The 60,948-nt window shown below is 54.8% G+C and overlaps 2 protein-coding genes across 2 annotated transcripts; both read right to left on the reverse strand.

Annotated features, from left to right (window-relative positions):
• Positions 1 to 18,101: 18,101 nt before the first annotated feature.
• Positions 18,102 to 20,639, reverse strand: LOC135999615 (acrosin-like). Its single transcript, XM_065653179.1, has 5 exons — positions 20,440 to 20,639; positions 19,948 to 20,151; positions 19,343 to 19,608; positions 18,919 to 19,064; positions 18,102 to 18,461 (listed from the first exon to the last, which is right to left on the reverse strand). The coding sequence occupies exons 1-5, from the start codon at positions 20,508 to 20,510 to the stop codon at positions 18,102 to 18,104; spliced, it is 1,047 nt and encodes a 348-aa protein (XP_065509251.1). The 5' UTR covers positions 20,511 to 20,639.
• A 21,480-nt stretch (positions 20,640 to 42,119) lies between these two features.
• LOC135999563 (scavenger receptor cysteine-rich type 1 protein M130-like) lies at positions 42,120 to 51,797 on the reverse strand. The gene is made up of 14 exons (XM_065653128.1): positions 51,731 to 51,797; positions 50,436 to 50,750; positions 48,672 to 48,980; positions 48,136 to 48,450; positions 47,290 to 47,616; positions 46,892 to 47,206; positions 46,233 to 46,547; positions 45,789 to 45,839; positions 45,390 to 45,704; positions 44,939 to 44,974; positions 44,292 to 44,429; positions 43,391 to 43,486; positions 42,603 to 42,755; positions 42,120 to 42,373 (listed from the first exon to the last, which is right to left on the reverse strand). Exons 1-14 carry the CDS (start codon positions 51,795 to 51,797, stop codon positions 42,120 to 42,122), a joined length of 3,006 nt encoding a protein of 1,001 aa, XP_065509200.1.
• Positions 51,798 to 60,948: the final 9,151 nt, after the last annotated feature.

Genomic DNA, 60,948 nt, shown 5'->3' on the forward strand with positions numbered 1-60,948 from the left:
GAACATGACCATCTGCTGTCATTTCATTTGGCCAAGGGAATTCCCCACCAGGCTCAAAAATACACCTCCTAGAAACTGCCCTGTTTCAGCTTTGCTCCACTGGACCTTGAATCTACCTGCACCTGCCTTGTACCACATCCGACTCCTCAGATGTCACTGGGTGTTCGAGTCCGAACAACTCACTCCTGGCTTCTATCTCCAGTAATTACTATGGGAGCTGAGACAAGCAGCTCCCAGGCAGCAAATGCCCATTTTGTGCCCAACTGAACTGAGGCAAGAGGAATTCCACCTCCTGTGGGTTTGTGGCAGCCACAGGTGAGAGCTGAATCCCCTTCCAACCCAGGGACTACAAACCCAGGATGACATGCCTCGACTGACCCACATGAATCCCTTCCCTCAACAGGGGTAAAAGGAGATCCATCCCTGTCACTGTCTGGGTGTCCTAACGCTGAGACGAGGAAAGGTGATTCTTATGCCCAAGACTTGTTTTCTTAGGAGAAATGACTGTTAGAAAAAAGTATTTCTCTACAGCTGAGGGAGGAAACATCAGTGATGACTTCACCCTGTTTCACAGCAGGTTCCCCTGCAATAGATCTTTCGTATGAATACCTTTATCAACTGCCATGAACATAGTGAGTAGGACAAGGTTGTTCGGCCTTTATTGGGACATAAGCTTTCATTCAGATGGCCAAAGGAGTTTCCCTGCAGGCTCGTGTATGATCCCTGAGATGTTGCCCTGTCTCTATGGATTTCTCCATCAAAGCTTACGGTTACCTGCACATATCTTGCACCACCTCTGGCAACTCAAATGTCACCAGGTATTTGCACCTGAACACTTCTGTCTCACTTAATTAGCATGGGAGTTGCGAAAAGAAGCTGACATCTAGGTGACTATTTTGTGCACACCAGAACAGAGGCTAGAGGAATCCCACCTCCTGTGGGTTTGTGGTGGGCATGGGAAGGAGCTGAGCCTCTTTCAAATGCTGGGGATAGAAATGCAGGATGAAATGCCTCCAGTGACTCAGCTGAATCCCTTCCCTCAGCAGGGACAAGGAAGATCCCTCCCTGTTACCATCTGGGTGTCCTGTCTAATAATAAGACTGAAATAGGTAATATTTAGATGTAGCTTTTCTCTGTTATTATATGTGGAAATGTGTCTCTGGCCAGCTGATGGAGGAAACATCAGTGATGACTTCAGCCTGTTTCATAGCAGGTTCCCCTGGAGCCCCAGGGACACCTGGAGGGAGCCCAGAGGGGACAGAAGGAAGGGACATCATGGGCTGCTCCTGTGCTGCTGAGCTGGGCTGGGCTCCTGGGACAGAGGGAGCTCATGGCAAGCGGCAGCGCTGCAGAGAGACAGCTCTGCCCAGGAGCAGCTCCTCTGCAAAGCGCAGCAGGGCTGAGGGCTCTGCCTGCAGCACCGAGGGGATGGAGCCAGGCAGAGAGAGGGGAAAGGTAATGTGGGGTGGGAGGATGCTGAGAGACCACTGGAAACAAAATCTGCACAGCCTTTGACATGGCAAGTCTCTGGCTATAAGACAATGCAGCTGTGGTTCCTGGAGGGATCTCCTGAAGCTGGCACACCCTGCAGCAGATGGGATCTGGCAAGATGGTACTCTCAGTTTCTTCGTTGTGGAGAAGGATAGGCTTACATTCTTACATTCTCTTTGTTCCAAATCAAAAACACTGGAAAGTTACTTGAAGAAAAACGTTAACTCTTTCTCAGAGTGTTATCTTTTTGTTCTCAAACTGAATCCAAACAACAACCATGCTACCTGCAAAAAAAAAAAAAAAAGAAAAGTTTCTAACTCCATGAAGAAAATTAACTCCCTTGCAGTCAAACCACCGCTGTGTCAGTGCCCAGTGGGGATGTGGGGCCCAGCCCACACCTCTATGTCTGGTGTTTACCCAACATACACCCGTGCTGTGTCAGACCCAGCATCATCAGGGTGCCCAGTTGCCCTCCCCAGAAAGCAGGTTCCTTTCCACAGTGACCGTGGAAAAGGAGGGATGGAAAAGGTCCCTAGGGACAGTCCCTCAGATGTCCCTGCTTCCAGCACCAAGCTGGGCTGATTTCAGAGCCATGGTCCCCTGTAAAACCTCTCTCCCCGTCCCAGTGAAGGACCGTTGCGAACAACTAAGAAGTCCACCCTTTTGCAGCTTCTCCTTTGTGTTTTTATTTGCCTCTTTCCCCAGCTCCCTGTGTCCCAAAGACAGACGGACTTTTGCAAAAGAAGAGAGACTCTTCTAAAACAATCCTGCAGGTTTTGGGAGCTCTCTGCCCACACGCAGAGCCCTGTGGTGGCTTCAGGCCAGGACATGGAGGGGAGGGCAGCTGGTTCTCTCCCTCCATTGACTCCTTCTCTGCCACCTCTCCAGCAGCAGCACTTTGCTCCCAGGCTGTGCCAGAGTCACCCAAAAAGCCTTTCAAAGAGCCTTTATCTTCCCACTGGGGATCTAAAGGAGCAAAGAGCTGAGAAGAAACAGTCCCTTCCCCAGACGAGGGCAGCCTCATGGTTAGTTAGGCCTTCCAAACATGGCCAAATAACATGGCCTTGTGTGTTTCCTGAGGCTAGAGAAGAGGGGACACCATTGGAAAATGAATACTCTGCCCCTGATGGTGTCTGAGGCCAAGATGGGAACATTAATCAGCACTAAAGGCTCCTTGAAGAGTCCCCACTGACCTTCTAACTCTGCATTTCCACAAGGAAACAGCATGATGCAAGAACAACACAGATTCAAATCACATACCTGTTTTACTGTGTCCTGGTTTTGTTAAAAAACGAGATACTCTTTTAGTGAATTTCCCTGTCAGCTAAAGTCTTCTTACTAACTGCAGTTTTCCTGAAAGTTAGATACATGTTTTGGTAGACATAGCAATGGAATGCAAGGTCATTGATAATGATGCATCTCGTGAGATGTGCAAACAGGAGGTGAACTGAAAATTGACCATCTAAAGTATTCCATCCCATTCACGTGATACTTCATATAAAAGTGGGGGATCATAAGGATCTCGTCCCTTTTCCTTATGGCTGACATTGGGAGAGGACCTTGCGAGTTGTCCCTGCGAACTGAGGCCTAGCGACAGGCTGAATCCAGTTCCGGTTGGCTGCAGAGTCCAGTCCAGGACTTCGGGTGCCCACCCTACATCTGCCGGAGCCGTTGCCAGGACTTTCAAGATTGGTTTTATATATTTTGTATTATTTTCTCTATTTTTATTAGTAGCATTAGTAAAACATTTTAAATTTTTCCAACTCTCTTCTCTCTGTCCTTCTTTCCCTCCCAATCGCCTGTCCTTAGTGAGAAGGCGGGAGAGGGAGGGACTGAAGGGGGAAGGTGGGGAGAGGAGGTTAACAAAACATCTGCCACGGTTTTATTGTCACCCCGCAATCAAACCATGACACCACGTCAGGTGGTGCTCCCTCTGCTCCAGGCACCCCAAGCCCTGATCACTTTGCTCTGGGCCCTGATCACTTTGCTCTGGGCCCTGATCTTCTGCTCTGGCAGTAGCATCGCATTGACCCCTCGTCCACCGGTGGCATGAGAGAGGAGGTGTCACAGAGGGGCACTTCGATTGGGCTGGCCTCAGAGCTTGATGGTGAAAGGATGGTTATTGGTGGTGGTGGTGGCAGCAGGGTCTGGATTCCGCAACTGTGGAAGGCCTTTCCTTTGACTGTTTTCAGCACTCCAGCTTTGTGGGTCTCTTTCTGCTCTCGTTGTTCCTTTCCACTGCACCTCCGAGGTTTTGCTGCCCGTGCTTGGCCTTTGGGCACGGGTTGGACCTTGGGTTGGCTGGTCATAGGCTGCTTTTTGGCAAAAGAGGCCCCTGGGATCACTGGTAGATGCCTGGAAGGACACAACAGGAGGAGTCTGCCTGTGGACATGATGGGTTTGGGGCCTCATCCTGCCCACATGAGCCACGTGCCTGTTTATGCAGCCACCAGCAGCTCAGCCGATGGCTGTTCTGAGCTCAGGAGAGGAAGCCCCTGAGCCAGGCCCCTCAGTGACACACAGGTGTCCCCAAACACAGCTCAGGAAGCCACACTGGGACTCTCCCGAAGGGCTGGAGAGGAACCAGCCCTGTGAAGTGGGGGCTTCTGGCAGCCCCATCCCAGCCCTCTGGGCACTGCCTTCACCATTGTTGGACAACAATGAATGGCCAGTGTTTGGGGCTGGGGAATGGACTCTTGCTGCCTCAGAAAATGACCCCATGCAGACGCCAGCCCTGAAGCCTGAGACTCACCTGACCCGAGAGCTGTTCCTTATCTCCATCACCTTCTTATCCCAGAGCTGCTCGCGTTCACTATTACTCAAGCTCAAAGGAGCAGACAAGGGCTGTTGAGGAGATCTCACTAGACCTGGGAAGGAGACACCTCGTCAGAAGATCATCGCTGTGACACTGCCAGCCCAAGGGGCATGCAGGGGTGCTCAGGCCTCTTCCCAAAACGTCCAAGAGAGACCTCCAGAGGCCTCACACCCTCCCCAACACTAACTCTTTCCCAGCTCCTCATTACCACGGTGCAATGTTGTTTTGCCAACCACGCTATCAGCGCCAGATTTGAGAAAGAGAAGCTGGTGCTATTGAGGTGACAGTCTCTTTTGGAGATATAATTCCTCCGGGGGAGAACAGGGCCTTGTATCACATCCTCCCACCACACCCTTGGCGTATCCCACCCCAGGACACTATTTTCATGAAGACCAGTCATTAGAAGAAAAGGCTGTGCCAAGATGGCGTGAAGCTTTGACACAAGTCAGAGCCTTTTGACAATCATCACCAGGGATTTTCCCTTCGAATCACAGAAGCTGGTTGTGTGTGCTATGGAAATGAGCTGGGAGCTGCTTTACCTTCCGTGCCTTGCCCAAGAGGTGGCAAAACCTCTTTTTTCTTCCATTTGTTTTCACCAGGGACTTTTCTCAAGGCCTTCAGAGGGTCCCTGGGTGGTGGTTTGGGCACCAACTCCAGTTCAAACCTAGAGACAAAGAGATGACACCAGCATGACCCAGGGCAGCACCAGCCCTGCCTGTTTGCCATGATCAGCTGCTCACAGGTGGAGTTTGGCACTCTCGTGAAGTCAACTATCCCCCATGGCTGGGGACAGCCCTGAGAAATGGGATCACCTAGCAAATAAGTCCAAGTCACTAAATTCCTCTATCTGTCCCATCAGATCTGCCTTACAGGCCAGGGATATGAAAGATAATCACTGCCCATGTCCCCCTGGGAAGACACCTATGTTCACAAGGAGCAAATTCTACCAAACCACAGCTGAGCAGCCACATCAGCTTCAAACATACTCACTCAGGAAAGACGATAACACGACCAGAGAAAGTCAAGGAAGCGATGGGTACTTTCCGGGACACCACCATTTTGAGCAGCCGGTGGACCTGAAATGGAGGATTGTTGAGGTGGCAGCTCAACCTCAACATGGCCACGGCATTCAATAGTGGAGGAGTCTGAGGCATCAAGAAATGTTGAGACCATAGCTCTCACTGGTCACGAGTGGCTGGCCATGTCCTGGCCGGCCACATACAAGCAGTGCAGGGGCACCACAGTGGGACCGCCTAACTGCTGGAGAAAATGAAATTCACCTTGAATGCAGCCTCTTCCTGCATCCTCTTTCCAGTGATCCTCTTCAGGAAGTTCAAGTAGAACCTCATGTGCACCTTCCTGCCCTCGATGAGGAGCACCCCCACGTCCCGCAGAACCAGGGCGACGTTCTCCCCCTTCCCCAGGCAGTGGGAGAGGAGGGACGTGATGCCGAGGATGCAGCCCTCCACTTTTCGCCGGGACACAGAGGCCACCACAGCCACCTGGGCATATTTCAGAGGCTCAAGCTCCTTATTACCTGGAAAACCAGACGAGAGGGATAGAGGCCTCACCCTGTGGCCCTTCTGCAAGCCTTTCCCAAGGGCTGCTTGACACAGTCATTGTCCAGAAAGGCCCCATTTTTGGACCCGCTCTGCAGGGAAGGCAGTTTGGTTTTAGAAAAGGGATATGATACCTGCCTTCACCCTGACTGTGCAGCCAGCTAGCATTTAATCCACCATCTTACCAGGAACGTCATCCTTGTTGTCCATGAGATTGTGGACTCCTCCAAGGTTCCTGGCCAGGCGAAACACAGGCCTCTTGATAGTCACAGTCTTGTCCCCAACCTGGGTCCATGTGGGGACCACATCGAAGGAGCCGAGGGTTGGAATTCGGACCCCCTGCAAGTGGCGAAGAAGGGAAGGGCAGAAGGATGAGGACTGGTCGCAGGGAAGATCTGGATGTGGCCCTGTCCCAGGGATGGTGCTTTGGGCCTGACCCTGCCAGATCCCATTGTTCAGAGGCACGAGCCAGGGCAGCGGGGAGAGCTTTGGGAAGAAGAAGTTGAGGCCTCTGCTTCTGTTGTCCCCTCTGCAAGAGCAGTGCTGGAGTCAGGGCAGAAGCAGCCCAAGGGCATCCAGGGATTTCCAGCAACCAGGATCAGACCTGCGGTACCAGACCACAGACCAGAGGTGACACCACCCTTCCACAAGCCCTGTTTGTCCCCGAGTTGGGACTTGTGGGGTGGGTTTCCTGCTTTCTGAGGAGGAGAAGAGTAACTGCAGGACATGCTCCAGGGCCGTGTAAACCCCCACACACTTCTCTCGGTTGACCAGAACGGTGCAGGTGTCACCCCACCTTGTGCAGTAAGAGCTGTTGTTGGATGCAGCCAGCCACCGCGTCCCAGACAGCTGTTTGCTCTGGAAAGCAAATGAAAACCAGATTGCGCTCTGCATCAGTTAGTTCTCAACCCTCAAACAACCCCTGAGCTGTGGTGCATCAGTAGATCTAAAGTGTCATTGCCGTCCCCAGCCCCAGATGGAGACAACCCTGAGATGGCTGCAGTGCTGAGCATCACTGTTGTGGTTTGACCCGAGCTGGCAATACGACCACACAGCCGCTCGCCCACTCCTTCCCCGCTCCCAACACGGGAGAGAATCCAAAGGGAAGGGAGAAACTTGGACTGAGATAAACACAGTTCAATAAAATAACAAAATACTAACACACTACTAGTAAATACGTATATAAAATAGAAATAAAAGATACTCAAGGCAATTCCTCACAAACTCCGTCCACAACTGAGCAGCCATTTTCTAACTGCACGAAGAAAATTAGCCCCATTTTCAGTCAAACCAGCACAGTTGCCTATGCAGCGCTGCGACTGTCGGTCGTGACAATGTGGTGGCTGTAGACACCTGTACCTTCGGGGGTGATGCTGGGCATCATGAAGGTGTGCTCCATCCCATCCCAGAAGTCCATCTTGGTACGCCTCACGCTGGTGGGTTGCTCCTTAGTGGCAACAGCCATTTGGGAGCTCATCCCTGTGTTCGTCGTCCAGACGCTCGTCCAGGGTGCAGGACCCACTGCCCTGCAGCCCCTTTTGTACCCCTGTGCGACCGTGTCACCCACTGTGACCCGGCAGTGACATGGCCTCTGTTGACTGTGCTGCCCACTATGACACGGCCACCAGCGACCTGGTCCCTGCTTTGACATGGCCACCACTGACTGGCTGGTCATGGTGACATGGCACCCTCTGACCTGCTGCCGTCTGCGATGGGGCTGCCACCACCCATGTCAGTGCCCAGTGGGGTTGTGGGGCCCAGCCCACAGCTACTTCCTCCCTGTCTGGTGCCCAGTTAACATACACCCATGCTGGGTCAGCCTCATCATCCTCTGTGTTCTCCTGAAACCAGCTGTGCTAGTTTGACTGAAAATGTGTTAATTTTCTTCGTGTAGTTAGAAATCTTTCTTTCTGTAGCTGGGACACTCATTATTTGGACTTAGTTTGAGAACAAGAGGTAACACCCCAGCACAGAGTTAATGTTTTTAATTGCTCGGGTCTGAGAGCCAAGGACACTCTGAGCTCTGCCCACAGATGTGAGCCACCGAGGAAGGAGGATGGATGGACAGAGCTGGACTGACACCCAGACTGATCAATGAGAGTATTCCAGCCCATTAGCGTCATGCTCCAGATTTAAAAATTGGGATCTTCTGGTTGACTCTTCCTCTGGCTTCTCCAGCGCTTTCTCTTGCTTGCCCTTGCTATTGAGCTGGGGAAGGTTTGGTCAGGACATTTACCTTGGCCTTTTACCATTTTGCAGAGGTGGGCTTTTCTGCCTTTTTCCTCTCTTTTTGTCTCTCTGGGATCAGCTTTAGGACCAGGTGTAGCTCGCTGGGACTGGCTGCTCAGTTGTGGATGGAGTTTGTGAGGAGTTGCCTTGAGCATCTCTTATTTCTGTTTTATATACGTATTTACTAGTAGTGTATTAGTATTTTGTTATTTTATTGAACTGTGTTTATCTCAATCCGAGTTTCTCCCTTCCCTTTGGATTCTCTCCCCTGTTGGGGGTCGGGGAGGAGTTGAGCGAGCGGCTGTGTGGTTGTATCGCCAGCTCAGGTTAAACCACGACACCAGCATACAGCACAGAGGGACAACACGCGGTCTTATAGGCCAGTCTGGTGGGATGCGCTCGGCCATCCCACCTTGTGCAAAATACTTCTCCTAATCCCAGTTGCCACCAACTGACTGGGTCCACAGACCCTCCATGAGCCGTCAGTGGCTGAAATTGGGTGCTCAAAGCAAGGTGCCCCAGGGCCTTTTCAACACCCAGTGGGGATAAGCTGGGAAAGGGTAAATTCTAACTGCATCAAAGGAAAAGCAGACATGTACTATGGGGATCAGGAAATGCCCAGAGAAGACGTGGTCTCCATGATGGACAACCCTGAGCTGCTGCCAGACCCAGCCTGTGCCAGTGGCTGCAAGGAGAGCAGAGTTGGACTGGAGAGCAGAGTTGGACTGGAGACCTCCATAGCTCAGGGGTTTTGCTCGTTCCTTTGTATTGGATGATGTAAATGTGAGGTAAAGTGTGAGTTTTTTGGAGAAAGAGGCACACATCAGTATTGCTGTCCCAGACTTCCATCATCACATGAGCCTTCCTCACCCACCCCACAAACAGACATTCAACCAGGTTGTAAGGGACCTCAAAAGATCACCTGGTCCAACCTTTCATGGGAAAGGAGCATAGATGAGGTTATGTAGCATCCTGTCCAAAGGCATCTCAAAAACCTCCAGCGATGGGGACTCTGCCACGTTTGTGGGGGTCATTGCAGTGACTGATTGTTCGCACTGTAAATTTTTTTCCTTCTATCAAGATAAAATGTGTCCTGGTACAACTTGGCCATGTTCCCCTTTCTTTTCTCCATGTCACTCATTGCAAAGAGAGAGCCTCCATCCTCTTTGTAGCTGCCTCTGAAGTACCAGCATACTGTGATGAGACCCCACCTAAGAATTATCTTCTCCAGGGAGAAAAGAACAAACTCTTTCAGTATTTTCTCATAGGGTCAGTTCTCCAGCCACCTTCTCCAGATCATCCTCGTGACTGTCCCCCAGATCCTCTCCAGTCTGTCCACATCTTTCTTAAGTTGTGGGGCCAGGACTGGACACACTCCTCTAGGTGAGGCCTGACAAGCTCTGAGTGGGATGATCCTGTCCCTATCTCTGCTAGTAAAGCCCCTGTGGAGACACCCTCCAAATATGTACCCTCCTAAATCCTAAACTCCCCAGCAGAGCACAGAACTCCTTTTTACTCCTGGGGAACAGGCAACTGTTGGATTTCTTGTAGCACCTCAGTGGGACTTTTTCTCCCACTATCCACTTGACCTCTCAAAAGGTTACTGCCTGACTAGGTTTTTGTTTCTTTTTCTCTTGTATCTCCACCCCAACTGTTCTGTTCCACAGCTTCTGAAGAGTGGTCTTCTAGTAAGACATCACCTATATGTTGCACTTGTGGTAATTTTAATGTTTCTGACTCTTTAGCCAATGTAGCATGAGGAAGGGTCATGGCTGACTCTTCAATACATCCACATTAAAGATATTGTAGTCAGCTGGGACACAGACAGGACTGTCCATCCGTTAGACAGAAATAATTTAGCCAATACCTAAAACAGAAAGTCATTGCTTGCCAAGTGCAGGCTGTCCTGTGTATGTGTCCTCACCCACCACCCACATTTGGGCTCCTGTGGAGTGCAGGATGCAGTAAAGCAGCGATCCCGACTGCGGCCGCCGGGACCAGGACCCTCAGCAGCAGGAGCAGTAGCCGCAAGGATTGATGGTGGCAATGCCGCAGTGATGCTGGTATCAGTGGGATGTGAATCAGTAACAAGGAGCTTTCTTTGGAGCTGGAAATATACCAGCCCTCTTTTCTCTATTTTGATTTGGTTTTTGGTTTTTTGGGGGGTTTTGTTTGTTGGTTTGTTTGGCTGGTTTGGGGTTTTTTTGGGGTGGAGGGTCATTTCTATTTTGCCACTTCCCCATGAACTTTTGAGCCCCAAATTAAGTCCTTGGGGAGCAGCAAAAGTTTTGCTGTAAAAAGAGGTTTATGTGTCCCCCCTGTCAGCTCTGTCCTCGTGTTGGGGCTGAGCGCTGCTCCTTGCGTGGGGCTGTGCCAGTGAGCCCTGCCAGGCCCTGCCCATCCTTGCTCCCCCCACGTGTCTTTTTTAAAATATTTTTATCTGGACATACAGGAATCGAGGTTTCATCCTGCCACAGTCCGATGAGTATCTTCAGGTCCTAAAGAGGAAGCCATGGCCACTGAGGTTCAGGGTCAGGAAAGGGGCACAGGACCCCAAACCCTGTGGGTCAGAGTCAGGATGGGGGCAGGACACCCCCAAACCCCACAGGTCGTGGACCAGACAGGGACAGGGCACCTCAAACCCTGGTACAGGGGGATATGCTGCACATCACCGTAGAGTCCAACTACCTCTTCATCAGGCAGTGGTTTGAGCCCTACATATGATATCCCCAGCTGGACATAATAGAACGCACCCATCTTCATCAGAAGACTCTTTTGTACATCATAGTGCAGTCCGCATATGGCAAACTCTGGAATGTAGTCATACTTCCCAAGCCCTTCTGGATGCTTGAATTGTTCTATGAGGATGTCTCTGGCAGTGTTGAAAATCATAGAGTGTAGTAAATTAGAATACTGTGCTAACGTGTAATTGCAGTCAAAGCCCTATATCTCAACATGGCCCAGACTGATGTCATTGTCAGCGCAGACAGCGGCCGGGTGAGGAGGTTGCAGACTCTCTGCTCTGGCTGTGGCTCGGCTGAGGTGGGGGCTGGGGGGCTCCAAACCACCCTGTGCGGTGGGTTCCTGTCACAGTCCATTTGGTGATGGACTCATGATGGTTCATTTACCTTGATCTCGAAGCGCAAAATTAGGGCAACCAAAATGCCAAGGGGCTATAATTCAGTGTTACTTTATTATTTGCCCATAAAGCAGCACACGACAGAGAAAGTGGAGAAAAAGTAAAGGAAAAGGAAAGGGTGAAAAAAGGGTTGGTTACCACCATGAGTCCCAAAAGCGTCCCTATGGTCTCAGGTCCCGAAGCAGCATCCTGCCGCTCCTCTGTCGCAATCCATGATCCTTTGGTGGGGAGATCTCAATGATGTCCCATTGGGAATTGTCTTTTATGCTTCTTCACCCCGCCTCGCTCCCATGGATCGAGGCCAATCTCCACCTTTGTTTCGCAATCCAGGCTTAACTGTGCAGGCCCAAAGAGTCCTCGCTTCTCTTGCCAGAACCCGTCTGCGCCTGTGTCGCCTCGGTTCAGGGGTCTCTTGCTGGGCCGTTGGGTGACCTCAAGACCTTTGACAAGCCTCTGCGCATGCTCTTCTTTGTTGGCCTTAGTAACAGCGAGGAGGTGGGGGCAAGTTTGGCTGCGGCAGCAGGTGAAAATCCATCTTCTGGACAGCGGCTATTGTCCCCGGGTCAGAGAGACCTGTACAACACAATTCTTTTCCTCAGGCCTCTCTCCAAGTTCTTTGTCCAATTCTTTCTACCAGGACATCTGTTCTCCAAGTCCCTGATGGCGATGTTCAGGCAAATACGGTTCTTCAGACCGACTCTTAGAGTTCCCCATCAGGTGGAGCTGGGCCTGGCCAGGGCAGCCCTGGGGTGACCCGAGAGCTGGGGAGAGGAAGGAGACGGACACAGATCCCCCTGGCACTGGGCACCCGAACTGCCAGAGACCCCCTGAGCCGGCCCAGCATTCACAGTTACCACAATAATAGGAGTGGTGTTGAAGAGAAGCTGCCAAATTAATGTATACCGTGACTAAATCAAAAAAGACGTACCCATCATGAACCAATTGACATGAAATAAATGCTTTCTGACCACCTGCAAAACAGGGGAATATTTTTTCAAGTTTTAGATCCTTCTGCATGACAAGAGGGAGACAGAAGATTAAGTGATACATTGTTTAGAAGCAGAGTGCTTAGCTTCTATTTTACTAGTAATTCATAGTAAGTAAGTAACTCATTGTAAGTAAGAAACTAAAACAATTATAGCTCACATCATCAATTATTTCTTAGTATAAGTGTATCGTATGTCAAAATTTTCAAAAATTGTAATGCATATGTAATAATTATGTGAATATAAGCAAAGCAAGAGCATCCAGTCTTTGGAGCACTGATGGAGGACGGTCCCCAGAGCTCCCAGGGCTGTCAATAACGCCGCTTAACAGTATAATTCACTCTGCTGTCAAGTTTATTTCTTCCTTTCAATATGTCTTTCTGTTAAGTGTCACAGGGCTCCCATCCGGGAGCTGCTGCTCTGGCTGTGCCGCTGCTTTGCCTCTGCCTGCACTTCTGTGCATGAAACGTGGGTGTTTCTGTGCCTCAGCTGGGACTGATGACAGCTGGTGGGTGCGAACATGTGCAATGACAGAAGAAACTTGCTATAGCTGCCCCACCACATGCTTCAAGATAAAACAGCTCTTCCGATCATTTGCTGCCATCAAGAGCTGCCAAGTGCATGGGAAGGCGTTGGTTCTGATACCAAAAAGTCAGCAAAAAGACTCTTTCACACAGTTTTGAAAGTGTTAAAAAGCAGCACTTTTATTACAGCGAGCCTTACGCCCGGAGGATTGTTCCTTTAATTGAGTGTGTGCGTGATCCGCACTTCTCGGTATTTATTACATACACCTATTGCATATTCATTTGTTTCTACCGCTTAGTTAATGCAGTAAACACAAATTATTTATGTAACCCTGCCCTTTGCTGGCAGTGCATCTTTGGTATCACAGAGTCTTCATCGGGGGTCTCTGTTGTTCCCAGTGTCCTCACAGCTGGTGCCCCCCGGCTTGGGCTTCTTGACCTGGTTTCTTGAGCATGAATTCTGTCATTTTGTGCTGTTACTCAGCAAAAGCCACGTAGCTTTTTCTTCATTTAGTGGAACGTTCCGCTTTCCCAGCTTGCAAGCCAAGGACATCTCTCTTTGCCTCGTCCGGTCTCCGTAGAGCTGTTGTTTCTCTGTCAGGTTTCTGTTACATTAGGCCTAGTCTTGCTACATTGTGCCTAGGGGTTTCTAAAAGATTTTTGTTCCTGTTATCAGTTCCTCCTGCCTGTGGTTGGCACTGGGACGTACTGGGTGGCCTCCCACAGCAGACAGTGCTGTGCACCCTGCCAGCTGTCAAGCAAACATCTTCAGCTGGAATGTGCGGCACATTCCTCTGATTCATCCACTCTCCACCTTGCATAGCAACACATTTAGAATACTGAAACGCGCTCTTTTTCTTGCTGTTAATATTCAAAAATCTTGTGCTGTTCTTGTCAGCAAGGTATTTGGGAAACATCACTGTTGCTTTTTGAGAGTAAAATGGGTTCTCATCCTTCCCTCTACCCCCAAACTCTGTAGGATCCAGAGCTTTGCCCCCTACACTTCATTCGTTTTGCTGCTTCATACCAAGACTATAGCAAATAACTGAGACATGTGCTGTGTGCTGCAGGCCAAAGAAGGTTTTAAATGGTCCCAGTCTATTTTATGCAGATATACAGCCATGGCACATTTTGGAAGAAACACTGGGGTGATGTGTCAGAAGTTACTGCAAATGAGACAATACAGGTAGTGGTTTATTTTCAGTGCCTGTTTTGGGAAAGAATATACTTAAATGTTCTAAGATACTGAACTATTAGAGAAAAATGAGTGCAAGGAAAGGAGCATCATGTGGTATTGTATGTTTTAATTTCATTCAAACTAGAAAGTAAACAAAGATTGTACCTGTGCAAGAATTCAAACAGCTGTCTCTGTTCCCCAGAGTGAGCAGATGAACACAGGGGAGCAGTTTGCAGGATCAGAACTTCAGCCTGTTCTGGGTGATAAACCCTCAGGAGAGGAAAGAGGAACTCCACCTTTTTAAATGCAGCTTTACTTATCTTAATATTTCTTCTTGTTTGATTGTGTTGGCAATCAGACCCTAAGCACGTGGTTAAACTGTTAAAAAATCAAGACATTTAAGGATGATTTACTGTATTAAATTCTGTTACAAGCAGCACACTCTATTGCCCCATGGATGCTATAATGGCATGACTGGTAATTTTCCTTTTCCTTTCTAGTACAAGGTTGCATTTGCAAAGGCCAACCCAGGGTACAAGTGGTGCCCCACAGCAAACTGAACTGTGAAAACCCAGACATCCACTGTTACAAAGAGGAAAAAGCTATGGGCCTTTCCTTCAGGCTCTGCAAAAGATTTACCAAAGCCGAGGAAACTGACAAAAAGTGAAGAAATCCCACAGTACAACTTTGCGATGGCAGGTGAGATTTCCATCCATGTTCCTCAAATATAGCAGCCTTACTTTGTTTGAGGATGCGATGATGGAATCAAACTGCAAGACCAGTCTTCTCTACTGTACGTGGCACTGTAGTGCAAATACCCTTCATATCCCAAATTAAGTTGCCAATACTCTGCTTAAACCTCTGCATAAAACTTGAAATTTTCTTTAGTGTGTGATTTCTTTTTAGACCTGAGTCCAGATATGCGGCGTATCATAACCCACACCCCATTCGGAGTCCAAATTACTTCAGGCTTATCTGCTGCTGGAGATTTTCATTTTCTAGTGAAAAACAAAAATGGTGATTGTGTGCATTATTTTTCTCTTTCATAGTGTTGTACTATGTTTAGTAATTTGCTGTTAACAAAAATAACTTATGGGTGTCTGTGAAGCTGGGGGTGTTAATGTTCTTGTGGATGAATGTACCAGTAGAGCCAACCTGTTGTATTTACATCAAGAGAGGCATAATGTAAATTCATTTAAAATGTGCTTTTTTGCCCATTATACCTTGGAGGGGCAGATTCTAACTTTTTAACATTAAAAAAAAAAAAGGTGAAGAAATGTAGATGGAGTGCCTGAACGGGTGAAAGGCAGATAATCTCTCATTAATATCCAGAAATAGCAGACCCGTTGCAATCATGACCTTGAAATACCAAGACATTGATGTTAAGCACCGTCTGCTTAAGAATCTAACAGTCAAGGTAGAAAACAATTTTTCCCCCCCACCCTTTTTTCTTTTTCTTTTTTTTTCCTCTTTTTTTTGCATTTTTAAGTTTCTAGTTTTATAAATACTGAACCATTTGAAACTTTGTTATATCCTGTCTAATTCATTATAAGTGTGTGGCAGACAGGACTTTTCTGCTTGGAGAGATCGTGAGCTGGAGAGCGGAAAGTGGTTTTATGCTCCTTAAGGTTTATGGATTTAACAGAAAGAACAGAGGTCTTGGCCTGTGTGGCTCCTGCTGGGATCCCCAAGTGTGGACCTTCTGAGTAGAGAGAGATCTTGAATAAACACGTGTCAAAGCAAAGGACAGAGAACTTAGGAATTCATTAGAAACTAAATGAATCTATTTTTTCATCTATAGAGCCATTCATTTCTGAAGTAGGCTCTCTTTTGTGACACATGATTTATTTAATTATTATCATATTTATTAATTTCCTACAGACTTGGGTCAGTGAGCACAGTAATCCACAGAGATCCTGCTCCAGTCCTCATGCCAGTGAGGGCAGCTGTTTCATGAGCGTGACAACAGCCCATAAAATCACAACAGCTTCTGGCAGAAGCAGCATCTGAATCACAGCCAGGATGCCATGCCAAATGGATTACCATTTTGTCAACTATGTACCAGTTTGTGATAAACATGTGGTGCTGTGTTGTGTTGTACTGGGAAAGATGGTGTTTTTCACTGCTATACTGGGAGGATATATACTGCAGAGCTAAGTGAGCGACAGCTTTCCTACACAGATGTGCAAGAGTCCCAAAACTTTCACATTTCTGCATCAGGAGAAAACCATCTGGGCCAAAAAGCTTTTTAGTAAAGTAAATGGTGGAAAACAAAACAAACCAAACCAAACAAACAAACAACAAAAAAAAACTTGCTAGGACAGCCAATATCTTGATAGAGATGCAATTTTTCTTTTTAGAAAGAAGCTTCATGCTGCACTCAGATGAAAGTCAGATGAAACTGGTACCTGCTGGCCTTCTCTCTGCTAATTCTTCCTCAGTTCTTTCTTGCCTCTGATTGAAAAAGTGCAATGATGAAAAAGCTGCGTGCTGAGGTTCTGACCAGACCAATACTAACAATGCATGTCATTCCCAAATAGTGAGATGATTGTAAGCTTCATCAATAGTAAAAGCTGTTCAAAAAGTCATGAATCATCTCCCATTCTGCAAGTCAAATTCTTTGACTGTTTTCTCGCTGCTCTTGATTTAACTGTAAGTTGCTTTAAAATAGCACTGAAAATTAGTAATTTTTCATGCCAGTAAGTTTTTGGTGCCATAAGAGAAAATTCTGTCAGCTTTTCACTCTGTTTGCTGTGATCAGCAATTTCTCTTGTCACGCTCAGGACTTTCCCACGGTCTGTTCAGATAGCTAAGAATTACACCAGGCCCTAATCATCAGCGTGTGCTCCTTAACACAGCCCCAAAGTTGTCTGCATGTCATGTCATTTCTTCCTATCTCCTTTCTAGCCTCAATGGGCCAGTCTTCTCCATCCCATGGTGGCTCTGAGCATTTACTATATGTAGTAGTATATTAGCGTTATTTTATTATTTTATTAAACTGTGTTTATCTCAACCCACAGATTTCTCCCTTGCCTTTCAATTCTCTCCCCTGTTTGGGGGTTGGAAGTGGGAGACTGAACGAGTGGCTATCGTGGTTATATTGCTAGCTCGGGTTAAACCATGAAAACCTCTCCGTCCACCCCTGTGATCTCTGTTGCAGAGCTTCCTTGGGTTTCGTTCCCCATTCTTTTACGGAGCAGACAGATCCAGTAGACTTATGAACACAAGGGATTTCTCCTTTCAGGTCTGATGGAGCTAAGTCAGGTGGAGTCTCACACCCAGGAGGCTTGTCCTGCCCCAGCCTGGTGAATGCAGCTGCTGCTGTTTCTGTGTGTGTGTTCAAGAGACTTGCGCTGCATTCCAAAGAGCCAGATACACACAGACACACACAATTAATGTGAATGCAAAACAGATCGACACAGACAGAGCAATGCCTTTACCAACCACTCACCTGAAGATGAACACAGTTAAGTCCTTTTCTGTCTTTCCAGATGATCAGGATTGGATGTTTACTAGTGAAACATAAACACACCTTCATTCCCTAGATTCATAAGCACAGCATGTTCATAGATTCCTCAAATAACAGTAAGGAAATAAAGTTCATGTAATATCTGTGGCCGAATGTCAAGCTCCTTACTCAGTCATTGCTGCAAACCACAAGTCTTTCTAGATCTGTGTCTCCTAGGTCATGAAACAGTCCAGTTTGAGCTTCACTGGTGTATTGTACACACACACATAGGGATCCCATCAGTGGCAGGCCTGAGACACTTCATGTTTCCAACCACTGGCCCCAAGACCTCTGGTCCCTTATGATCTGTGTTCCCTTCTCCCACTGCACTCTCAACCTCCTCCCCGAGCAGGCAAAGTTTCAGCCCTTTTGAGCGACTCTTTCCCTTTTTGCTCTCCTTGTCTGCCTGCAACCCCGTTTTGCAGGTGCCGGGCATCAAAGTCGTTGCCTTGCACAGGAGACTGAGTTGGACGGAAACATGGTTAGCTATGAAAATTGGCAAATTTATTTCAAGAACTAAGTCGGCTTCAGCATTTGTGCGCACTCAGAGGGATGTGGGCAGGACAGAGCAGGCCGTGGGCACTGAGGCTGCCTTTGAGTGAGCAGCCGTTGCCCCAGAAGGAAACAGTCGTGGGACACCGCAGCCTGCACTGGATCCTGCTCATGCTGCTGCTCAAGCCTTTTTTCCTCTTAGGACCTGCAGGAGGTCCTGCAGCTGAGTAAAGATGTTCAGCAGCTTCTGGAGTGGAAATGGGCAGGAGCCAACGCTGCCTGATTGTGGTGTTACTGGCCTTGGCTTCTGAAAGGGCATTGAGGTGGTGAAAAAATTACTCCATCCCTGTGATGTTGGAGTAACCCTTGCTCGTGAGTATAGTCCCATCTGTGCCAAGATCCAGTTGTAAAAGTGCTGAGTAGAGGTGTAAATTCCCGGCCTTCTTGCTCTTGCACAGCCTCTACCCCAGCTGGTCACTCCGACAAGCCAGTAGTAGTCAGCATGGTTATCTTTGCACACGAGAGGACCACCGCTGTCACCCTGCAGCGAGGAGGGAGGATGAAGGGGGTGTTAGGTGGCCACTGCCAGCACTATGGCTGCTCCTTCTCTCTCACAGCACCTGCCAGAGCTGTATTCACCACACAAAAAGGCTCTGCTTAGGTGCTGGAGCCTATGGCACCGTGTCTGGGAGGGGCTGGTGGGCCATAAGGTGGGGCTCACTCTCATCCCTGCACACTGATCCTGGCTGTGTGGAAGACGGATGTTCTGGCATTGGAGTCTGGACCTGTGGACTGCCGAGAGCTTTGGATGGGCTTTCTGGGCAGAGTCCCAGGGCTCTGAGAAAAGGCGGACACTGGGCAGGGAGCTGCAGCTGGGGAAGGGGAGGTGGGGACCCGGGGGTGGGAGGTGACTTGCCAGGCAGAGCAGGCACCAGGTGCACTCTGGCAGGTGTGACGGGGCTGCCCGCGCTGCTGGGACACTCACAGCGCGCTCCTACCTGGCAGGTGTCGATGCCACCCTCCGGATAGCCAGCACACAGGTTGTGGGGGTGGACGGCCCCTCGGTACCACATGGTGCTGTTACAACGTTGGACATCAATGAGCTGGACCTGGGCCTCCTGCAGGACATCGGTTGATCCTGAAGCTGTGGGCACAGAAAGGAGTTAACACCCAGCAGCTGGTTCCCCCTATCTCCTCCCCATCTGGGTGAACCCCTTCCCCAGGGCTGGGCTTTGCATCCTGAAAGCACCGTGTGGTGTTTCCCCTTTGCCTTGCCTTGGGTAATGGGTCAGGCCCATCTGTCTATGGGCACACGTCCCCACAGCCTGACACTGGCTTTTGCCTGTGCTGTGAGGAAGCCCAGCCCTTCTCCCTGCCATGCCAAGCTTGCCCTCAGGACACGAGTGCTTTTTGGGAACTCACATCTTGCAGTCGTGGCACCCCAACCACTGACATAGCAGGTCGTCAGCTCTGACACTCTCAGCGAGGGGTCGGCCACACAAGCAAGCTGTATGTAGTAGTTGCACTGGACAGGCTGGTCCAATTCCAGCAATGCAATGTCGTTCTTCTGCGTGATATTATGGTAGTGTTCATGAACCAGTAGCCGCTTAACATTACGCACTTGGGTCTCATAGCCCAGATGAGACAAATGGTTGGCCCCAATCACCACACGCCATGTTGGGATGTCACTGCAAGGCAGATGGAGAGACGGGGTCAGAGGGAGTGAAGCCATGTGCTGAAGCAGCCCAGCAGTTCCCTGCCTTTTGCTTCACAAGGGAGACAATAAAGCAGCACTACGGAGGGTGCGAGTGCCCTCGCGTGCCTGACGCTAGAGGAACGTTGAGATGGAGGCTGCTAGGAGCCAGTGGCATGAGTCCAGACTTCTCCTGAGCAGTTTCTCAGCTGGACTCAGGAATGCCCAGGCACTGGGCATACTGCAAGGAAACGGGATGGGAGCAGCACACAGTGCTGTGGACAGACACCCACTTAGTGGTGTGGGGACATCCCCATTCCCTGGTTCTCCTTACCTGTCCTCAATCCCGACGAAGCAGTGGGCTGCTGTGAGGACCCACTGTGAGCTGATGAGGGACCCTCCACATACATGCCCTCTGACTGTATTCCAGGGGTTCTGGATGCTGACGATCCACGGCCAGGCCCCTGGCTGGGCATCTGTGCCACCCACAACGCGTGACCAGCCGTAGTAAGAAGCCATGGGCCGGACCCCACAGGTTCTGTAACCAGAAACTTGTTACTGTCCTGCTTGATGGTTTGCTGAAGGTCATCTGCCTTCCCTCCCCACATGGACAGTAGGACCAGGGAACCCCATGGGGAGTGTGTCAGTCCGCTCGTTTCTGCTTAAGCCCCATGAGTTGTGCCCGCAGCCCGGGTACTGTGGAGGAACTGAGGATCCCTCATGTGGTTTGGGAAGCTGTGGCACAGCCACAAGGGACAAGCGGGCACCCTCCAGTGAACCTCATAAGCATTGCCCATGCTCCCTCCCAGAGCCTGAGGCCACTTACCCACAGTTGTCCCATGTGCCATTTGCAGGCCAGCACATGGCCAGCAGGACAAGAAGGAGGAGCAAATTCATTGCAGCCAGCAGCACGTGACAGCAGCAAGAACCGAGAGCTTGTTGCCACCAGCGCAGCAGCCGGCGTAGTGCCCCTGGTACCCTTGGTTCCAGGGCTGATGTCACAGAATTGCTGGTTCCAGGTGCTGGGCAAGGTGGGTTCTGGTGGGGGTGGAGCCAACATGGGGCGTTCCAAGCAGGAGGGGAGGCAGAAGCTGGGGCTGGGCACCCCTGATAGAACCTGCTGGATGCTCTGCTTGTGGACTGTGGCAGGCAGCGGCGTCTGGCTCTGAGCACTGCCTGCTAACAGCTAGCAGGAAAAAAAACAAGTGTGGCATCATGGCCTCTTTGGGAAGTTCACTGCCACGCTGCTCTCTGCAACTGTTTGCCACCAGGTCTTTCCCAAAGAACACACACCAGAACACGTAACTCCTACAGGCTGTGTGAGCATTTGGCTGCTGAAGAGCCAATCTAGTTACAGCTGAGGCACACGGACAGTGATGTGCAAGCCAAATAAGCCCAGCATACCCAGTGCCAACCTTTGTGGCCAAACACAGAGAAATGCGGATGCAGCACAGTCCATGTGACTCTGTCAGCCACAGCAACACCCTCCGGCAGGCTTCATGTCCTTGCTGTCCCTTTTATATTGCTGTTCTGGGCAAACACCAACACGGGCAGTTGTGGCATGTGGAGAGGGGAAGAGAAGGGAGGGGAGGGGAGGGGAGCGAAGGGCAGGGCAGGGCAGGGCAGGGCAGGGCAGGGCGGGGCAGGGCAGGGCAGGGAGGGAAGGGAAGGGAAGGGAAGGGAAGGGAAGGGAAGGGAAAGGAAGGGTGATGTGCAGGGAAGGGAAGGGTGATGTGCAGGGGCTGGGGCCAAGACAAGGAAGGTCGTGCCCGGACAGGCCCCCCATACAAGGGGAGAAGCCCAGCTGCCCATCACCAGAGCTCTCGGGGCATGAGAAAAACCACTTTCCTCTGTGAAGGCCAGCTCTAACAAACCCCAGAAATCTAGAGCAAAGGCAAAGAACAGACTCAGCAGCCAGGGCTTATGCAGATGGGTGCTTCCCTTCAGGCCAGCTCTCCTCTTTAGCTGACAAGTTCTCACCCTTCTTCTGCAGGTCAAAGCTCTGGAAAGGGGCAGGACAAGGAAATGCTGAGAAGCATGAGAGCAACAGCAACAGCTACACTCTGCTGTGGTTCTTTCAAATTCGGTTGAGGGCAACGTGGGCTCTTCAGAGAGTCACCAGCTCACCCCTTCCAATGTCGCACACATGTCACCAGCATCAGGCAAATCTTTCCATGCCTGCAAAGTTTCACCCTTTGCCACAGGCTCTGCTTTCCCTGAGGGGAAAAAAAGAGCAGAGCTGCTCGTCACTTAGGAGGAGCACAGGAAGTAGCGCCCTTCTTACCTCCAGTTCTCGCATGACCTTGTCCATGAAATCTCCTGAATTCTGTTTGTAAGCAACTGCCACTTTGACAGCATCACTGAAGAGCTGATGAGAAGGAGAACACTTGTCAAAATAAGGGGTACTGGCTTTCTGTAACATATGGAAACTGTTCCCATGCCCCAAGGAAAAAAAAACCACAAAAAACCCTCACAAACCACAACAGCCTCTGCAACTGCCTGTAGCTCCCAGGACCTCACAAGTAGCCAAACAAATGTCCTTGCCCATTTTCTGCTCTCTGTGCCTACAGTAGTCTCTATGTCCTTAGATTGAGTCAAAGTCGCATGGATGCTGAGCCACATAGCTGTGTTTTTCCTTCACTACATTGGTGCCACCTGCATCAGACAGAAAGTAAAAGGGCAAACAGAAAGTAAAAGGGTAAACAGAATTTCTGGGCAAAGCAGAAGCTTCTCTGGGTCACCGTCATACTGGCTGGGGGCTAAAAAAGGCAAAGTGGTCAGTAAGACATCACTGTAGGCAGAATGCCAATGTGTGCAGGAGTGATGGGACAGATGGAGACCAGAGACCAGTTTAGCTGTCAAGGCCTCCTCACTGTAGTACAAGGCGAGGAGAGTCCTCCTCCAAAACTGTGGGGGTTTAAAAGCAACAGCATGAGCAAACAATTGACAAGAAGATGCAAAAAGCAAAGAGTTCTTGTTGATTTTTCCATGGTGCTTGACTACATTGTAGATGGATTCTGATAAGCTGTCAATTAGAACACATCAGTTCGCTTGCTGTGCAGCAACTCTGAGTGTTTTCCAGACACATCCCAATGATTTTTGCAGCGAGTCCACATACCCTGGACACCAATGCCAGTACTAGTCACGCTGCTCCCTTCAGTTTGGCCTGTTTAACCAGAACTCCCTTTTGCCATGTTACCTCTATTCCTGTGAGTCAAGGGCGCACTCACAGTGTACAAAGGACTCAACTGTTACATATTTTTACTTAACAGGTAGTTAGGCCCAGTTGCCCAAACGTCAGAGGGCCAGAGGCTTTATTTCAGTTTTGGAAGAAACACACTGCATATTTACAGGACGCGCTGACACAGCGGTATCAGCACAAAGGTTTGACAGGTCAGCAGCCTGTGTGCCAGCACGGGAGGATGACTCCGGAAGATCCGCCTTTTCTCCTGGAAGCAACAACTGTAGCAGTTCATACTCCTGCCTTGTTGTGGTTTGACCCCAGCTGGCAATACAACCACACAGCCACTCACTCACCCCTTCCCCACCCCGAACAGGGGAGAGAATCCAAAGGGAAGGGAGAAACTTGGACTGAGATAAACACAGTTCAATAAAATAACAAAATACTAACACACTACTAGTAAATAGATATATATAATAGAAATAAAAGACACTCAAGGCAATTCCTCACCAACTCCATCCACAACTGAGCAGCCAGTCCCAGCGAGCTACACCTGGTCCCGCAGCCAATCCCAGAGACAGAAAAGAGAGGAAAAAGGCAGAAAAGCCCAGAGGCCTCTGCAAAACGGCAAAAGGCCGAGGTAAACGTCCCAACTGAAACTTCCCCGGCTGCACCCAGACACAGAGAGAGAGAGATAGCAGAAGAGGAGAGCGAGAAACCGCAAGGCCCCACTCTTAAATCTGGAGCATGACGCTAATGGGACGGAATATTCTCGTTGATCATTCTGGATGTCAGTCAAGCTCTGCCCCATCTCTGCCCCCCCTTCCTTGACACCTGTGGGCAGAGCTCAGAGTGTCCTTGGCTCTCAGATCAGAGCAATTAAAAATATTAACATTGTGCTGGGCTGTTATCCGCTTGTTCTCAAACTAAGTCCAAATAACGAGTGTGTGAGCCATGGAAAAGAAAGGTTTCTAACTGCCCCAAGAAAATTGACCCATTTTCAGTCAAATCAGCACAACCTCTTTGCAGGAAGCTGGATCAACTCCTCTGCAGACTGAGTATGTGTTAAACGCTGTGGGCTGAGCATCTCTTAGCGTGGGTGGAACACAGCAAACGAAGGCAAGGCCGAGGGCTCTCTTGGGGCAGTGTCCACTCACACATAGAACACTAAGAGCAGAACTCTCATTCTGTCTACGCTGTGACTGTCAACACCCAGTCCGTTTGCCTTGCAGTTTCTGTACCATCCATGCAATCAGTGGATTCCAGGCTGGCTTGACACATCCTGCAGGAAATGCTTTTATTAAGTGTGATCGATCATGCCCTAAACCCCTCCGCTGAACCAATGAACTTCCATAGATCACAGTGAGAGCCCAGACGCCTTATTCAGGTGTGCGAAACTATTTGTAGCTGCGATGATTTCTACCACGAATGTCAGCAAGGAAGCCCATGTCTGACACTGTACTTGGTAGAGAATAGCAGGAGACTGTCATCCTAAGGGTATGTGTTCTCTCGTTAGAGTGATACCATAAATCGGCTAATTGAAGAAACTTCTAAAACCAAATCAATTCACGATTTTAGAAGCAAGCACCCTTTATTGATGCATCGGCTCCATGTTTTTGCCTAGTGGGGGCCCCCAACAATTCCCAGACACAGGTTATATCCACACAGATCATCCATATTCATTAGACTTCTTGGAAATTCTTTGCATATGCATTCCATTTCTTGGAAATCCTTAGCAAATGTAAATATGCTTTGCACACGTGCAGTTCAATGTATTGGTCTTTCAAGGGTCCTGGGATGAAGTAAGAAGTCTTTCTCAAACTGCCCACTGCTCGAATCCGGGTTCTGGGCAGGCGCAGTCCCTTTGTTATTTGGCTCGAAACCGCAGAGGTTGTAGTAACCGGTCTCAAGCTGGTCTCAAGCTGGTCTTACCACCTTATCTTCTAGGAGCAAGCGCATTGTCTCCTAACCTTCGCCTGCTTATCTTAACAAATATCATTCTTGTTACTTAATGCTTAACAAGTGCCTAAACACTTAACATCTGTGAACCATATTCTTATTAACTTAGTAAACACCTAAAATCTATGACCCTTATTAGTATAGACTTATTTTATAAGTAATTGCTGATTTTTTAGGCATCAGGGTTAGGATTAGAGTTAGAGCTAGGGGCACGTTGGATTAGGGTTAGAATTAGGGTTAGAGACACTAGCGTTAGGGTTATGGGTAAGGGCTGATAGGGTCAGGATTAGGTTTAGGGCTGGATTTGACTTAGTCACTTAGGGTTTGGGGATGAGGTTTTGTATTAGGGGTAGGGTTAGGTTTGGGGATTAGGGGTTTGAATTAGGGTATAGGTTTAGGAAGTAGGGTTAAGGTTTAGGGATTAGGAGTTAGCGTTAGGGATAGGGTTGAGGTTAGGGTTGGGGTTGGAGTTGGGGTTGGGTTTGGGGTTAGGTTTAGGGTTAGGTTTAGGGGCTGGGGTTATGATTAGGATTAGGATTAGGGTTAGAGTTGGGGTTAGGGTTGACTTTAGGGTTAGGGTTAGGGTTAGGATTAGGTCAAGGGATCAGGAGCACAAGTAGTGGTCTCCTCTGTCCCCACATTTTCAGGGTATGATGAGGAAAGATGCAGGAAAACCCACCAACACCTGGCTGAGGGACTGGTGTCACTGGCAGAACTTTGGGTTTTTACATCATGGGTCGGCTTACCTGACACCCGGCCTGCTAGCGACAACTATGATGCTCCTGTCTCAAAACGGGAAAAGGATCCTGGGGCAGGAGTTAGCAGGACTCGTTGAGAAGGCTTTAAAACATATTTGAAGGGGGATGGGGAGGAAACCAGGTGTGGCAGAGGCAAACCCAAGGGTGGCGTGGCAGCATTTGAGGGAAGTGCTGGTGAGGCCCCTGGTTCTGCTGTCCCAGTGGAGGTAGGGGATGGAGAGACATGTGGTAGGAGAAACACAAGGGTTATCGATGTGTTAGAAACCATGGAAGTAGTTAAGGAAGGCCACAAAGGAACTAGGGCTTCTCACCATAGAATCGTAGAACCATAGAATGTCCTAAGCTGGAAGGGACCCACAGGATCGAGTCCAACTCCTGTTCCTGCACAGACAACCCCACAGGCCACACCATGTGTCTGAGGACGTTCTCCACTCTCTTCTTGAACACTGTCAGGCTTGGGGCCGTGACACCTCCCTGGGGAGCCTGTTCCAGTGTCCAGCACCCTCTGGGTGAAGAACCTTTTCCTCATGTCCAACCTACACCTCCCCTGAAGCTGTTATTGTGTGACCAACAAAGCCCTTCCCTGGAGAGGCCCGATCCCTCCTCTGGCCTCTCTGGGTACAGTTTGTCACTTGGTTACATGGTCAGTTTATCCTCAAGCCACTGAAAGCATCTGGAAGCAGTGAGACAGCAGACACCTTACACAAAGTCCATCCTCTCTGCTGCCCGCCCTGGAAATCCCTAGAAATCTCTACAGACCCACAAAAGGAGCAGCTTTGCTGCTGCTCAGATCAGCCAGCCAGGTGAACACGGGGCTCGGGGACACACCACAGGGCAACAGGGAGGTCCCGAGGGGACATGAGGGCAAAGGGGGGCCTGGGGGCACGCCGAGAGCACCCAGGTGCCCAGAGCTGAGCTGGCCTGTGCCTCCCCAGACGCAGGGTCACAGCGGGGCCCTTTGTGACCTCACGTGGTGACACCCACCACCCTGCATGTGCTCAGCGCAGCCGTGGGCCCCAGCCCGCACTGTCCGGCAGGACGGCGACTGGACAGGGCGCGAGCACGGAGCTGGCGAGAGCCCCCGAGCACAGCCCACGTCTGTCAGAGAATCCGAGGATCACTGTGTCTGGAAGAGACGCCTAATTCATCGAGTCCAACCATACACGAACTCTAGCTGCCCTCAGCAGACTCCCCTCTGCCCCAGGCAGACTCTGGCTGAGGAGTCCCTGAGCGCAGCCCGCATCTTTCCCCGCTGCCCCGGGCAGACCCGCGGCACCGAGGGATTTTGCCGAAGCTTCCCCATTCCCCACACCTACCACTTCCCTTCATCCAGCAGGATGGCAGAGAGACCCCCCAGGCGCCGCAGGGTGACCTGGCAGGACAGTCCCCCCGACATCCCCAGGGAGGCCTTGGAGGAGAGACCCCCCAGCCCGCCCAGGGTGGCTTTGGAGGAGAGACCCCCCAGGCGCCGCAGGGTGACCTGGCAGGACAGTCCCGCCGACATCCCCAGGGAGGCCTTGGAGGAGAGACCCCCCAGCCCGCCCAGGGTGGCTTTGGAGGAGAGACCCCCCAGGCGCCGCAGGGTGACCTGGCAGGACAGTCCCCCCGACATCCCCAGGGAGGCCTTGGAGGAGAGACCCCCCAGCCCCCCCATGGAGGCCTGGGAAGAGACACCCCCCAGCCCCACCAGGGTGGCCTTGGAGGAGAGACCCCCCAGCCGCCCCAGGGTGGCCTGGGAAGAGGTTGGGGCTCCCCAGGAGGTCAGCCCTCCACCAGAGCCCTCTGAGATGTCCCTGATCCGGCACCTGGAGATCGGTGAGTGAGGGGCCCTGACTGTCTGGGCAGGGTGGGGGCCAGCGAGCGCTCCCTGCTCCACACCAGGATCGCGTTTCCCCGCACGCTGGCAGGGGTCCCACGGGTGGTGGGCACGATGCTGCCTGAAGTCCAGGGCTGCTCCGAGCTGGGAGCCGGCCCCAGCACAGCCTCTGCGGGCAGAGGGGACCCAGCTCCTGCTCCAGGGCACGGGCAGCGAGAGGCAGCTGGGCAGGCAGGAGGCAGCCGTGCTGTGGGACCGGGACCTTTCCTGCCCGTCTGAAGCGAGTTCCTCACCTGCTGCACCGGGGGCTTTCCCCGTCCTGCCTGGGGTCTGCCGGGCACCCTCCAGCCCTGACACGCACGGGGAGACTGTGCCAGGGCAGTGGGCACGGGGCTGGATGGGGGGCAGAGCTCCTTCCTCTGCTCTGTCCTGCCTGCAAACCCTCTCTGCAACCCTCCCTGCTCTCCTCCTTTATTAGATGCCACGTGGTTACCGGTGTATGAGTTTGAAAAGGGACACGTGGACTTCATCGTGGCCTTTGTCAGAAACCCAGAAAAGGTAACCGCGGCAATTTCACAGGCAGCTGTGCCAGCGTCTGCTGACAGGGGCTGTGCTGCGGGGCTGCTGGAGAGTGCTGGCTGGGCAGAGCTGCTGCTCCCAGGTCTCTACATGGCACTGCACCCCTAGTGCTGTGGTGCCTATTGGTCCTGTGTCCCCATCTCACACTCCCTGTTTGCCTCTCTGCTCCCTGGCTCTAGGAGGAGAACAAGAAGATGCAGTTTCTTCAGAGCATCTGCGACCTGTGTGCCACCAGCAGGGGCCCTGGCTTGTCCCTGGGCCTAGATCTCTTCTGCCAGATATACCAGCTGGCAGACAATATCAAGGTGAGGGGATACCTGCCGGCTCTGGGGAAGGGATCGAGGCCCCCGGCATTGGCACCCAGTGAGGACACTGTTGGGCAGGGCCGGGGGCTGGTGGCACTGGGTGCTGGCAGCTGCCAGGTCCCATCCCGGCTGTGCTCTGCAGGTGCTGCTGGAAGAGGAGCCCAGGGACCAACTGCACACGGCGCTGCGGCAGATCGGCATGCATGCCATTGCCGAATTGAGGTACCTGCCCATCCCTCCTGGGGACCCCTGCCCCCGAGCCCCGTGTCCACCTTCACGAGGCCTCCAGGCGCCGCTCCCAGCACCAGTGTCTGACTGGCCCATCTCTCTTTGCAGCTCAGTGGAGATGGTGCTGGAGGGCAAGGAGACAAGCCTCCTCGAAGCCTGCTTCTCCAGCGTCTTCTTGCTTCCTCCAGAAGAGGAAATGCAGGGCCTGGGCTGTGACCTCTACCATGTGGTAAGTGCTGGGGGAGCTACAGGAGCCCCCAGTCCCCCTGGGCTGCTCTCCAGCCAGCCTGCTCTGTGATACGACCAGACATCCGAGGCAGGGCAGGGTCTCAGCTCTGCTGTCCCACCCGCAGCCCTTCATCCCCTGCCTGTGGGCCTGCTCATGTCCAGTGCCGCAGGTTGCTCTGCCTGCAGCAGATTATTTGCCCCTGGGTCTCTCCCAGGCATGGTGAATCAGCGCGGGATTCATCTCTCAGTGCTGGGAGTTCAGATCAGTCCCCTGGGGGCGAGAAAGATGGCAGGAAACAATGCCACATCTCCTTGTCTTCCTTGCAGACCATGCAAACCATGGACAACATGCTAAATAGGCTGGTGCTCCGGTGTTGTGTCTCCAGAGTCAGCGAGCTGCTGCACAATATCTTCCAGGTCTGGGATGTGCAAAGAGTGGGTTTCACAAGGGCTGTTCCTCACCCTGGGGGACGGGGTGTCCACTCTGGAGTGGACAGTCCCACCCGTGCCGTGCAGAGAGAGCGCACTGCCGGGAGGGCGCCCACCTCCCCGGGGAACCAGGGGCTGCCCACCAGGCTCTTCCGCAGCACAGTGGCCGCAGAGGGTGGCATCTGCCTTCCTGCCTGGCCACAGGGCTGTCCCGGGACATTTGTCCCAAGCCTGCCAGGGGCCCAAGGGCAGGAACCCCACTACAGGCTTTGCTCAAGAGCAGGGGAAGCCTTAATGGACTGGGCCAGTCCAGCCCAGGACCTGAGCTTCTGCTGGAGTGGTGGCTGCTCCCAGGGCTCACCAGCAGCTTCTCTCTCCCCAGATGCTCATGACCTTCACCAACTCCAGCAGAGCATGTGTGCAGGAGAGGGCTCTGGGCAGGATGGCGATGCTGGGCCATTTACTGTCCAACTTACTGAAGGTAAGGACCAGGCACACCCCTCTCTGCCAGGACCCAGCTCTGCCCCAATCCTGTGTCGGCCGGGACTGCCCAAGGAGCCCGGGGGGAGCCCAGGTCTGGCAGCTCTGCCCGCGTGGGGCTGTTCTGGGAGATGGGGCCCGCAGGGCCCTGCAGAGCTCTGACCTGCCTGCATCCAGCCCTGAGCACACTCTTGGGTTCAGGGCTTTATCTCCAGGTGCCCTCAGCCCTTCTGTTCTTCCTCCTCCCTTGCCCAGGCTGATCCCAATGAGGACAGACACGCCTCCTACGCATTGATCCAGATCCCAATCCTCGGACAGCTGCTGGGACAGCTCGTCCTGCTCGTGTCATCCAAAGAAGAAGAGATCAGATATTTGGCTTTGGATGCTCTTTGTTCCCTCTTCAAAGTCAAATATCAGCAACACTGTAAGAGAAGCTGTGGTGGGATGGATCCCCCTGCACACCAACATCACCCAATACCTCTTCTAATCTTCCTGGGCACTGGGATGAGTGGTTCTCCTGCTTGCTGGAGACACCATCATGTCACCAGCCCTGCCCCTGCTCCTGACCCCCGCGCTCTGTCCCAGGCTGTTGATGGTCCCGTGTAGCTGAGCTGCTCCTCAGGAGCATCTTCCCATCTCTCCCGAGGGGCCCGTATCCCTGCCACACAGCACTCCAGCCGTGCGAGCCGTCCCCCACGTCACCATTATTCCAGCCATGGGGGACTGAACTGTGGGACTGCATGCAGAGCTCTAGGGCCTTGGAGTTTCCAGGGCCAGGAGCATTCGCACACGTACACTGGAGGAGGGTCAGCCTTTCCGTGGCACCGCTCTCCACCACCTCCTCCCCTGACTGTGGGTCATAACGTCCCTCCTCAGCCATTCCAAGTTCAAAGCTCTGTCCGATATTGGGGAAGCTGCTGTGTCTTACCCACTCTTCTGTGTTTGCCCCAATCTTTAGGTGCGACACTGCCAGAGGAGAAGGCACAGCTCCATGGGGATTGGGAAGCCAAGGCCACCTCCTTGCGCTCTTCGCCCAGCACCACTCATGTTACCAAGGTAACGAGCTCCCCCCTTGCTGGCACTCTTGGCTGTGGCATCAGCAGGGGACGTGTGTGAGCAAAGGCCTCCACAATCAGCGGGGCTGGCGTGGCCTCCCTGTCCCTGCTGAGAGGGTTCCTGCTGTCCCCGAGCAGGGACGATGTGAGGGCTGCTCTCCAGTGTCCAGCAGCAGCCCCAGTCCTGCTGGCCACCAGCAAGCCCTGGCTGGCGGCAGGGCCAGCACCCTGTGCCCGTGACCCCAACCCTCCTCCCTCACCCTGGGGCCTCTCTTCCCATCCTCCCTGTGGAGTCACTGCCACCCCTGCTGCCAGCTTTGCTGTGGGCACGGCCGCCAGCACTGCCAGGCGTCTCTGCAGGGCTGCTGGCACTGCCCGGCTCAGCAGCAGCATCAGGACACTTGGCGTGACATGGCTTCGCTGCCTCCCTTCCTCCCTTAGCTCTTTGAAGATTACCTCCAGCCTTCTGAGAGGACAGACATGGTTCTGCTCTTCATTGAGGCAATGACCGACTCCAGCACCTTTGACAAGGAGATGGCCAGAAACCCGCTGGACGTGGTCACGGGAAACCCTAAACTCTGGTTGGTGGATGTAAGTGGCCTGTGGCTGGATTGCCCTGCCCTTTGGCCCTGTCAAGCCTTGTTCCTCCCTGCATCCCTCTCTTCCTCCCAACCCCTGGTGTCTCGGGCACCTGAAGCCACCTGAAGGCGGCAAAGAGGGATGCAAAGGGCAGCTGAGGAAATGGCTGCACTCCAGTGGGTGCACCATCCTCACCTGTGTCCCCTCCAGGTGCCAAAGATCACCACCTGCATCCACAAAAACCTGGAGTGCATCAACACGACACCAGCCCGGCAGAAGGTGCAGTCCCTGCTTCTGCTGATGGCCAACAGGAGCCCTGGGGAGGTGGTCTCGACACTGCTGACAATCGCACCACCAGGAGACAGGTACTGGCCCCAAAAGCCATGAGGGCTTGTTCCCTGTGGGGAGAGGGGCCCGGAGACGCTCTGGCTGCCAGAGCCAAGGAATCCTGCAGGACACCCCCGAGGAGCAGGACCCTCCATCCCACCACGCTTTCCAGCCCTGGGGCTCAGCCAGGCCCGCAGCAGCCACAGCTGAGCAAGCCAGCCCAGAGCCCCCCACCACGCTCCTGCCAGCCCCACGGGAGCAGCAGCTCAGCCCTCTGCTGCTGCCCAGGGCATCCCAACCGTCCTGCAGCGCTGAGCCCGGCCACGCTGCTGTGGCCGAGGCTGCCCTGCTGACAGAGCGCTCTGGCTTGCAGCACTGCCCTGCCACTGTGGGAGGTGATGCTCTCCATGCCCCAGACTGTGCAGAACATTTTGAAGGAGCTGCTCATCCAACTCCGGGACCTGAAGGGCAGGCTCTTCTGCACGCACCTGGAGGACGACTGCCTCATTCGCTTGGCTGTGAGTTACCAGAAAAAGCCCCCGGTGCCCTTGGCCTGGGCTGCCCTGGGAACCAGGAGCTGCACGGTGCCAGGAGCCCCAGCAGCTCTGCCGCTCGCTCACTGCTGCCTTGCTTTCAGATGCTGGCCAGCAGTGATCTGGCAGATGGGGAGTTCGCTCCGACCTACACAGCCTTTAGGTTCCTGAAGGAAGAAAGGCCGGCCATGCTCTCCCTGGTGCTCAGGGGCATCATGACGCTGTCAGAGAGAGACGAGATGGTGAGTAGGGTGGCAGCCGGGGCCAGGGCAGTGGGTTCGGGCTTGGCCTTGGCTGGCAGTCAGGTGCTGGGGTGGCTGCTCCTAAGGCCCTCCCTGCCATGGTGGGGCCTGCTGGCTGCCTGGGGAGCTTTCCAGGCATGGACCTGGTCCCAAAAGGGCAACTCTCTTCTTCATACAGGCAAGAAAAATGAAGGTCATGCTGCCAGACCTGATGCAGGTCCTGCAGTATGGCAATAAGGCCATCAAGATGAAGGCGCTGGTGATCTTCAGAACCGTGATGCCTCGGCTGAAGAGGAAGGAGGCCAGCCCCATCGCTGTGCCGCTGGCAAAATTTCTCCTGCCCTTCTTTGATGACGTAAGGCTGATCTATAAGCCTGAGCCCCGTGCATGGGCACTGGACAATGACAGCTGCCCTTCTGCCCAGCCACTCAGAGCAGGGGCTTCTCTCCTTTCTCCCCGGGGCTCTTGTGGGATGGTTTCTGTGTTCTGCAGCCCAGCCCATGTTCTCCCTGCCAGCTGCTCCCACAGCTCTTCCCCACCGTGGCTGCTGAGGCTGGTGGGAGATGCTGGGACGGCACTTTGAGGCACAGGCACTGCCTGAGCAAGTCTCTTGAGTGGCCCTTCACGCACCCAGGGCCACAGATCTGGCCCACAGCTCCAGTGTGCAGAATGCCGCCCTGTGTATCTCCCCTCACATCAGCCATGCAGGAGCTTCTGCTCACCGTGGGCAGAGCTGCTGGTGCTCCCGTCCTACTGTGCTTCTCCCTCCCAGGAGCTGAGCCAGCTGAGAGAGAGCTCCATCGGTCTCTTCAGAGACCTGATGAAGATGGTGGTGTGGAACAACAGGAGAGAGATGAGGAACATTGTGCGACTTGGCCTGCTCTCTCTCTTCTTCCACATGAGTGACCAAATGCAGAGCGTGGCCAAGGTACAGATTTCAAAGCTGAGCAGTGATGCAGGGAAGAGACCCCTGGACGTTTGGGCCAGGACATGTCCCAGCTCCCTAAGGGCAGAATCACCTCAGGAACAAAGCCCAGAGGAGGGGGACGCCAGGTCTCCTGCCCCAGACCGTGGTGCCATCTCCCAGCTTCTGCTGTTCCGCAGGCCGCCGGGGAAGCCCTCTTTGGCGCAGCAGAGCTGCTCAGGTGGAAACAGCTCAAACACCTGGTGCAGACAGAGCAGACATGGCGGATTGGAGAGAGCTTGGTGAGGACAACCCCCAAGGGCCAGGGCCCAGGCTGGACGAAGGCTGCCGCACATGTCTGGGCTGTGGGCTCTGCAGATGTGCCTCGCCTGCCCTGCTGCAGCCCCGAGCTGCATCCTTGTTCCCTGTCCTCCAGAACAGAGCCCCCAAGGGCTCTTCTCTCTGCCCCACAGCCAGCAGGAGGGAGGGCTCTCAGCAGCCCTGGGACCCCTCGGCCCGTGTCTCTCTCAGCCTCAGCCCCACAGGGCTCCTGGCTGGGACACGGGAATGGCCGCGGAGCGGGGAAGGGGAAGGTGGGTTGCTTGCAGGAGGGACTGGTCCAGCCAGCTGGGGAGGGACAGCGACATGCTCATCCCCTCGTGCTCTCTCCAGCTGGAGCACGACAGGAGCAGGGCTCAAGAATACTTGTATCAGAGCCTGCCGTACCTGAGGGATGCTCAGGCCAGCTTGCGAGAGACGGCCGTGAGGTTCATCGGTGAGTCACAGCCCCCGGAGTCCCTCTTTCGGCAGCCTGGCCCCAGTCCCCGCCGCTGCCCTGGCACAAGGAGCAGCCCTGTGGCTGCCAGAGCCCCGGCTGCCCCGTGCAGGGCCTTGGCCTCCCCTCCCAGCCCTGCCCACGCAGGTGGCCTTGGTGGCCGCCTTGCTCGGTCCCACCACCTCGGCTCCTGGTCTCCCCCGGGGTCGGCTCTGATGAGGGGAGGAACAGGGGTCTGACAGAACTCTGTGCCCAGGGCTGGCTGCGCGGCCCCTGAGGGACCCGAGCAAGGAGGAGCTGGCTGAGATCTGCAGCGGTGAGCAGGGACTGTGGTCAGGAGGGGATGCCTGGGGGTCTCTGCAGACGTGGGAGGTCATCTGGGCTCTGCTGCTTTCTGTTGCAGCCATTCAGCCCTTGGAGGAGGACAGTGAACCCTCCATCTGCTCCCTGGCAGCTCAGACCATCCTCATCCTGAGCAACGCAAGGGAGCAGCCAAGATCGCGGTGGACCCTGCGAGCCCTCTGCTGCTGGCCCCACTAAGCCCGGCGGAGGTGCAGCTCTTCTCGGGAGAAGGGCTGGATTTAATAAAGCTGGAGGAGAATGCCTAAGCCCTGGTGTCCTTCAGATGCGCAGCGCCCTGAGCGTGCTGAGCAGACGGTGCCGTTCCTGGCCTCTCCCACTGCCGCAGGACGTCTGTCCCTCAGCACAGCCTGGTTCCAGGCGTAGTTACGGTGCCGGCGGGCGGGCGCTCGCTGGCCCCCAGGCCCTGCCCTGCGGCGCGCAGGCAGGGGAGGCGGATGGCCGTGCGGGTACGGCAGGCACGGGGGCAGCACAGACACGCAGGTTTAGAGTGGGGCTGCTCCCATTGCCTCAGGAGCTGTTTCCCACCGTTTTGCCCTCAGCTCCCGCCATCCCCCGAGGCTTTCCACAGCCCCGTCTCAGCGAGCGAGACCCCCTGCTCCGGGCTGCCGGGCCTCGTCTCTCACGCTGCCCTCCCCTCATCGCCAGCAGCTGCTGCCCGGTGCTTTCGCCCTTTCCTGGAGACGCTTTCCCAGCGGCACTGCCGGGCTGAGCCGGGGCAGTGGCGGCTTCATAGAATTACAGAACCAGCTCAGGTTGCTCAGAGCCCCGTCCAGCCTGGCCTGGGATGTCTCCAGGGATGGGGCATCCACCACCTCTCTGGGCAACCTGGGCCAGGCTCTCACCACCCGCAGGGGCAACAATTCCTTCCTCATGTCTGGCCTCAATCTCCTCTCTTTTAATTTAAACCATCACTCCTTGTCCTGTGTCAATGTGCCCAGCTAAAAAGTCTCTCCCCATCTTTCTTATTGGCCCCTTTTAAGTACCGAAAGGCCACAATAAGGTCTCCCCAGAGCTGCTCTTCTCCAGCTGAACACCCCAGCTCTCTCAGCCTGTTCCCCCAGCAGAGCTATTCCAGCCTCGGGTCATTTCAGTGGCTCCTCTGGCCCCTCTCTGGCAGGTCCATGTCTGTCCTGTTCTTAGGGCTCCAGAGCTTGACACGGGACTCCAGGTGGGGTCTCACCAGAGAGGAGACCTGCTGGCCACGCTCCCTTTGATGCAGCCCAACATACAATTGGCCTTCTGGACTGCAAGTGTGCATTGCCAGCTCATGGCCCGTCTTTCATCCCCCAGCACCCCCAAGTCCTTCTCCGTGTGGCTGCTCTCAACCCCTCCATCCCCAGCCTGGACTGGTACCCAAGCTTGCCCCGACCCAGGTGCAGGACCTCGCGCTTGGCCTTGTAGAACCTCATGAGGTTTGCATGGAACCACTTCTCGAGCTTGTCCAGGTCCCTCTGGATGGATCCCGGCCCTCAGACGTGTCACCTGCAGCACTCGGCTTGGTGTCATCCGCAAACTCGCTGCGGGTGCGCTCGATCCCACCGTCTGTGTTGTTGATGAAGGTTTAACAAGTACTGGCCCCCGTACGGACCCCTGAGGGACACCACTTGTCACCGGCTGGTCAATTTGGGATGCCCTGACTCTGTGCCCCCCCAGCCCCAGGGAGTGTGGCTGAAGAACCAGTGGCCATCGGGGAGGACCCCTGGCTCCTGGCCCGGCACAGCCAGGGGGTGCTGACCCCCAGATCCGCAAACCAGGGACGGGGGCACCTACGGCTGCTGGGCAGTCACTGAGCTGGGGGGGCGCTGACCGAGTGCTGGCTGGAGATCCGGGGTGCGGGGGGGTCCCCCATACCTGAGGGAAGTACCTGATATCTGGGGGGCACCCTGGGCTCTGGCGGAACCCTGGGATCTGGGGGGGGCAGTGGCAGTCCCCCAGCATGTGCCTCTCCCTGCACAGTGCCCCAGCAAATGTGATAGTGAAGCAGGACAGGGCAGGGGGGGTGCGATTTCTGGGGACCTCAGTGGCTTTGGGAAGGGTTAATTGGAGGGCTTAATTGGTGGGGTAGTTTGGGGTGTGTTTAATTAGGGGCTGTGCTTTTTGGGGGGTGTAAGTCCAGCTTTGGGGTACCTGTTTAATTTTGGATGTGGACTTAATATTGGAGGGAGTTTAATTTGGGGGTTATTTAATATTGGAGGTGTCTAATTCTGCAGATGTGTGTTTAATTGAAGGGGCTGTGTATAATTGGGGTTGTTTAATTTGGGGGTGTAGGTTTAATTAGGGAGCTGTATTTAATTGGAGGGGCTGTTCTTTTTTGGGCGGTGTTAAATAATGGGGTGCTTTATTAGGGGGCATTAATCCTGGGGCTCCATTTTGGGGGTGCAGCACTGCCTGGGATGCTCTCCCCGCCCAGGGCCAGAGGTGCACGGGGTCGGGGGGTGACGGTGGCACCGGCCGCGCCAGCAGCAGGAGGTCGGGGAGCGGGAGGCCGGGGCTGGGGGCTGCGGTGGCCACTGTCACCTGGTTGGCGGCCTCCCCGCCCTGGGTCACCTGTGGGGACAGGGACGTGGTGAGGGGGGGATGGCGTGGGGGGCAGGGGGATGTGGTGAAGGGGAGACATGGAGGGGGGGCCGTGGGAGGTCGCGGTTCTGGGGACAGGCTGGGGGGGACAGGGCCGGAGATGAGGGGACATGGAGGGAGGGGACAGGGGCAGCGGTGAGGGGACACAGGCAGGGGATGCAGGGACATGGCTGAGGGGGCACAGGTTGGGGGACAGGGCCAGAACTGAGGGGACATCCTCCTGTTGCTGAGGGGACAAGTGGAGGACACGGCCCCATGGCTGAGGGGACACGTTTGGGGACACAGTCCTGTTGCTGAGGAGACAAGTGGGGAACACGGCCCCATGGCTGAGGGGACAAGTGACGGACACGGCCCCGAGGTTGAGGGGACACAGGTTGGGGGACAGGGCCAGAACTGAGGGGACATCCTCCCGTTTATGTGGGGACAAGTGGGGGACACGGCCCCGGGGCTCAGGGGACCCCGCCGCCCCCCGGGGCCGCCCCTCACGCCCCTCAGCCGCGGGCAGTCGCTCTCCACGAGCGGGCAGGCCCGGCGCTGCCCGGACTCCCCGGGGCAGGGAGCGCGACAGCCGGCCCGGCCGGGGGGCGGCCCCGGGGGGACACGGCCCGGCCGGGGGGCGGCCCCGGGAGGACGCGGCCCGGCCGGGGGGCGGCCCGGGAGGACGCGGCCCGGCCGGGGGGCGGCCCCGGGGGGACGCGGCCCGGCCGGGGGGCGGCCCCGGGAGGACGCGGCCCGGCCGGGGGGCGGCCCGGGAGGACACGGCCCGGCCGGAGGGCGGCCCCGGGAGGACACGGCCAGGCCGGGGGGCGGCCCCGGCGCTGCTGCTGGCGCTGCCGGGGCGGCCTCGGGCTGCGGGGGAGCGGGACGGGCGGGTCCCGCCCGGGATGGCGCCCGGGGGCGCCGGGCCCTGTCCGGAGCCCGGGACGGCCCTGCCGGGGACGTTCGCGGATCATGAGGGGCCGGGTCCCTCCCTCAGCGGCCCGGCGGCGCTGCCGTGAGCCCGGGCGGGGACGGGCCTGAGGGGGCGGGTTCTGTGCAATGACGGGCCGGGAACAGCGGCGAGGAGCCGGTTCGGCTGCTGGCGGCTCGTTAATAGTCACCGGGGGGCCGTGCCCGGGCATCTCGGTAACTGCCGAGGGGCAGCATGAGCGCTCGGATGTCGTTAATACCCGTGAGCTGGGCGCGGCGGGCACTCTGCCCATGGGGGCGGGCAGCGGCGCTGAGCGGGCGCTGCTCTGGCTCTGCCGTTCGTGCTCTAGAGGGGTGGGCACGAGTCTGGAGAGCTCGTTGGCTTCCATGGCGGGGGGTGTCCCATCCCGGACGCCTGGGTCCCCTGCCCGGGGGGTGCGCCCATCCTGGGGTCCCCAGTGAAGCTGCTGACCCCCTCTGTCCCCAGTGTCCCCCCTTGTCCCGCCTGTGACACTGAGGCCTGCGGGCTCAGCCGGGCCCTGGGGCGCTGCCTCGAGCTGGGGGAGCCTGGGGGGGACCCCGAGCCGGTCCCCAGCACCCCCGTGTCCCCGTGTGCTCCCCGGCCACACACCCGCTGGCACGTTTGCTCCTGGTGCCCACGCTCCCTGTGCACACACCCCCTTGCACACACATGGCGGGGAGCAGCTGCAGGTTCCCCATCTCGCCCCCATCCCAGACTCCTGCTCCCCTCCCGATGTCTGGGGGGCTGTGACTAATTTGGGGGTGAGTTTAATTTGGGGGGGCTGTGTTTAATTAGGGAGCTGTATTTAATTGGAGGGGGCTGTATTTAATTGGGGGGGGGTGTATTTAACTGAGGGTTGTGTTTAACTGGAGGGGCTGTGTTTAACTGGAGGGGCTGTGCTTAATTGGTGTTATGCTTTATTGGGTGGGATTAGCTCACAGGGGGCACCTGGGACTCCCCCCTAACACTGTGCACCCAGCACACGGGGGTGTGGAGGAAGAATAAGGGGGGGGTGGTTTTGGGGTCCCCAGCACTGTCCTCCCCTCCCCCCCCAGGCCACGGGGCTGTGGCTGATCCAGGCGTGGGGGAGACCTGGTGGCTCCAGGGTGGGTTTTGGGGTCCCTAACTCCCTGTACTGGTGCCTGGGGTTATTCCTCCCCAGGAGCAGGATCTTGCACTTGCTATTGTTGGATTTCATCAGGTTCTTCTCTGCCCAGTTCTCCAGCCTGTACAGGTCTCGCTGAATGGCAGCACAGCTTCTGCTGTATCAACCACTCCTCCCCTAATGCGGCCAAACACTGAATTTAGTAAGAGCAGGAGCAGATGGGGCTCAGGTACCTAGTTGGTTCTTTTCCTCTTTCTTCCCCACAAAGATCTCCTGGGCCTTTGTTCCTGAAGGCAGGAGTTTGGAGAACAACCAGCAGTGGATGGGGATCAAGTCAGAGGTTACCTGAGCAAACTGAGACACCATTTCAGAAATAGAGGTGGGTCAATTGACCAGCTCCCTGAACACAAGAATCGGTATGCCATGGCATCTGCGATTCCCAGGAACACCCACCTTTTGGCCCAAAGTATTTTGATTCGTCTTGTGGTGTCCTGGCCAATATTGTGATCCATGTTGTGCTGTAGGCTGTAAATCAAATCAAAAGAATACCACTGCTTGGGGTAACTTCACTTTCAGTGCTGAAACATGGGGCAAATGGAGGGAGCTCAGAGCTTCCAGGCTCTCTGCTGCAAGACTAGAAATTTAGAGACTGGAAATGTAGATAATGGTCTTGTACCAGTGTACCTCACATAAAAATTTGGCCTGCTTTGTGCTTTTCAGCACTCTGGGGTCTGTCATTTGGCTTTTTTTGGTTATAAACTAACACCTCTCACACACACATTGGTAACAAGGATAAAATACAGAAAGTGGAAATGATTTAGTGGAAACACTCTCTCAGAGGTGTTAGCATTAAATGATAACAGTTATCAATGAAAGAAAAAGCAATTTTCTGAAACATTATGCCAGAGGTTACATACCATGAAACTGCAGCTTATCTGGTCAAGTAAGACTGAATGACAGGAACAAATTAAAGAAATTAAGCCTATCAACATCAAGAGGAATAAGAAATTATTTTAGAGCGTGTTACTCTTACTGGTTTTAGTGACAGTAGAAATAAGGCCATAATGGCCCCCACCCAGCTGCTCACTCACTCCCCTCTCCTGGGGAATGGGGAAGAGAACTGGAAGGGCAGAGGGGTAAAAACTCGTGTGTAGAGACAAAAGGCAATTTAATGACAAAGCAAAGCTGTGTTCACAAGCAAAGAAATATAATGAATTCACTGCTTCCCATTGGCAGACAGGTGTTCAGCCATTTCCAGTAGCCATTCACAAGGGCTGCTGGGGCAGAGCTGAAGTAGCTCAGCTGGGAGAGCATCAGACTGAAGATCTAAAGGTCCCTGGCTCATCCCTGGGCTTCAGCAATGATTTTCTCCCTTTGACTTTTGCAGAGCCCATCTGCCTTCTTCCATCCTGCCCTGGCCCTCCTTGCTCCTCCAGCTCTTGCCACAGCACTGCCCATGCCCTGTACCTGCAGATCTGTGGGTCAGAAGGAGCCTTCTTCTTGCACCACAAATTCCCCCCTCTCCCTGGGCAGGAATCTCTATTCAGTGCTTTTTTGGGGTGGTGTCAGCTGTCCCTCCTTCTAATCAAGAATCAGAATCTCTTTTTTGTGATTTCTCTGCAAAGACCCTGTCTCTCTCCTCTTTGTCATTCTCGATGGTGCACAGACTGCTCCCCTCATACACCTCCTTGCCTGGACCTCAGTTCCCAGACCGGAGCATCCTGACCACCGTCCCACCCAGTCCCAGGGCTGGGCACTCTCTGGAGCTGAGGTGTGAGTGGCAGCATCCTCTGTCTGGAAGTTTGTCACAGCTGGGCCTCTGATGTGCCAAGGACAGCTGGCAAAGCCGTGCTGAGGTTCGTCCCCTGGGGAGCGTGGGCACCAGTGTTGTTCAGTCACACGCTGTCCTGAGCAGAGTTTTGTGCCTCCCTGCTTAGCCCTCCTGCTGCAATGTTTGATGAATCACAGACACGCTCCTCTCTGGGCATCAGCAGAGAGATACAAGCACAGGGGAATCTGTCTGAGGCCCCACATGAACATCCCTCTGCATCAGTTCCTCCCTGCTGCCAGGGCACAGGTCAGGACAGAAATACCAGCAGTGGCTCCCCTGGGGTCTAGCTTGGAAGTCACCAGCCATCACACTGGGACTCCCAAACAGCCCCAGCTCAACCCCTGAATGTCATTTTTACTTTCCAAATGTACCTTCCTCTGCATTTCCTGAGCACTGCACAAGCTGCTGTGCTCTCCATCCTCTCAGCCCAGAGCCAGGGCTCACAGCACAAGTGTCTCAACTGTCCCCCGTTCCCCTACCCAAATATTCCAGGGAAGTTGGCTTTTGTTGTGACTGAGAACAATTGAGAGGAGCGGAGAGGGACAGACTTTATGTCCAAGCAAAGTTACTGTCTTTTCAGCTTTGAGAATGAGCTTGAAAATGTTTGTCTGCAGGGGTAGTGCCTGCATGACTGTTACTGCTCCAAAAGAGTCCTTCTAGGTTCTTGCTGAGCAAGAACAGCAGAGTCATTGATGAGGACGGGCTTCGGGGACCCATGTGCCTCCTGACCATTGCGGGAGGAGATCTGTGGGCCATCATCACCTCTGGGGCCATCTGGAGTTTAAAGGGCACCTTGACCACCTTAGGATTCGCTTCTGCGGGGTCACAGCCCAGGACTTACCCTGATTGGCAGCTCTGTCATGGCCTCTGCGCTGTGGGACCAGCCTGGCCCAGGCAGGGCCTGGGGGAAAGAGCAGCTGGGAGATCTTGGGGTGAAGAAATGGGCACTGGGGTGCATCATGGGACCTATTAGAGGGCCATTTTGACTAGAAACTGCCTGTGGCAAAGTGGGATGGAAACGTCTGTCAGCAGGATTATTCCACAGGGACCACAGGCTCTAGCAGCCCCACAGCCTGACCCCAAACCTGCTGTCCCTGAGACAAACCCCTTCCCCACCGCCATGTCTTTGTTCTCTGCTGCCCCTGAACAAACTCAGGAAGATTTCCTGATGCCTGGGCAGACACAAACCAGCTCCCGGTCAAAGTCCACTGAGACTTTTAATAACAACAAATAGGATGCACAGTGTAAAAACGGGGAAAAATGGAGGAAACTCTGGGCTGTTTCTGCTGCCCATGGGCAAAGGGAGACGGTTCCCCGGTGCTCACGGCTCTCCCAGCTGCACAGACCCCTCCTCCCTCCCGGCTGCACCCACCTGCACAGCAGGGATGGGCTCTCCTGGCCGGGGGCTCAGGGATTGCTGTGCACCCAGCTCTGTCACAGCCTTTGTGTCCTCACAAGGATGTGCCAGAGAGATCTCTTCAGCATCATCATAGCCCATGCTCCCCGGGGACAGGGACGAGGTGTCTCCTTCAGCTCCAGGGACCCCGGCACTTCTCTGCGAGCACAGGCTTCCCCCTGCAAGCAGCAATGCAGGACATTGCAGTTCACCCCATGGGGTCTGTGCACCACCTTCCTCCCTGCTCCTCACCACATTCAGCTCCTTCTTCCACCCTTCAGTCCCTCCATGGGAAACTCGTGGGGCAGGATTCCCCTTCCCAGGAGGTTTATGTCTCAGTACAGCAGCAACTAGGGTGTGAGCAGGGATGGCACCCCAGGAACCAGCAGCGCTGAATTTCCCTCTCACCTCTGGGTGCATCCCTGGGTCCTGCTCCCTCCTCTGGCACCCTGGGCATTTCCCAAGCTCCCTGTCCAGGGGCATCGTCCTCCTCAGGATGAGAAACCTCCCTGGCATCATCATAGCCCTCTGCTGGGTCATCCCCGTGAGGAACAAGAACATCTGAAAAGAGAGAGGAGCTGGTGACAGTGAGAAGATACATCCTGCAGAGCAGAGGATGGGAGGCACTGGTGTTGGCAGCAGCACAGAAGACCCTCAGGTCCTCCCCATCTGACAGTGAGACTCAGTGACACCTCTGTCCATCACTTGTCTGCAGGCAGATCAGCCCCTTCCTGCTTCATCACCTGGTGCTGATCCCAGACCATCCTGCTCCTCATGGTACCCAGGGTAGGGCTGCAGCCGGGTCAGGGACTGCTCTGAAGAGGAGCCTGGAGAGATGCGCAGTGGGTGTTATGGAGCGAGCCCATTGACCTGGTTCATGGCCAGTGCTGCTGGGGAAGGGGGACCCACAGAGCTGGGGCTGCATGGGGAGGAGGGCTGGGAATTCACCCTGCTCCCCTGGGACAAGCTCTGTCTCAAAGGTGCTCCCAGAGCTGCCCCAGGACAGCTCTTCCCTCACTGGTCAAGTGGGGTGCAGGGGCAGGAAGAGAGGGGCTGCCCAGCTGCGATCAGCAAAGCTGGTTGGGAGGAAGCTCCTCTCCCGGGCCCAGGACCTGGGTGCTCTCCCCACAGACCACACAGCCCCAGCACTGGGATGGGGCCAGGGGAAAAGGTCCTGCAGATGTGCCCATACCCACCTGAGCGACCAAACCTCGCCTGCTTCTCCCACGCTGGGCTGTAACCGATCTCCTCATACACGGCCTCGGGGAAGAGCTCCTGGGCTGTCCTGGAGCCTGGGGACAGAGGCAGGGCTGGCACAGGGACAGGCAGAGAGGCGATGGGACCCCACTGTGTTCCCCCAGACCTGTTCCTTGGCCCAGCCCAGGACTGCTCCAACAGCACAGCCCCACTGTGCTGTCCAGGAACAGCTGCCACATCCCCAGTGAGGGCCACATCACTGTGGAGATGATGTGGGGCAGCATCACCCATCATCCCCTTGGAGACAGTGCTCAAGCCCCTCTGGCCCCTGGGTCATACCCCCTTGTCTGACCCCAGAGCATCTCCCGTGTTTCCCTGCCACCTGGAGCTGACGCCTGTCTGCCCCATGAGTCCATAGCAGGGCCCCAGCCTTACCAAGGGCAGGCAGGGCTGGGCAGAGGGTCAGCCTGGGGCCTGACACCGTGGAGATGGGCCCTGCTGCTCTGTGTTCCTCCTGTCTTCTCATTTGCCCCAGGGTACCCTCCAGCACTACCCAGAGCACTGCCAGCCTTGGCCATCTCCCCCAGGATAACATATCCCCCAGGATAACATTTCCCAAAGGATCACATCTCCCCTAGGATAACATTTCCCCCAGGATAACATCTTCCCTGGTCCTGCTCTGCCATCTCTCTCCTTGCCCCATCTCTTGCTCCCACCACCTCTGGGCTCTCTCCACCCCTTGCTGCTGGTGCCCGATGGCCAGACAGTCAATGAGGTGCGTGGGACAGGTGGCAGCACACGGTCTCATCCCCTCAGCTCTGCTTGTGCCCCTTGCTGACCCCCCGCAGCACCCACAGCCCTTCCAGGAGGCATCACTGGGACCTCTGTGGAAGGACCCACCTCTGCGCCCAGCCCTGGCTCTGAGCACTTGCCCGGCCAGCAGGGCCAGGAGCAGGCAGAGAAGGGCCCCCAGGATGATGCAGATGATGACGGGCACTGAGATCCTCCCATTGACAGTCGGACGGCCCCGGGTGGGATCTGCATGGGCAAGAACATGGAAGAACAGCACCAGCCCTGGGAGAGGTGGAGGCAGCACTAGTCATAGAATCATAGAATCATTTCAAACCATCGAGTCCAACCACAACCTAACTCTAGCACTAACCCATGTCCCTAAGAACCTCTTCTATATGCTTTTTAAACACCTCCAGGGATGGTGACTCCACCACTTCTCTGGGCAGCCTGTTCCACCACTTCGCAAGCCTCTCTGTGAGGAATTTTTCCCTAATATCCAATCTGGACCTTCCCTGGTGCAACTTGAGGCCGTTTCCTCCTGAAATGGCCTGACCCCCATTGCACAAGGCAGCAAGAGGGTAAGTGATGGAGAAGCTTCCACCGTGCTGAGTGAATTACAGCCCTCATCAACCCCCACACAATCACCCCAGTGCCTCCTCCTGGGAGTTTCACACTCCAACAAGGAGCCCCTTCCACCCAACTGTGGGTCAGAGACTGGCCCTGGGATACCCAGCCCTGGGGGGAGGACAAGTTACCTGCTTGGGGTGGGGATGCTGCTGTCCTGGGTGCAGCTGCAGAGGAGGAAAAGGAGATCTGGGCTGAGAGGGTGGGAGTGCACGTACCAGGGAGCCTCCCCGCCACACACCCATGTGTGTCTGTAGGTGTCGCTGACACATCCTGCCCAAATTGCCCCTCCTGTAGTGCTAGAAAGGGACCCAGGACAGGGCCCGTGGCCTCTGCTCTGGGTGGCAGGCAGGGTGGCACAGGCAGCCCAGGGGATGGCCCTGGAGCTGCAGGGCCCCACGGGCAGTGGCCCAAGGACATCCAGTTCCACCGAGGCTGCTCCCTGCGTGGCACCAGCCTGCTGCACCCCACAGGAACATTCCTGCTCTCGGGAGCTCAGGGGCTGTGCCAGGACCAAGCGGGTGAAAGGCCTTCCCCAGCTCCCTGCCAATACCCGAGCAAGGGGTCCCAGCCCCAGCTCACCCGAGCAGCGCACGGCAGCATCTTCCTTATGCCGGCAAGCACGTCCGTCCCCAGGCCGGGCCCAGCAGTCCTGCAGAGACGACTCCGTCCCCCGGCACTCCACCCGCTCCAGCCAGATGGGGCCTTGCCCCACCCCAAAAGCAGCCTCACGCAGGGCAGACACCGCGGGGCCACAGCCCAGCTGCCTGCACGCCACCTGGGCATCCCGCATGTCCCAGGAGTCATCGCACACTGTCCCCCAGGAGCCGTGATGCCAGAGCTCCACTCTGCCCGAGCACCCGTCCTCGCCTCCCACGGCACGGATCTTCTCCCTGTCTGGAGAAGGCAAAGAGCTGCCATGGCACTCAGACAGCAGAGCCCTGCCAGGCAAGCGGAGCACACAGAGGAGCAGCTCCCTACCTGTGCAGCTGGTGGAGTTGGGGCACGGGGCCAAAGGCTCTGGGGGCATTTCTGGGCGTCTCCCTGAAGAAGGAAACACTGTGGTGAAGGGGCTGGCTTGGGGATTGTGCAGAAGAGAGCGGGGCTGAGCTCTGCTCGTGCCTGTGTGTGCCATCTTGGTCACAGAGCAGCAGGGGGTGTCCATGGAGGGGAGGCTCCTCTGAACCCCATCTGGTCTCTGCTGAGACCTCACTTGCAGATGTCACTGCCTCCCCCAGGCACTGCTGGGTGGCAAGTGCTGCTGGACGTGTGGGGCTCTGAGAGCTGTGGTCACGTTTGTGCCACCAGCAGCAGAAGAGTCTGACATGGAAATAAAAAGCCCTCCAAGCTCTTTCTCTGCATTTGGCTGTGCCCAGAGGGGAGCAGAAGCTGGGGTGACACTGGTCCTGAGTGGCTCACAGTTACCATTGCAGGTGATGTGGGTCTCATCTCGCAGGTCATCGCATGACTGTGGGTCCCAGGGAGCAGAGGGACACTGCCAAAAAGAGTTGTTTTTCTCCCCACACTGCACATAATCCAGCCAGGCAGGGCCAGACACACTGCCAGAGTGCAGGACTGTTTCCAGGGATCCTCCGTCCCCACAGCCCAGCTCCTTGCATGCCAGGGACACCGTGTCCAGAGTCATCGAGTTGGAGCAAACACTCCCCCACGTCCCGTTGTAGAAAACCTGCAGGCGTCCAGAGCAGCCGTCACTGTTCTCCAGTCTCAGGGCCACGAACTCTGGGAGGAAAGGCAGCAAGAGGAACAGGCTGGTCTGGGGCTGTGGGAGCCAGGACACCTCTGCACTCCCCAGGCCCCCAGGCAGGCAGGGCAGGGCCAGCAAGTCCCCCTTGCAGCCAGGGCAGAGAGAAGTCCCTGGTGGACACACTCCCCTGCTCTCCCCACTCACCCTGGGGGACAGCTGAGCTCCCCGGAGACCCCAGTGGGACTGAGGGCACCCGTGCATGGGTGTCCATAGGCCGGGCTCAGGCAGGGGCTCAGCCAGGGACAGCCTTGGCCATGCCCGGCTTTCCCTGCATCCCGGCCTCCCCGGGAACCATCTCGGCACATCTCCCAGCACAGACCTGAGCAGATGACGCCCGCGTCCTCTTTGTGCCCGCAGTCGTGCTGCCCCCAGGGCCCGGCAGCACAGTCCCAGAGAGCAGCTTCGGACCCAGAGCAGTTCACACCGTCCAGCCAGATCTGCCCGGAGCCTTCCCCGAACCGAGCGGAGCCAGCCGCCTCCACCGGCCCTCCACAGCCCAGCTGGTGGCAAACGACGGCGGCATCAGACAGGTCCCAGCCATCGTCACAGACGGTCCCCCAGCTGCCCTGGTAGTAGATCTCCACTCTCCCTGCGCAGCGCCCGGACCCGTTCACCAGCCGGACCCGCCGGCTCCCTGCAGTGGGAGAAACCCCAGGTGCTGTCAGGGGGTGGCTGCCCCCCACCTCATCATCTGGGGGCTCGTGCAGCACCGCTCACCCCAGCAAATGACTCCCACGTCCTCCACAACCCCTCCCAACAGGGCTCTCCTGGGCAGGGAGGTGTTGCAGAGGGTCAGGCTGGCCTCGTGCCCTGCGCACCGGACCCCTCGCAGCCCCACGGGGCCCGTCCCTCGCTCAGGCTTTGGGGGGTTGTAGGCTTTTTCTGCCTCTCCACACCGCAGCTGCCGGCACACCACGCTGGCCTCCTGCACGTCCCACTGGTCGTCCAGGACTCTGCCCCATGTCCCGCGCTGGAAGATCTCCACTCGCCCGTCGCACCGGCTCCCTCCGCCCACCAGCCGCAGGGACGCAGAGTCGGCTGGGCCTGGGGACAGCAGAGGAGCCACAGCCATCAGCGGCACCGGGCAGCACGGCAGCCTCCAGGGAGGAGGGCAAGGGGGGATTGTCCGACCAGACAGGACAAGATTGAGCCCTGTGCTGACGAGAAGCCAGGGCAAAGCCCAGGCCCTGTCTGCAGCTCACAGCCAGGTCTGCTGCTGCTGGGTGGTGGGATGGGGCTCTGCAGGGCTCTCTGTGGGGATGGGATGTGGCTGTCTGCAGCCACAGGGATGGAGCAGAGCCCCACCGACCTGTCCTGGGCTCATCCTATGGAACACGGGCCTGGCAGTTGTGCTGGGGCCTGAGGCGCTGCCCTGGGGACAGGTGTCTGCCTCTGTTCAGACCTCAGCTCTCCCAGAGCAGAGCAGTCAGTGTGAGCAGGGAAAGCCCCCCAGGGATCCTCCAGGGAGAAATTCAGCCTGGCGCTGCCATGGGACCCAGCTTTGGGTGGCCATGTCTCCCACAAAGGGAAATGGAGCTAATGCACCATTATCCCAGCACTCACCTGAGCAAATGACAGCAGCGTTGTTCCCGTGGGAGCACGGGGATGCCCCCAGGGTGGTCACTGGGCACTGTCCCAGGTGGGCTTCAGTCCCGTCACAGTGGAATGAGTCTCTCCAGACAGGGCCAGTTTCTCTCCCAAAATACTCTCCTCCAGGAATGGACTCAGCAAACCCACATTGGAGTTGATGACACAGAACGTGGGCATCCGAGAGATCCCAGCGGGGGGCACAGAGGGTCCCCCAGGTCCCCATCACCTGGACCTCCACCCTCCCCGCACAGGCTGTGCTGCCGTTCACCAGCCTGAACGCTGTGTACTCTGGGGACAGAGGAGGAGAGAGGGTGGGTTGGTGCTTTTGTAGCCTTGGTAGCCAGTGGAGAGTCAAAAGGGACAGATGCCTTTCTTCTCCTTCTGCACGGTTTTCGTGCTGCAGAAAGTCCCATGATCCCTCCTGTCCTACACCCACTCAGCACGGGCCTTGCTCTGTTCCCAAGCCCTGGCACAGCCCCAGTGTTCAACACCCCACCCCGAGTCCTTACTTGTGCAGTTGACAGCAGCGCTGTTCATCGGGGTGCAGGCCTGGTCCCGGGAGGACCCCGTGGGGCAGGAGGACAGGAGGGACTCATTCCCCACACACTGCAGCTCTCCATCCCACATGGGACCAACCCCTTCTCCAAAGTGACCTCCTCCAGACACAGGCAGGGCCACGCCGCACTGCAGCTGCCTGCAGACCACGTCAGCAGCTTTGGGGCCAAAGTGGGAATCACAAACAGTTTTCCACTGGTCCCCATCACGGATCTCCACACGTCCTGAGCAGTGGCTCTTCCCTTCCACCAGACGGACAAATCCTGGGAAAAGAAACACCAAAAAACCTGGGAGTTCCCAGCGCCCTCTGGCAGTTACATGCCCACGTCCCACATCACCTCCAAGCAAGCCCTGGCCAAAGTGCCCATTGCACATCCCAGAGGAAGCTGTTGGGGAAGGGCTGGTGCCAGAAACTCATCCAAGACTCCTCCTCCCCTTGTCTACACCACCAGAGCACCCGAGGTGTGTGTCTGCCACACACTCACAGCCACAGGTGCTGCTCACACAAAGGGCTCCCACACAAGCTCCTCTGTGCTGCCTGGCACGGTCCCCCCAGCACCGCAGCCGTGTGAGCAGTTGGGGTCCAGGAGAACTGGCCCAGATGATGATGAAGCTGCAGCTGCTCAGCCCCTGCAGAGCTTGGGCCAGGCAGGACCATCATCACCTGGGTGCAACCAGAAGCGTACTCTGCTCCCAGGAATGTTCCTGGGGTGTTGGGAGATTCCTTTTAGGTGGGAGATGTCCCAGAGCACAGAAATGGAGCAGCTGTTATCATGGCTGGCGCTTTCCAGAGCCCTCTGCTGCCTGCTCCAGGGGGATGTTCTCATCCAGGGACACCGTGCTCTGCCCAGGGGTGCGCAGGTCCCAGGCCAATGGCCAGGCAGGGGACAGGAGACCCGCATGTCCCCCTGGCCTCACGCTGCCTCAGAGGGTGACAGCAGCACGGACGAGAGTCAGTAAGTGCTGGCAAAGACCCCATTTCATGGGTCAGTGTGGGGAGCAGTGGGCAGGCAGGAGGGGTTGGGCAGCTGGTCAGTGCTCCCTGCATGGGGTCCTGTCCCCACAGGGCTGTCACAGCCCCAGGGACATCCCAGGACCAGCCCTTGCATGCAGTGATACGGAAGAAGCAGCCAGAGTCAAGCAGCTGCCAAATCTTCAAGCCTCACAGAGCAGGACCACACGGCCGAGCCCTGGGCTTGGGCAGCGAGGGGCCGTGTGCCGCCTGCTCCTCTGCCCAGGGCCCAGCGCTCGTGCTCTCTGAAAAGTCCCTCCAAGGACATCGATGTACACATGTCCCTGAGGGGGAACAACCCAGCGTGGCCAGCCATCTCATGCTCTTCCTCCAAGGCGTGGGTGCCAAGCAAGTCCCCCTGTGGTGTTTCCAGCACAGGGATTCTCAGCCTTGTTGGCTGGGCACTGGCAGAATGGGTGGGGACCAGTGCAGAGCAGTGGACACCCCAGGGCAGGATGGAGGATTCACATGCAGCCCAAGACACTGACTGAGGTGGGGCTGACACACCGAGGCAGGGGCAGTTCGCCCTGGGGTTGGCTCCCTCTGGGCTTTCCCCAGGGACCTGTTAAAGCAGCAATGACCGTCCCAGAAAGGCAGCTTGACCGACATCACTGGGCCCTGCTCCAGCATGTCTGTTGCTCCCTATGGCACAGCCAGGGCCCTCCCCCATGCCAGCCCCAAAGGTGGGAACAGGCTGACCCCTTACCTGAACACGTCACTCCAGCATCGAGACTGTGAGCACAGTTATGTTCACCCCATCCTGCATGTTTGCAGTCAGACAGGGTAGATTCAGTGCCTCTACAACCGACATTATCCATCCAAATGGGGCCAGATCCTGCCCCAAAGTAGCCATACCGGTGAGCTCCAACAGCAGACCCACAGCCCAGCTGCTTACAAACCACTGCTGCATCGTTCATGTCCCAGTAGTCACCACACACGGTCCCCCACTGTCCCTGGTGTTTCACCTCCACTCTCCCAGCACAGCGCCTGCCGCCATCCGCCAGCCTCACCTCCGCAGCACCTTCAAACACCAACACGGGATGAGTCAGGAGAGCGCCGAGCCCCAGTGCTGCAGGTCTGGGGGAACCTCCTGCCCGCACTGAATCAGATGTACCAGGGTGGGAGCGCCCTCCCCTCCAGGCTGTCCCCAGAGAAGTGTGAGGGTCCCTTCTGTCCCAACAGCTGCGCAAGGCTGGGGGTGCCCAGGTCCAGCACGGCTGGGTCATTCTCCATTTCACCACACAAGGCAACTCTTCCCACCCTAACAGCCACCCACCCCCCACCCATGCCCACCCACACACTGCCCAGCCCTGCACTGGGCACCCGCTGCCCCAGACCAGCACCCCCTGAACAGTCCCGTGTATCCAGGGCTGCAGCTTCCCCTGCAAACCACCTGCCCCAGCACCATCCAAACCCAGCCCAGCCCCAGGGCTTTCCCTGTTCACACTGAGACCATCCATATAATCTCACATCCCCTCCCCTCCTGGTGTCAGCCCAGCCCCTGCCCTGGGCCAGGCCCCCCAGGAAGGACGTCTCCCTACTGCAGATGTCCCCGTCCTCTTCTCTCTGCAGGGCACAAACTGCCCCCGTGGGGTCAGGGCTCCCCTGGAACAAGGGGCGCTGAGCAGCACACAAACCCTCTGGGGCACCCCAGAGGTTGGCAGTGGCCTGGGGATCTCTGGGTGCTGCCATCACCAGTGAGGCCACCACTGGCTCCAGAGGCAGAGTGCTGGGAACAAGGGGGCCCAAAATGGTACCCCAGGACAGGGTGTCTGTGAATCCAGCCAGGCACAGGCTGCCCTGAACACTGGAGCCCTGGAAAAAGAGATACTCTCTCCCACCCAGATAGGCACAGGGAAGGGCACAGGCTCCATGGATCTGAGCACCTTCTGCCCCTTGTCTCAGCAGCACCTGCAAAGATACCCCATTCCCAGACAGATCCCCATGACCACACTGGTACCCGCTGGCCCTGGGCGGTGGGACAAGGGAGTCAGCACTTACCCCTGCACAGCTGTACCCAGAGGAGCAGCCACAGCGTCTGAGGGGACAGGAGTCCCTCTGTGCCCATCCTGAGCCTCCTGCCCTGATGGCGCATCCCTCTGTGCCGCACTCCCTGCCGCAGCTCCAGGGACTCGTGGGAACAATGATGATGGGAGGGCAATATATCTCTGCAGATGTCCCCCAGCTACAGGAGGAGCCAATCGAAGCGGCAGCACCTTTTTAGACATTATCGGGAGCTATCTCCCCTCCGACACAGCCCAGTCCTCCAATGAACTTCTCCAGCGCCATTCATGACCATATATGAGGGACGGCTCCGCTGCAGGTGTCACATCACTGTGCTGGTGGAACGTCACAGGACAGGGCCGGTTGTAGTGGGGCAAACTGGTTTTTTATTCCTTGAGCCCTGTGGTGTGGACCAGGAGCACTGAGCATGTCCTGTGAAAGGCACATCCAAGAGCCCAAGGTGAGAGTGTCCAGCCACTCCTGTGCCATAAGACCCATGGGGCTGGGACTGCACTGGGACTGTGTCAGGAAGGGAAGGAAACAGCCCCTGTGACAGACCCCACAGTGCTGGGAGCAGCAGCTGGGAAAGGGCCTTAGCCCAGGGCAGAGCCCCATCCCAGGAGCGCTGGCTCACCCACCGCTCCCTGGAGAGCCCACGGAAGGTCCCTCGCAGGAGCTGGAGCTGGGACACGTCCCTGTCCTGGCAGCAGACGTGCAGCCCAGGGGCTCAGACGCGTCCCTGCCTGTCAGTGTGTCACCGAGGGGCCGTTATTCCCCACGGGTGGATCAGAGCTGCAGCCTGCAGGTGCACAAACCACAGCCCCCGCGCTCCCCCCACGGCGCCCGGGCAGGAAGTCTGTGGTTTCCTCCAGGCGCCATGCCCGGGCACATCCCTGCGGTGCCCCCGAGCCACCCCCACCCCGAAAGCTGCAGCCAGGGCTGCAGGGGCTGCTCCTTTGGCCTCGCAGACACGGGGCCGGGCAGCTCCGGTACCTCGTGGGGACCCTGTGACAGCACATGGACGGTCTGCACCGAGCTCCATGGCCATGGGGTGTCACCGGTGACGTGAGCACTGCACCCTCCTACTGCCAGTGCTGGGTGTGCATGGGTTATACTGACAGTGACCTCACAGCTCCTGCTGCCACCGCTGTGTGCTCATTGGTTATACTGACAGTGACCTCACACCTCTACTGCCACCGCTGTGTGCTCATTGGTTACACTGACAGTGACCTCACACCCTCGAGTGCCACAGCTGTGTCCTCATTGGTTACACTGACAGTGACCTCACACCTCTACTGCCACCGCTGTGTGCTCATTGGTTATACTGACAGTGACCTCACAGCTCCAAGTGATACCGTAAAATTGGCAAATTGGAGAAGCTTCTAAAACCAGGGTTTAAGGTTTTAAAAGCAAGCATTCCATTTTAACGACACACGTCAAGCACCCTCACGGGGTTTGGTCTGGGCTAGTCCTGGGCAGGCGCATTCCCTTTGTTTTTTGGCTCGTAACCACAAAGACAGTGTGAACAGGACTCAAGCTGGACTCTGCGCTGGTCTCACTACTTTATCTTCTGAGAGCAAGGGCACTGTCTCCTAACCTTCTCCTGCTTATCTCAACAAATATCATTCCTGTGACTCAACGCCTAATAAGTGCCTAACACCTAATATCTATGAACCTTATTTTATTAACTCAGTAAGTGCCTAAAGTCTATGAGCCTTATTCTTATTAACTTATTTTATTACTAATTGCTGATTTTAGGTATCACAATTGCCTCAATTTTGTGCTCATGGGTTATATTGATGGTGACCTGATGGTAAGGGACAAGCTAACAAGGAGGACACTGCTGTGGGTGTTTACTACAGGCCATGTGATCAGGAGGAGGAAGTTGATGAGACTTTCTACAGACAGCTGGAAGTAGCCTCACAGTCACATGCACTGGTTCTCATGGGAGACTTCAATCACCCCGATGTCTGCTGGGTGGGCAACACAGCTGAGCATACACAGTCCAGGAGGTTCCTACAGATCATTGATGACAACTTCTTGACACAGGTGGTGGAGGAGCCAACAAGGAGAGGCGTGCTGCTGGACCTTGTCCTAAAAAACCAAGAAGAACTGGTTTGGAGATGTCATGGTTGGGGGCAACCTCAGCTGCAGCGACCATGAGATGGTGGAGTTCAGGATCCTGTGTGGAAGAAGCAGGACAAGAAGTAGGACTAAAACCATGGACTTCAGCAGGGCGAAATTTGGCCTCTTCAAGGTCCTGCTTGGAAGAATCCCACGGGACCGGGCTCCAGAAGGTAGGAGGGTCCAAGAGAGCTGGCTAATATTCAAACATCCCTTCCTCCAAGCTCAAGACGGATGCATCCTATGAGGAAGAAATCAAGTAAAGGGAGTAAGAGGCCAGCATGGATGAGTAAGGAGCTCCTGTCAAAACTCAGGTGGAGGAAGGAGGTTTATGTAATGTGGAAAAAGGGACAGACCACCTGGGAGGAATACAAGGAGGCTGTTAGAGTGTGCAGGGATGTGGTGAGGAAGACCAAGCTCCAACTGGAAGTAAATCTGTCCAGGGATGTCAAGCACAACAAGAAGGGCTCCTTCAAGTACATCAGCAGCAAAAGGAAGGCTGGGGAAAATGTAGGTCTGCTGCTGAATGAGGAGGGTGCCCTGGTGATGGATGGATGATACAGAGAAGGTAGAGCTACTGAACACCTTTGTCTGTTCCGTCTTTACTGCTAAGACAAGCCCTCAGGTATCCCAGACCCTTGGTTGAGGAAGATCAGGTTAGGGATTGTTTAGACAAGCTGGACACCTACAAATCCATGGGCCCTGATGGGATGCACCCACAAGTGCTGAGAGAGTTGGCAGGTGTTATAGCGAACCCACTCTCCATCATCTTTGAAAGGTCTTGGAGAACCGGAGAAGTGCCTGGGGACTGGAAGAAAGCCACCGTCACTCCAGTCTTCAAAAAGGGCAAGACCCAGGAAACTACAGGCCAGTCAGACTTACTTCCATCCCTGGGATGGTGATGGAACAGCTCATTCTGGACATCATCTCCAAGCATGTGGAGGAAAAGAAGGTTATCAGGAGCAGTCAGCATGGGTTCACCAAAGGGAAATCATGTTTGAGCAACCTTAAGGCTTTCTGTGATGGTATGATTGGCTGGGTAGAGGAGAGCAGTGGACGTTGTCTACCTTGACTTCAGCAAGGCTTTTGACACCATCTCTCACAACCTCCTCATAGACAAGCTCAGGAAGTGCGGGCTGGTTGAGTGCACGGTGGGATGGGTCATGAACTGGCTGGACGGCAGAGCTCAGAGGGTTGTGATCAACAGTGCAGAGTCTGGTTGGAGGCCTGTAGTTAGTGGGGTTCCCCAGGGGTCAGTGTTTGGTCCAGTCCTGTTCAAGCTGTTCATCAATGACCTGGATGAAGAGACTGAGTGCACCCTCAGCAAGTTTGCTGATAATACCAAACCGGAAGGAAAGGCTGACACACCAGAGGCTGTGCTGCCATTCAGCGAGACCTGGACAGGCTGGAGGACACGGCAGAGAAGAACCTGATGAAGATTAACATGGGCAGAGTCCTGCACCTGGGGAGGAATAATCCCAGGCACCAGTACAGGTTGGGGTGGACCTGCTGGAAAGCAGCTCTGCAGAGGAGGACTTGGAATTTCTTGTCGACAACAGGTTGGCCATGAGTCGACAATGTGCCCTTGTGGCCAAGAGGCCAATGGTGTCCTGGGGTCAGTAAGGCAGAGTGGGCCCAGCAGGTCAAGGGAGGTGAATCCTCCCCCTCTACCCTGCCCTGGTGAGGCTGCATTTGGAATTACTGGGTCCAGTTCTGGGCTCTGCAGTTTAAGAAGGACAAGGAATTACTGGAGGGAGTCCAGCGGTGTACTATGGAGATGATTAGGAACCTAGAGCACCTTTCTCATGAGGAGAGACTGAGAGAGCTGGGTCTGTTCAGCTGGACAATTTGAGAGGCGATCAATGTTTCTAAATATCTCAAGGCTGGGTGTCAAGAGGAAGGGACCAGACTCCTTTCAGTGCTGCCCAACGATAGGATGAGGGGCAACGGGCACAGGCTGAATAATGGAACGTTCCATCTGAATATGAGGAGAAACTTCTTTACACCCTCAGGGTGACACAGCACTGGAACAGGCTGCCCAGAGAGGTTGCAGAGTCTCCTTCTCTGCAGACATTCAAGACCCGCCTGGACACGATCTTGTGTGGTCTGCTCTGGTGACCCTACTCTAGATGTACCTGCTTTAGCAGGTGGGTTGGACTAGATGATCTCCAGAGGTTCCTTTCAACCCCAACCTTTCTGTGATTCTGTGATAACTGCAGAACAGCCTCAGGAGGGTTGGCAGGGTGAAACAGCCATACAACCCTGCAGCTCCACTTCCCTTGGCAGCTGTAGGTCTGGGAAGTTCTCTGCGTGTCTATTTCTAAGAAAGAAGTTACTAGTTCTCTCCTACAAGAACAGCATAAAACATGTCAAAGTACCTGAAATGGCTTAAGGGTGAGAACCCTGACAGCCACCCAAGGCTCGATGGCACTGGCTGAGGAATGCCGGACCTCGTTAACATGCGCTTCCATTCTGCACATCATGCAGAAGCCTTCCTGGCTGCCTGAAGAGGGAGAGAAGGAAGCTCCACAGGTCAGCAAACTATCCACAATGATGGGAAACCTAATGGAGATCTTGAAGTTCTACGAAGGGTGTCCACGCCTCTTGTCCCAAGGTGCCAATGTCCCAACAAGCACAGGACATTTTAGTGCACAGAAAACATTCTTCAGAGGGATGCTGAACTAATGGAAGTTTTCTGTGAAATAAGCAAAGGAGTTTGACTTGCAGGAATGGGGAGTCAGACCCAGGGACAGGAAGAGGTGCCTTTCTGAAGATGAACACATCCAGACACAACAAGCGGCTTCTACGTTTACGTGTTCAAAGAACAGCCCTGCGGGCAGTGACAAGGAAGGGCTGCTTTTCTCCTGAATCAGCTCCAGATTCTGGGAGCCCTTGGGCAGTGCCCAACAGATGTACAAGGAAATGTTCACAAAAGTACTGACAGGCCGGGCTGAGCTCCCCAGAGAGCAGGTGGTTGGCCAGAGGTGGGGTGTAGGTCAGGCACCGCAGGACGGAGTTGAGGAAGCACGTGTTGCCCAGGTTGTGCAGTCCTGCTCCAGCTCTTTGGCCGTGCTGCCAGGACATGCAAATCTTCTCTGGGGGAAAGAGGATCCTCTGTGGGGGAGCCATTCCCTCAGCGACGACTGCCAAGAAACCACATTTGAAAAGAGATGAGATGACATTGCTGCAGGAAAGCACATTTTAAAAGTTGAGTTCTCTACAGGAGCACCCAGGACAACCAGGTCTAACCTCCGACACAGAAACATTGCAGCAAGCCTAACGCTGCCATTGAAATTTGCTGCTCAAGAAACAGTTTTGGAAAACAGCATGTTCCCCTGCTCCCTGCTTGGCCAAAAGTCCGACCAACCCCCACTCATTTCTGTGACTTGGACAACATGCTTTTCCCTCTAGAGCCACGAATTGCATTACCAGGTCAAGTCTTCCCTTTTCCTGACTGTAACTTGATGAAAAAAGCAAGCACCTGACACAGAAAGTAACCCTACTGACATCAGATCTTGCTGCGAGCAACGCCGCCTTTCAAACTCGGTACATAGTGTTGGGGAGTGACAAAACACATTTCCCTGTGTCTAATTGAGACCTTGGTAAGTCTGGCTGCTCTTGAGAAATGCCCCAGAATTCACTCCAGGCCGTCAGCACATCAGCATTCAGGGATGGAGCACCAGACACGTCCGTTGCCTTTGGGGATTCACAAAGTCGGAGGCTGCTGGTGAATCTGCTACTCACCAGAGTCGTTCCCCATTGTGGCCATCGCTCCTCTCTGGAGCAGAGGGCAGAGCTCTGAATGACAAAGGATGTCAGGATGTGCTCCAGAAAGAGATGATGAGCGCCAGTGCCATCACCTGATTCCAAATAAATAATTGTACCTCAAGAAAATGACTAAAAAAGACCCAAAATGAAACCCACAAACAGCATCTGCCACCAAGAGTGTTTCAGTGACTCTGAACTGCTGCAGAACTGCAAGGCTGATGGCCTTACCACAACTGTCACAGGGCCCCAGTTCACAGCAGTTTCAAAGGCCTTTGGAAAGACTCCAATGCACGTTACCTGCTCTGCAGAGGAGCTGCTGCTGACCTGTTGCCAGCGCTGACAGCAGAGCCCTCTGGCTCTCCAGCCCACCCCTTCCCACCTCGTATGAGGCAGCGACCGGCTTTCATCCGCTACTCTAACGGCTGCCTTTGCCGAGCTCCTTTTCTGTTTCCCTTCCTACTGCATCAGTCAGGGTGGGCTTCTTGTAATTCTAGGCTGAGCCCAACACCTGAGACTGCACTGCCATCCCTACTTACCTGTGCCAGGATATGGTAAAGAAATAAGATTTAGCAAATAGGAACTCTCCCCATAGCACGTATGTGGGCAGCCTATAATGGTGTAATAGCTCAGAAGGTATAGACCAGGCTCGACTTTTATCCCGGGATCTGGACAAATGGGAGAACTGGGCAATCACCAACCACATGAAGTTCAATAAGAGCAAGTGCCGGATTTTGTGCTTGGGACAGAGCAACCCTGGCTGTACAGAGAGACTGGGTGACGAGGTGCTGGAGAGCAGCTCTGCAGAGAGACACCTGGGGGTTCTGGTCGATGGCAAGTTGAACATGAACAAACAGCGTCCCTGGAGCCAAGAGGGACCCGTGTCCTGGTGCATCCAGCACAGCACGGCCAGCCGGGCAGGGAGGGGATTGTCCCGCTCTGCTCTGCACTGGGGCGGCCTCACCTGGAGCATTCACTGTGTGCAGGGCTGGGGACACAGGAGAAAAGGAGATAAAGCTACTGGGCAGTGTCCAGAAGAGGCTGCGAAGTTGGTGAAGGGTTTGGAGGGGAAGCCGTATCAGGAGCAGCTGAAGTCCCTGGGTTTGTTCAGCCTGGAGAAGAGGAGACTGAGGGCAGAGCTCATGGTGGCTTAAGTTTCCTCAGCAGGGGAACAGGAGGGGCAGGGCTGAGCTCTTCTCTTTAGTGACCAATGACAGAACCCCAGGAATGCAAGGAAGATGTGCCAGGGGAGGGTCAGGTTGGACGTGAGGAAAAGTTCTTTACCCAGATGGTGCTGGACACTGGAACAGGCTCCCCAGGGAGGTGGCACGGGCCCAACCTGACAGAGGCTTTGAGAGGATTAAAAGAGCAATGGGAACAGGCAGAGACAGCGGAGGGGGGTGGCTTTCCTGGGCTAGATTTGGAAAAAAAAAAAGAGAAAAAAAAAACCACACCAAGAAAATGTGCACTGTTCCGAACCCCCCTGTTACTAATGATTCTCCAGCACCGTTCAAGTCTGCGTTATCTGATGAGTCGGGTGAGGATGGGGGTCCGCAGCATTTTCTTGAAAATTTAAAAAGAAAAGAAAAGGAGTATGTGTACGTGTTGCCTCAAGATCAGATAAAAACCAAGTAGAATTAGACCTATGCAATGTAACAGCTATAGATCATTTCGGACAGAACGATGGGCATTCGTTGAAAGGGGCAGGTATCCCCCAACTCTTGGAAGAGACACTAATTGGCACACCACAATTACAGGCACGATTAGTTTCTGAAATCCCGAGGCAGTCAGCAGACCTTGCATATCAAGCTATGATAAAGGTGCCTGAAACCGACAAAGCAGCCAAATCATTTACGACTATTAAACAGGGTCCCAATGAGAACTACATGCAATTTATTGACCATCTTCAAGAGGCCATCAATAAGCAGGTTGAAAACTTAGAAGCTAAGGAAGCACTGATGTTGAAATTAGCAGTAGAGAATGCTAATGTTTACTGTCAAGGTGTTATCTGTGAGTTTTCCAGTAAGTATTATGTGCTTCTGTGCATTGCCTCTGTGAAAATCAAGCAGCTTGTCAGGAATGTGAGTTAATTGTTTTACTGGTTGTTGTTACAGTTGGTTTTTTGTGGTATTGATTGTGTAAGTGCGCCGTAAATCCTTCTCCCCACTTTTCCCACTCGCGCTGCAAGCAGCCCTGTGCTTTCTCCCCCTTCTCATGGTTTTTTACTTACGAGATGGGGTCAGAAATGACTGTTTTCAGCCGTGTTCCTAAGAAATCGGCATTGGGAGGTGTTTTAGAACATAGGAAAGCACTTGGAAATGTGAGGAAAGAGGATCTTGTGAAATATTGAAATCAGTGGTGGCTGCTATAGAAGTTAAATGATTGGGAAAACTGGCCGGAGAATAGAACCTCTAAGTCCCTTTAAGTATAACACAGCAATCATAGATGTCTTCCTTGTTCGCTTGTTTTCTTTGTGGGTATCTGTTTAAGCATGTTGCAGTTTTAGTAGGTCTTTGTCTGTTGTGTGGTATGGTGAGTTCGCAGACTGTTAAATAATGCGAATCCATGGACTCAAAATGTGCGTTTTGTGATAATATAGAAGATCATGAGTAATTTAGTTCTTTACTGCATGAATGTGATCATAAAATGTTGTGTGTAATAGCTGTTACTTTTCTTTCTACCATGCTGGCTTTATACCAGCATTCGGACTTGCACAACTCTGCGATAGGCTGTGTCTCATCACGGTGTACCAAATTTGGCTGTTTTGTATGCACACCAAGTAAAGAATCCTGGGTTTGGGATAACAGTTGTAGCACGCCAGATGAGACACTGATAAAAGCCTTGCCCAGCCCAGCTTGCTAGAGCAGTGCGGGGGCAGGTGCCGACTGGGCTCCAGCGCACTGAGCTGTTTTGTCAGGGAGACCCAGCGGCGCCTCTACCTGGCTGAGCAGTAAGCGGTCCACAGGTGCAATGCTAAAATTGAGATATTGTCTTGAATTAGTGCAACTGTGATCCGTCTGCAAATTGGAACTTGGTATTTGGTTTTCCTATCTGAGCTCAGTATTTTAGTTTATATATTTATGTTTGGTACCAAAAGAATTTTGTTTGGGGAGGTAATTACAACATGGGAACCGGTTCCGCTACTAAAATGTCACTTTTCTCCCTCTTAGGATGCATCCTTACACATTAGAGTAACTTCTGGGGAAATATTCTGATAAAAGAAAACTTGAAACTATATTGTACTTGAATGTGACTTGAATGTGGAATTCTGGGTTTTAGTGCTGTATTGAAATGGATGTTGTTCTGCAGAATTTTGGAAAAATGGG

Source organism: Caloenas nicobarica, chromosome 29 (assembly GCF_036013445.1).
Source record: "Caloenas nicobarica isolate bCalNic1 chromosome 29, bCalNic1.hap1, whole genome shotgun sequence".
Lineage (NCBI taxonomy): Eukaryota > Metazoa > Chordata > Aves > Columbiformes > Columbidae > Caloenas > Caloenas nicobarica.

Coding starts and splice junctions, on each gene's coding strand:
- LOC135999563 (XM_065653128.1), bottom strand. CDS start 51,797: ATGGGCACAGAGGGACTCCTGTCCCCTCAGACGCTGTGGCTGCTCCTC. Junction 47,207..47,289: donor CGTGGGAGTCATTTGCTGGG/GTGAGCGGTGCT, acceptor CTCCCACTGCAG/GGAGCCGGCGGGTCCGGCTG. Junction 45,705..45,788: donor CAACTCCACCAGCTGCACAG/GTAGGGAGCTGC, acceptor TGCCTTCTCCAG/ACAGGGAGAAGATCCGTGCC.
- LOC135999615 (XM_065653179.1), bottom strand. CDS start 20,510: ATGAATTTGCTCCTCCTTCTTGTCCTGCTGGCCATGTGCTGGCCTGCA. Junction 19,065..19,342: donor GGGTGCCACGACTGCAAGAT/GTGAGTTCCCAA, acceptor CTGTGCCCACAG/CTTCAGGATCAACCGATGTC. Junction 18,462..18,918: donor GTGGCATCGACACCTGCCAG/GTAGGAGCGCGC, acceptor TCCTCGCTGCAG/GGTGACAGCGGTGGTCCTCT.